Source organism: Ursus arctos, unplaced genomic scaffold, assembly GCF_023065955.2.
Source record: "Ursus arctos isolate Adak ecotype North America unplaced genomic scaffold, UrsArc2.0 scaffold_34, whole genome shotgun sequence".
Lineage (NCBI taxonomy): Eukaryota > Metazoa > Chordata > Mammalia > Carnivora > Ursidae > Ursus > Ursus arctos.
The window spans coordinates 10,971,889-11,035,530 of NW_026623030.1; the positions used below are offsets into that span (position 1 = coordinate 10,971,889).

At 46.7% G+C, this 63,642-nt stretch overlaps 2 protein-coding genes across 11 annotated transcripts; both read right to left on the reverse strand.

The window, feature by feature from the left end:
- Positions 1–437: 437 nt before the first annotated feature.
- Positions 438–35,010, reverse strand: THOC5 (THO complex subunit 5). 8 transcript variants are annotated; one of them, XM_044378988.3, is made up of 22 exons: positions 34,254–35,010; positions 33,447–33,562; positions 31,832–31,954; positions 29,749–29,892; positions 28,727–28,840; positions 28,498–28,595; positions 26,184–26,330; positions 24,679–24,793; positions 20,689–20,821; positions 19,939–19,971; positions 18,603–18,680; positions 17,879–17,919; positions 17,542–17,641; positions 15,809–15,917; positions 11,482–11,583; positions 10,827–10,923; positions 10,137–10,251; positions 8,762–8,865; positions 8,548–8,635; positions 4,687–4,802; positions 3,822–4,012; positions 438–640 (listed from the first exon to the last, which is right to left on the reverse strand). In XM_044378988.3, the coding sequence occupies exons 3-22, from the start codon at positions 31,925–31,927 to the stop codon at positions 577–579; spliced, it is 2,085 nt and encodes a 694-aa protein (XP_044234923.1). In that variant the 5' UTR covers positions 31,928–31,954; positions 33,447–33,562; positions 34,254–35,010; the 3' UTR covers positions 438–576. The 8 variants fall into 8 exon arrangements, with proteins under 8 accessions (XP_044234923.1, XP_048077374.1, XP_026340550.1 ...); XM_048221417.2 differs by having other exon boundaries at positions 34,097–34,279; XM_026484765.4 differs by lacking the exon at positions 33,447–33,562 and having other exon boundaries at positions 34,254–34,359.
- Positions 35,011–35,116: 106 nt separating this feature from the next.
- Positions 35,117–48,921, reverse strand: NIPSNAP1 (nipsnap homolog 1). Of its 3 annotated transcripts, XM_026484769.4 has the most exons (10): positions 48,752–48,921; positions 42,224–42,351; positions 41,981–42,026; positions 41,629–41,723; positions 39,869–39,939; positions 39,578–39,718; positions 39,221–39,252; positions 38,780–38,874; positions 37,548–37,631; positions 35,117–36,289 (listed from the first exon to the last, which is right to left on the reverse strand). In XM_026484769.4, exons 1-10 carry the CDS (start codon positions 48,841–48,843, stop codon positions 36,225–36,227), a joined length of 849 nt encoding a protein of 282 aa, XP_026340554.1. In that variant the 5' UTR covers positions 48,844–48,921; the 3' UTR covers positions 35,117–36,224. The 3 variants fall into 3 exon arrangements, with proteins under 3 accessions (XP_026340554.1, XP_057161809.1, XP_057161808.1); XM_057305826.1 differs by having other exon boundaries at positions 35,117–38,874; positions 48,752–48,885; XM_057305825.1 differs by lacking the exon at positions 35,117–36,289 and having other exon boundaries at positions 36,467–39,718; positions 48,752–48,885.
- Positions 48,922–63,642: the final 14,721 nt, after the last annotated feature.

Here is a 63,642-nt window from a genome sequence, read left to right on the forward strand (position 1 = left end):
TATTTACAATTATTCCTTGTATCTGTCTTCTCTTTGTGCTGCACTGTCAGATATTTATAAAATCCAACAATCAGAGAGAATCTGGACAATGAAGGCACTGACAAAGTTAGTGGAGGGAGTGAGGGGAGGGGAAAGAGGAGCTTTTGCTTTTTGGGCTATGCTCACTGGGCTTTCCCTGCCACCTCCTAACGGCAGGGACTTAGGGTAATAAACACCAAAATAACGAGGCCTTCCCAAAGCAGGAACAAGAAAGGTAAGAGGGGATAAGAGGGCAGCATCTTTCTACAGACTCAGAATCTTCTGCGTTCTGCTTTTCTTGAACACCTAGAGAAAGCCTATCCACAAAAACTCTTTCACACTGTGCCGTGGCCCCCAACTGCCCTTTGAGACTGCAAACCCACCCCTCTCACCCCCAGGGAGCCACAAGACAAAGGCCACCTGGTCAAGTGACAATTTAATAGGCTAGAAATAAAAAAAAAACCTCTTTGGAGAATATCAAGAGCCACATGTGGGCCAAAGCAAGAAGTAGAGGCACGACACTTCGGGCACAGGGGAAAACAACAGGCTGAGTGGGAGTCAGCGATGGCTGAAGAATCCTTGAGGATGGTTATATTTAAATGGCTTCATCCTGCTGGGACCCCTAAAGAAACAGAAGGGAGATCAGTTAATACCATGAGCTTTGGGCTGACAAAATAAATCACAATTCATCCCCACAAGGGAAAAAACTATGCAGCTGCTGGGGGGCGAAACACGAATGTTGTGAGAAAAGCACACTGTAAAACAATATGTAAGGTGTGATACTGTTTTGGTGAAAATGTATGCTTGCAAATGCATGAACACAAACCTGGAAAGGCCCTCACTAACAACAGGCACTTCTGGAGACCCTCACTTTTTAGTTTTTTTACAGAACTGCTCATTGTTATTTGTATGTTTTAACAACAAACATATTTATTTTTCTCTTTCTTTCTTTCTTTCTTTCTTTCTTTCTTTCTTTTTCAAGATTTTGTTTATTTGAGAAGGAAAGAGAGGAGAGAGAGAGGAGAAAGAGAGAGAGTGAGCGAATGCACAGGAGCAGGGGGTGGAGCAGAGGGAGAAGCAGTCTCCGCACTGAGCACGGAGCCTGATGCAGGACTCAATCCCAGGACCTTGGGATCATGACCTAAGCTGAAGGCAGACGCTTAACTGACTAAGCCACCCAGGCGCCCCTGTTTTATGTCTACAATAAGAAAAATAAAGAAAAAAACCCCTGAAAATCCTCCTTTGCAGGGAGATTCCCATGTAAACAGGAGTGAAAACAATCTGCACTAAGTGCCTGCCAAGAGCTATGTGCTTTATACTTACTACGTCTTAGATACTACGTCTACCATTTTATAGATTTTACAAATGAAGAAACAGCCTCAGGGAGGTGAACTGTCTTGCCTGAGGTTTTATGGTCAGAAGTACAGGGCTCAACTTCAAAACCAGGACTGACAGCAGAGCCTACTGGCCACAGGCAGGCCGACAATCACGGCCCAACCTCCGTGCTCTGAGGCTCAGGTGCTTCAGCCCTAGCCCTGGGCCCCCAGGCAAGATTTCACACACGGGCCTCTTCTACACACTCCGTCCATCTCCCCCTGCTTGTGCTCGCTTGCTCTCTCTCAATGGACGTCCAATGACATCCATTTACATGGCCTCTTCGGTCTGCCTATGACTGACATTCAGTGGTAGCTTAAAGGTCACACCATGGATCTCGGTCTGAAGGAGGGGGGTGTGTGTGTGATTACAGAGATGAGAGAAAGGAGGTGTTTATTCCAACACCAATGCAACCACTTACTTAAGTGAGGGCTTACTCTGCTTGCATCGTAAGTGGCACTTTACACACTACATCTGGTTTAATTTCATCCTCCCAATAGCACCTGAGGTGGATGCTGTTTTTCACCAATGAGGAATCTGAAGCTCAGGGGGCTAGGTGCGGACCCTCATCACATAGGTAGGAGCTGCAATCTGAACCCATGTCTTTCTGGCCCCAAAGCCCTTGTTCATAAGCATAATGACATCTACCTCCCAACATCAGAAGGGCACAAAATCACCTGGGCAAGTCTAGGCATGTGGCTAATGGAGAACCCACAGCCTGAGAGCAGCCAGCCATAGGCAGAACCAGACCTCCAGTCAACTGCTGCCAGGCCAGCACTTTGCAGCCCAGCCCCTTGGCGTAATACCAGTGGTCAGCTGGACACTAGGCCAAGAAACTCACATCTCACCAGTCATGGAGTTAATTGGATCCGAGCAGCCAAAGGAGCACCATCCCAGAATGCCCTGATAGAGTGCAGCCTGGGTGACACACAAAGCACCTCAGGAAACAGATCCTTCGGGAACCATTAGATAACAGAAAATAAACACTGGCTGTGTGAGAGCTTCCACCCTGGAAATGTGTTACAGCAGGCTGGGAGGGTGGGAAGAACTGAGTTCTCACACAGACCCACTAGGGAGAGCAAGTCCTAGAAGCTACCAACACCTAGCTGCCAGCTCCACCTCCCAGCAGCCACTTGGGGGCTGGAACTGGTTATTATCAGATAACATGAAGAACCAGGCCAGGTGGAGGTACCAGATGGAGGCGGGAGGATGCTGGCACAGCTTCCAAGGGCTGGGACTGGCTGTCTGAGAAGAAGGTGAGAGGTAGGTAACCAGGCACCTTTAGACTGACAGGGAATAGGAGGATGTCCCGGTTAGAAACAGATTATAGCCCTTCCCCTCTCCCAGACACCATTCCTCCCCAGCTGCTTGCTCAGAGGGGAAGGAATGCCTAACAGTGTGGACTCCAGAGTTTTGAAACTCTTTAAGAACAAGAATATGTGGGCGCCTGGGTGGCTCAGTCAGTTAAGCATCTGCCTTTGGCTTGGGTCATGATCCCACGGTCCTGAGATCGAGCCCCATATGGTGCTGTCTGCTCAGCAGGGAGCCTGTTTCTCCCTCTCCCTGCCGCTCCCCCTGCTTGGGCTCGCTCGCTCTCTCTCAAAACAAAAACAAAAACAAAACCCAAAAAACAAGAACATGTGTTAGGGGATAAAAGGGAGAGAAAGGACCTGACCAAAGTGAAAGGAAAAGTAGCTAGAAGTGCCCTGAGCACAGACACACTAAACACCAAGCTGTCAGGACCTAATGGCATTTTGTAAGCCCCTGTCTGTGCAGGAACCATTCTCATAGCTTACATGAATTATCTCTAATTCACCATGAGCCAGACAGTATACTTCCATGTCAGCCTTTAGGAAATAGGTCCAGAGCTGAAGTAATTCTGCCGAGGTCACACAGCTGGTGAGCAGCAAAGCAGCGATCTGTACTTGTATTTGTCTTACTTCAGAGCTGGTTCCTTCCATGATTCCCAACTGCCTAGAGCTGCCATTCTCAACAGACTCGTGAGCATCCTAGGAAAACTACGGCAGACTCTGGGACCGGTGGGGCTTTATGTAGTTTTTAAAAGCTTATTTGGACAGTAAAAAGCAAACCGTGTTGTTTTTCGAAAAAAGCATACAAATTCAGCTGAAACCTTTTGGTTCATGGTCTGGTGGTGCTCACTCAGTGGGTGGCCCACCTTCAAGGGTGCTCGAGAAGAACAACTGGACCAGGATGGTAGGAAGTGGGCTGCAGGGAAAGTTTCAGGAAAGAGGCAGCAAGCCCTCCCCAGAAAATGTGGCTACAGAATTTTTATTTCTACTGTGAACAAAGACAAGTACACCTGAGAACAAGCACATCCTCCGTGCCAGGCTCTGATCTCTGCCCCAAGTCCCTGAGACAGTCAGGGGTGGAGACCTCCAGAGCCCCAGCGTTCCCACACCTCCCCTCACCTGAAAAGCCGCAGACACATCTTCTCCTGGGGAAACTCCTTGGGCCCCTCCACACTGTCATCGTGGCTGTCAGTCTCCAGGTAGACATCCAGGAGCACACACAGGCGCTGCAGCTGGTTGGTCAAGAGCTGATGGCTGGGCCGGGGGCCGCACAGCTCCTTGTAGCACACGTTGACCTCGCTCTCCATGGCCTAAGTGGTGGGGAAGCCATAAACTCAGCACTACCTTCAGACTGGCTGGGTCTGACAGCTCCACAAGAACTGTAGCCAGGCCTCTGTAGGAGCTACGTCACACCAGATCAAACCAGACGGGTCTGTCTGAGGCTCCCTCTCCTCAGGACAATAGGGTCTTCCCGATTCTGACCCGTAACTTTCCCTGCCCAACATTCTCATAACCAAGAAGATGGAGGTGTGTAGAGAAGAAATCTCAAGATCTAAGTCAGAAGGTATTAGCATTAAAAACATGATCCATGGCCAGAAGGCCACTAGAGAATCAAATCAACAGGTATAATGATAATTAACAGCTACAATGATCTCACACACCATCTCATTCCAGCACTTCCATGCTTCTGAGTTTATTCACATTTCCACCAAAGCCCAAGACAACAACCTTTCAAGGCAAGGATTTATATTATCCCCATTTTAAAATGGGGTGACTCCAAGCTAGGTAAGTGGTTAATATGGAGCTGGTTTTTTCTTCAACTATACCATACAGCCTCCAGCAAATTCTACAAATCCTGGCAGGCCCCTCTGTCCCTGGAATTATGCCAGTGGCCAAGCTCTTAGCTGCAGTAGGTTCGGCCACCGCCCTCCCCCTCCCAAGGTGGCTCTCTCTGCTCTTTCCGTCACCCCCAGCAGGGTCTTACCCGAATGTTGTCATCGTTGCTATTGGTTTTCTCCCCTTTCCAGTTCAGACAAAGTTGGAAAATGGGTGGGATGGAGGAGTAGCCAGGGTTCAGCACCACAGCAGCCTGGAGTTTAGCTGGGAAGGGAGTAAGGAGGAAAAACCAGTTCTGAGACCGAGTTTGCCAGCCATGGACCCTCCCCACTGGACCACTGAGCCTAGCTCTTTGTCTTGTATTAATCCAAGTACTGCACAGCACATTCTGGTACAAACTGACTTTTATTTTTGTTCTAGAATCTCCGAAGTAGAATTGTCAGGTTGCAGAATGTGAGCTCCTGTGATTCTGGTCCCTCCAAGGATACAGAGGTGTGTGGACTCCCCAGAGTCTGGTCCTTCCCAAGAGTTCTATTTGCTCCTTTGACAAAAGTTTGTTTTAACCGGCATTTCTTTCTTTTCCAGCAAGTTAAGGATTTTCCCATGTGAAGGCTGTTTTTTCTTTCCAACAATATTGTGTATTAGCTGTTACATCAAATATATTTTCTCTATTCTGTTCCTTTTCTTTTTATGTATTTGGTTATGTGAAACTTTTTATATAGCCAACGTATGTTGAGTATTTACTGTATTCCAAGCACTGTGTTAAACTCTTTACACACATTTTATTTCATCCTAGCAATGAATCTATGAGATGGGTACCATTATTACCATCCCCATTTTATATATAAGAAATTGAGGCTCTGACAGAAATCTCCTTAGGATCAAGCAGTTGCAAGGCAGCAGTGCTGAGTTTAAGTAGAACTGTCTGATATCAAAGCTATGTTCATACTCCTTATAGAAAATAGTTGTATTTTTTTTAAAGACTCTATTATTTATTTGAGAGAGAGCATGTGCACGAGCAGTGGGGAGGGATAGAGAGAGAGGGAGAAGCAGGCTCCCCGCTGAGCAGGGAGCCCAACGTGCGGCTCGATTCCAGGACCCTGGGATCATGACTTGAACTGAAGGCAGAAGCTTAACCAACTGAACCACCAGGCACTCCTCAAAGTAGTTGTATTTTTTAACATATTTGTTTTTTCTCTGTTGACAGTCTTTGCCTTTCTCCACAGGATGACATTTACCCTTTCCACCAATGGGTGAAGTATGCCATTCCTTTTTCATCATTTATGGGGGGAAGGAAAAGAACTGTGACTTACCAATAACTCAAACAATAGAAGACAAGAGAGTATAGATTAAGACAATTCTTTCCTGACAGTTGCAATCACATTTATTGAGAAGTGAGTCCTACCCAAAGGATACAAACATAGTGATCGGAAGGGGCACCTGTACCCCAATGTTCACAGCAGCAATGTCCACAAGAGCCAAAGTATGGAAAGAGCCTAGATGTCAATAGACGAATGGGTAAAGATGTGGTATATATATATGTAATGGAGTATTACTCAGCCATCAGAAAGATGAAATCTTACCATTTGCAATGATGTGGATGGAACTAGAAGGTATTATGCTAAGCGAAATAAGTCAATCAGAGAAAGACAATTATCATATGATTTCACTCATATGTAGAATTTAAGAAACAAAACAGAGGATCATAGGGGAAGGGAGGGAAAAATAAAGTAAGGAAAAATCAGAGAGAGAGACAAACCATAAGAGTCTCTTAATCATAGGAAACAAGCTGAGGGTTGCTGGAGGGGAGGTGGGTGGAGGGATGGGATAACTGGGTGATGGACATTAAGGAGGGCACGTGATGTAATGAGCACTGGGTATTATATGCACCCCAATGAATCACTGAACTCTACCTCTGAAACTAATAATACACTATATATTAATTAACTGAATTTAAATAAAATAAAATTTAAAAAATTAAATTAAAAAAATAAAATAAAAAGTGAGTCCTTTCTCTGCTGCTGTATTGTTTGTGTCCTAACAGTTGGCATATATTTCTGGATTTATTTCTATTCATCAATTTTTTGTTTTTAATCCATCAGTTTTCAAACTGATCTACTGTAAAGTGACTTATATTTTTTGGAAATGCTGCCCACTTATTCATTTAAATTTCACTCTTAAAATTTCAAATTCTACAATTCATCTTATGAAAATTTTATTTACCACATTCACTCTGATGGATCTAGAACACTTACTGTATTTACAAGCTTTCTTTTTTTTTTTTTTTTTTTAAAGATTTTATTTATTTATTTGACAGAGAGAGACAGCCAGCGAGAGAGGGAACACAAGCAGGGGGGAATGGGAGAGGAAGAAGCAGGCTCATAGTGGAGGAGCCTGATGTGGGGCTCGATCCCATAATGCCGGGATCACGCCCTGAGCCGAAGGCAGACGCTTAACCGCTGTGCCACCCAGGCGCCCCATAAGCTTTCATCTGCTCAACCAAGAAGCAGAGTGATGTCTTCCATTGACTTCCCCCGTGGGGCTTTATAAATTTCCTGGCCTGCATATTTTGTGCCCTTTCAAAACAGTATTCTATGTTATTTAGGGACAAGGTAAAAGTATTTTTTAAAGGGAAAAGGTTGGGAAGCAAATGTACAAATTCCAAAGAGCAGTCACCTATCCTGAGGGAGAGAATGAAGTAGAAAGCAGGGGATCTCAACTCTATCTAAAATATTTAATTTCCTCAGAGTATTTTAAAAACACACAAAGAAAAAAAGGGAAGAAACCACAGGGTAGAGAAACTCTAAATCAGAGAATGCAACCTTTCCTTATATTTCTTGCACTGTCTTAGAATCACAGATAATCCCTCAGCTCTGCAGCCCTAGCACCAAGCCTCAGGGGTCAGATCCAATGGTAGGTGCCAGGATTGCCGAGGCAAGAGCCAGAAAACGGCTCCACAGGAAGCCTTGGCAAATTAGGTGCCAGGATAGTTTGAGAAATCACAGCTTTCGATGCCTCTAAAGTGAGTACAGGAACAGCAGACAGGGAGGAAGGTCCTGCCACCCTACACTTCACAACCTGAGAATAACATGTCAGCCCTTCTGTGAAGAGGAGGAAGAACAGCAATCTGCTTTTAGAGAATGATAAAGCAAAGGGCTAAGAGCTCAGGCTCGGAGGTCAGATTGCATTTGTGACTAAGCCTCAATATCCTCACCTATAAAATGGGAATACAGGTTTCCCCTGTTATGCAGAAGTAGAGTGTTCCTACATAACCTTTCATAAGCCAAGAGGGCATAAAGCAAGGGGTATCCCCCACATTCTGAGCATTAATGCTACTTCACTTTTACAAAACACCTACATTAGTACAGTAATGACTTTCTTTTTTGTAAAAGTGAAAATCCTCCTTTCTTTTGGTTAATGAAAGCAAGTATTAACGTAGGTTTTTTGTAAAAGCAAAGTGGCAGAATGCAAACTTTAGGAAAATGGGGGATACCTGTATTATCACTCCTAGCACTGTTACGAGGATTAAATGAGATAAAACATGTATGTGGCTGTGTTACAGAACAAGTCCTCACTGAACAGTGGTTCTTACAATCATTACTACTTGCTAAGTCATGCCAGCAGGATTCTAGGATCTTCTGCTTTCTTTGGGCAACCCTTGGGAATCAGCCTTTCTTTCTTTCTTTCTTTCTTTCTTTCTTGGGAATCAGCCTTTCTTTCTTTCTTTCTTTCTTTCTTTCATTCATTCATTCATTCATTCATTCAAAGATTTTTATTTGTCAGAGGGAGAGAGAGAGAGAGAGAGCAGAAGCAGGGGGAGTGGCAGGCAGAGGGAGAAGCAGGCTCCTCACTGAGCAAGGAGTCCAATGTGGGGTTCAATCCCAGGACTCTGGGATCACGACCTGAGCCAAAGACAGATGCTTAACCGACTGAGCCACCCAGGCATCCCAGGAATGTTTTATTCTTACTAGCTCCCCTTGCCTACCACCATGATCAGAAGAGCAATTACCTGTGCCCCTTTCCACGAGTGCCATGTAGTAGAGATTGGTGTCCTCAGCCAGTCCTGCCTCCACAATGTCCTTGGTGAAATGCAGCTCCTATAAGTTACCACAGAGGAATGAACTCCTGGATCCTCCAGTCAAATCCCCTGCTGGAAGGGCAGGAGCTGAAAGGTGATATGGGTCTTTGGGACAGCAAGGGTGCCCTGTCACTCCTCCACTTACCAGGTAATCCTCATGGGCAATGGTCACCCACTTCACAAGGCGGGAGACAACCTTTGCAGGGAAGAGGTACTGGCAATCACTGGTAACTGGTACAATGCCATGTTCTAAAAGAAAGCAAGATACCTGGTCTTACAGGTAGCAATCAGGTGCCACACTGGGCAAGTGGTATCATCTGGCGGGCTCAGATGGCCCGGCCAGCTGTCCAGGTACAGGAGGCATTCGATAGGTGCCATGGTCGACATGTGCTAGGAATGCAGGCACACCAATCTGTTCACCTGTTGCTCTGTGCTTGCGGCCAGACCTAGCACCAGCTTTCACGGTGCTTTATCTTTAATGCAAATGATGGGCAGCAAAACAAAAAAGCCCCTGGCAGCCAGAACCAGTGACTGCCTCTGCAGCAGTTGACTGTTAATTAGATCAAATAGCCGAGAGGGCTGTTTTCAGAGCTGACCTTGATGGAGGAAATGACTGAAGTGTTCTGTGTCAGTTCCTCTAAGGGAGGAGGGCTAGAGAACTGCTCCAGGGCAAATCCCTGCTGGCGCTTCAATCTGCAAATATGCCAACACAGTAAACGCTGTCCAGGATGACAATCATCCAACCTTGGGACCAAACAAGTTGAGCAATGCTGATGGGGAGCAAGCCCGACAGACAAGCAATGCTGCCCTGGAGACATATGGGTCCACGTGGAGTACAAGAACTGCCCCAGAGGGGAACGGTCTCTGGATGGGTCCCGGAAACCCAATGCCTTTCCTGACAGTGACTACTGTAGATCAGAAAGATCTTAACTCTCACTGCCCACAAGTGCCTTATGCATGCTAAGCCCCTGACAAGTATTTACTGAATGAAGAGAAACACCTAACTGGCCACCACCGTGGTCAATGGCTCATCAGAATCACTGGGAGCTTAGAAAAACACTGGGGTTCAGCCTCAGCAGGAGGATGGCAGCTCAGTAGGTCTCAGGGTACGGATGAGAGGGTGGATCCCTGAACAGCTGTACTCAAGCTAAATGTCAGTACTACAACGCATGAACCGGGCTTCTACTAAACATCTGTAGAATAGACACCAATGGCTGACATGCGCTAACCTAGAATAAGCTGTTCCTGACCAGTCCACTAATCTGGACCAGCCAGACGGCTTTGGGCCTCTTTTGTGAGCTAGGACAACCCTGATGGCCCTGAGAGGAGCTCAGATCTCTGCCTGGATAGGCCTGTAGCTCTCTCCAGTGGCCCTGCCAACACCTCTGCTCAGCAAGAGCCAAGAACCAAACCCTCTTTGATGTGTCATCAGGATCTAAGAAATCTGAGTGAAGGATAAGCCACCTTTGTCTCTGTGTTGTCCAAGTGGCCCTTAAGCCACAGTCCTAACACCAGCTTACCCAGGGATGCAAACTGTTTGTGGAGGGCCAGGCGGGACTGTACCCTGGTCTTCAGCAGTTTCATGGTGGTCTCCATGTGGCTGGCGCTCAGCGAGTGGTCGGCAATCACCGTGTGCTGCGGACGACAGTGAGCAGCACACCTGAGTACTCCGTGCCTTCCTCCAGGCACTGCCTCTTTCACAGGCCCTGTTTGCCTATGGCAGCCGGGACCACCCACACTGAGATGGGTATCTCATGGGAACGGCAGAGTTTGCCTGCTGTGACAGGCCTGATGTTGAGGTCCACAGGAACAAAACAAGCTGCTGGGTTCTTGAGAGCCCCGGCCAGTTCCTGTGAAAGGCTTCTGCTAAGATGCCAGATCCCCCGGGGTTCTGTCGACACCTCATTTTTGGCATCTTTGTACATAAAACTCAGGGTGGCAGAGGCTGGAGCCATGCTGCACCCAGAGAAAGGACCCAAGTTACTTTGATCAAGAGAGCTACTAGGCTCAGGGAGGAGGCAAAAGGTACCTAAACACTTGTAGCCCTCAGACATTTTAGTATCCTGAGTGGAGGGAGGATAGATCATAGCTGGAAGGAAAGCATTCTGATAATTCAAAGCCCCCAGAGGCCATCAGAAACCTTTCCAGAGCCTGTACAGGAGACGAGGAAGTAGAGATCCTCAGCCAAGGAGAATGATCAGTGTACACACCTGGGGCTGCTCTTTGGGGAAGTGGAGGCCACCCAGCTTCTGTACCCACAAATAGGGGTGACCCAGGTCAAGTACATAGTCTCTCAAAGTCAGGATGCTGTGGAAAAGAACACAGCATAAAATGATTTTATAAGTTCTGCAGTGGTCCCATACAGCCTTTCCTACCTCCCCCCCCCACCCCCCCCACACAAATGGGCTGGTCCTGCAGGCTCAGCCACACTCAAAGCCAGGCTGCCAGCAAAGTCTCTAAACTTCATCACCTCCCTACTGGGAATTTCACCTCCCCCATGCTTGTTTTTCTCTTCCCATTCCCTGAACTCATAAGCAAATCTCAATACAAAGGCAGTGCCCTTGATCTCTTCACCAGCCTACCAGTTTTTAAAATGTTTTTAAAGTTTTTAATTCTCAGAGAATTAAAATGATAAACTACATTTCTGTATCACATGTTTTCATGTCTTCCAAGTTTGATCCTTCCACCCTTCCTCACCTTCCATGACTCTTGTTTGCCCCTGTGTTCCCTTCTCTTGATACCAAACTCCCTCCTGCCCCCATGGTCTCCCCCTCCGGGCCTAATAAGTCTCCGATGCTGGGCGTAAGCTACCAGAGACACTCTGAAGCGGAGAGGCTGGGAGAGGAGGAAACAATGCTGACTCACCCAACTTTATCAAACTGATACTGATTGGCTGGATTTGGAGTTTTCTTTCCATGATCCCCTGGATACAAACAGCTCAGGACCGAGTCAGGAGACAGCAAGTCACTGGAAAAGGGAAAAAAACCGCAGTGAGAACGCTGGCCAACGCGTTGCCTCAAGGCAGACTTGGTCATCTGGGGATGGTAATGCCACCTATCACTGATGATCATGCTACCACCTCCAGAATGCTTCCTGTGGACCAGACCCTTTATACTTAGGTCACCGGATCCTCACAACCCAATGAGGGAGGGAGTATAACCATTTCCATTTGACAGAGGAGAAACTCAAAGCTTTGAAAAATACGGCTTGTCTAAGATCACACTACTAGTAAGTGCTAGAGCTGGGATTTGCACTGTCTGATCAAAGACAGTAGTAGTCCTAAGCACCAAATTTTTTGAAAACCCTATCCCTTCAAAAGGTATATGGTGACCAGGGCCTTACCTCAAGGCAGCAAAGCCCTGTGACACTGGAGATAAAATAATCAGAATTTTCCTAAGAGCAGAAGAGATTCCTTTCTACCCCAAAAGAACAAGTGTGCAGCTTTGATGGTGTGTCTCACTTTGACCAAATCTCATGCTACTCACAGAAAAAGGTCCCCTTTTATGTTCCCAGAAAAAGACATTATCACATGCGCTGGAGACAAGGTGACCCTGGGCTATAAGCAGAGAGACAGTGCCACTGCCATCCACCTGGAATGGTTAGGGCACAGCCTGTAATTAAACATGACAAGTGGAGAAGAAATGGGAGGGGAGAGGAGGAAGAAAATAGAATAATCTAATCGCAAAAGACAAGGCTCATTCTTTCCTTCAACCAGTAGGGGGAGTTCTCCTTCACCTTTCCAGGTACAGCATCAGGAGTGACTCAGGCAGAATGGGCTAGTCCAGCGACTCGGAGCCCCAGCATGCCTTCAAGAACTTAGCAATGGGGCAGTGGCAGCTTCTGACTCTTCCCTGTTCTCGGTCTCTCCTACAGTCTCTCTGCCCTCCTGAAGGTCTCTGCCCCTTCACTGCCTTTCATGGAGAACGGGTAGAAACTAAAAAAGAATTGTCAGTATTTTGGGGCACCTTAGCAGCTCAGCTAAGTCAGTTGGTCTAAGTGATCTTGGGGTCCTAGGATCTAGCCCCGCATCAGACTCCCTGCTCAGTGGGGTGTCTGCTTCTCCCTCTGTCCCTCCCCTTGCTCATGCTCTCTCTCTCAAATAAATAAAATCTTAAAAAAAAAATTGTCGGGGCACCTGGGTGGCTCAGCTGGTTGAGCGTCTGACTCTTGGTTTCGGCTTAGGTCGTGGTCTCAGGGTCATGAGACTGAGCCACGCATCGGGCTGTATACCCAGCAGGGAGTCTGCTTGACATTCTCTCTCTCCTTCCTCTGCCCCCCCTCAAATAAATAAATACATCTTTTAAAAAAATTGTCAGTCTTTTGGCCAAAATTTAGTGACTATTACTAACAGAATGAATCAACAAAAATAAAACAGAACAGCTAAAGCTGCACGATAAAGGTTTCTAATTAACAAAACGGAAGAATCAAATTTTGACAAAATTTACATCCCTACTATGTGCTTCAGGACAACTGAATTTGGTAAAAATAATGGACTTTTAAAGGGGAGGTTATATAGAATCATAAAAATACAACACCGAGGGGCTCCTGAGTGGCTCAGTCAGTTGGGCATCCTACTCTTGATCTCGGCTCAGGTCTTGATCTCAGGGTAGTGAAAAAAAATATAACACCGAAACAAAAAACTACTCAATTAGTGAAATCTTTGTTATAAAATAATAATAGCTAAAAGATTAAAAATTTGGGAAAGTAAAAGTGCAAAATAAATCAAAAATAGTTTAATGGCTTAATGAAAAACTGATTAGTCAAAATGCCCTTATGGAGATCATTCTGGAAAATAATTTTTTGAAGAATATTCAGCAAGGTTGGTTAAATGTTAAATTGTTTGTATTAAGAACATCAATTCCCTGGGACGCCTGGGTGGCGCAGTTGTTAAGCGTCTGCCTTTGGCTCAGGGCGTGATCCTGGCATTTCGGGATTGAGTCCCACATCGGGCTCCTCCACTGGGAGCCTGCTTCTTCCTCTCCCACTCCCCTGCTGTGTTCCCTCTCTCGCTGGCTGTCTCTCTGTCACATAAATTAAAAAAAAAAAAAAAAAAAAAAAAAAAAGAACATCAATTCCCTAATGAAACAGATCCTGGCAATGGTTGTCAATGCTGCTAATGCCACAAAAATAGAGAACCTCCTGTGCCTCCCGATGGAAGTACTCAAAATCTGTAATACCGTCTTGCTCTGCTGTCCCCCCACCCACAAAAAAATCAAAATGGAATCTGATCAAGCCTCTGAATCTAATTTACATGAAATACACAGGGAGGAAGTAACTTGTTAAATTGTGCTGCAAGGATGAAATCCTCAAAATCCAGACTGGGGAAACCTACAAACAACCCATTCCCCTCAACAAATAAACAGATGGCAGGAACATTTGGATGAAAAGAAGTTTGGGAGAAGCCTCACCCAACTGCAACATTTGGAGCTTACAGAGATCCAGATTCAAAACCCAATATAAAAACAAAACAACAAAAAATACTTATGAGAAAATCAAGGTAATTTGAACTCTGACTGATACTGGATGATATTAAGGAATTAGTGCGAGACGTGATTATACCGGGGGAAAAAAAGCATCCTTATGTTTTCGTAGATAAATAAATAGAACCATACACCAGGCTGATATCCCCTCGGGCCAAAGCAGCCTGTACTTGAGCAAAGGCCTCTGGGCTGGGAGTCTGGAGCGCCAGGCTTGGGGCTTCCATAACTGGTCACATATCCTTTGGACCTCAGTTTCTCCATCTAGAAAATAGGGGGAAGAGCTAGACAACACCTGAAGGCCCATAAAGATACAATCCTGGTTTCAGGGTGGTGCTTCCTTTTGCATCTCCTCTCTCCTCTGGGGCCACAGCCCATCTGTCACTGACAGTCATACAGTACGGAGGTACACAGGCCTCAGTTTCCTCCTCTTGTAAAGTTATTGTGAAGAGTTAAGCAAAAGCATGATGAGAAACACAGCTGTCATTTATCAAGAGCTTCACCCATGGTAAGCACTGGACCTGGTCCTTCACAAACACCCCTGAAGGGGATATAATTAATGACCAGCGTGAGGAAGCAGACTCGGAGGCCAGGAAACTTGGCAGACTGGGGACATGCTGGAGCTCTGAGCCCAGGTGGTAACCAGGCCGCAGCACTGCCCCCATCATTGCACGTGCAGAGCTTTGTGAGGAGCTGGAGTTAAGTGTGCACTGAGGCCAGCCGGCAGCCCTGTTCTTAGTGGCTATGGCGTCTGAGAGGCGAGCAGGCAGAATGCTGGTGACAAGGAGCTCCACCACGGCCTCAAGCTGCCAGACTGAGAGCTCCGGCTGGGCAGTGTAACTGGACGCTCTGAAGAAGCCAGCCCTGGGCTCCCTCTGCTGGGGTCAGGTGAGAATACAGTCAATTTCAGCCAGAGCACCCTAGGGTAACCAAACAACTCTCTCAAGTACAGGAACCACGGTGGCAGCCTGAAGGGGGCATGGACTGTAAGTGCGGGGTAGAGAACCCAGGGACACCACCCCACCGGGCAGCCATGGGGAGAGCCCCAGCCCACCAGGCAGCAGACCTGTGCCTCCCTTAGTGGTCCCTGTATAGCCAACACGAGGAATGAGTGTGCTGGAATGCCAGGCCAGGCTAGTGCTTTTGTAAGCGAGACTATTTCACCCCCAGGCTCTCTTGGGTCCTCCTCCCTTCTTCCCACTCCTAGCTGTGGAACAAGACTGCCACAGTTAGGAGCTTCCTGGGGATGCCTGACCTGTGGCCTTGATTACTGTGCTTTTGCTCACCCTCCTCAAAACCTCTTCTCAACCTGGGACTGAGCTGAGCTGTGAAACAAAAATCCCAGCACGTTGGGAGAGAAAAAGTAAAGGAAGAGAGCAGCCTAAATTTGTCAACCTAATAATATCTGCCAAACTCCATGTCTGCACTCACGCCTTTCCACTGTTCATAAAAAGCTGGTGCTCTGCCCTGCCTACTCAATTTGCCATACATTGTAGTCGTTTTATCATCTGCTGTGTAGTAAGAGGACCAACTAAAGTCAGTGAGTGCTTCCTAAATATCAGTGATGTGCCAGGACTTCTGGCACAGTGGACAAGACAACAGAAATCAGCACAGCCGTGCACCTCCTCAGAGTGTGAGGAACCAAGAGCAGCCCACGCTGAAGCTCTGCTCATACCCAACCCCACGCCCCACTCTCCACCACGCGTGCCCAATACCCTGCACTGATGGGGGTGATCAGCTCCGTGGCGGTCGTCACTTTGGCTTTTACTGTCATGATGTTGAGGTTCATGAGGTAGTAGAAAGTCAGGTGAAGCACACTGTCATCTGGGGGGGGGGGGAGGAAAAGAAGACCATGTACAATTTGAACATGAGAGCAGAGTTTACAGTGTTAGGGAACAGAAAGTCAGCAAGGCTTTTAAGAGCTTTTACTGTAAAAACAAAAACTCAATGTCAATTTTATATTGAGTTAAGAAAGAACGTCTACAACTTCTTCGGAACTCCTCTCTCCAAGGGGTGGGGGGGACTTCATTTTCCTCCTCTTGAAGCTGGACTTAGCTGCCTTTTTTTTTTTTTTTTTTTTAAGATTTTATTTATTTATTTGACAGAGATAGAGACAGCCAGCGAGAGAGGGAACACAAGCAGGGGGAGTGGGAGAGGAAGAAGCAGGCTCCCAGCGGAGGAGCCTGATGTGGGGCTCGATCCCACAACGCTGGGATCACGCCCTGAGCCGAAGGCAGACGCTTAACCGCTGTGCCACCCAGGCATCCCTGGACTTAGCTGCTTCTAACAAACACGATATGGAAAGGGAGCGATCAAGTGATCACCAAGTGGACCCAGGTTCACATCACCAGTAGTAAGACACAGTGATACCATCTACCTCTGATGTGATGTGATGATGAACACCACCATTCCTCCCCAAAACCCTACCCTCAGTCTAATCAGGAGAAAACACCAGACAAACCCAAACTGAGTCTTTCTACATAATAAACCTTGTCTTCAAATATGTCAAGGTCATGAAAGTCAAGCAAACACTGAGGAACTGTCACTGCCTGGAAGAGACTAAGGGGCATGACAACTAAATGCAACTGGACCCTGGAACAGATGAAGGACATTAATGGAAAAACCAGGGAAATGTGTATAAATGCTGTAGTTTAGTTAATAGCATTATACCAATAAAATTAACATTGGTTTGGATCATTATACTGTGGTTAAGTAAAAGGCTAACATTAGGGAAACTGTATGAAGAGCATGAGAACTCTATTATTGCAACTCTTCCGAGTCTAAAATTATCTCAAAATAACAAGTTTTAAAAAAATGTAAAGAGAGGACCAGTGTGTAGAGTAGGTTTCCATTTGTGTAAAAACTAAAAGGAGAAGAGGATAGACACCTGTATAAAAGCTTCTAAACGCATAGAACAGTTCTAGAAAATACATAAGAAATCTGTCACAATGGTTGTCCTTGGAAGTAAGGCCAAGGACCAGAGTCTGGGAGTCTCACGTGAGAAGGAAACTTACATATAACTGTTAACTCTTATACTGCTAGAATGCTTTACCGTGTGCTTCTTTATCCATACAAAGCAGTTTCAAAACATATATTCTCTACAGAATACAAACCTCTACTTACATGTTATATTAAGCACACTGGTCATATTACTCAAAACCTGAATACTCTTAAACTTGTTCTGTGTCTCTGACTTCACAAATCAGAAATTGGCGTAATTTTACTGAGGATCTATTCTGTGTGTAGTTTTGTTGCTATGTTGTTATGGTTATGACTTAGGGGGAAAAAAAATCAAACGAACTCCATGCCAAACAACGAGGAAAAACAGAGAAATATGAAACCACGATCTTTTCGGTTAAACAGGACTTTGGCTTGCTGGACCTTGGGCACCCGCACCTTGCCAAACTCTTAGATACTACGGGATCCCCCAGAACAAGGGAAGCCCGACCTTTGCACTTCAGGTCCAGCATGACAGACAGCGGGTGCCTCTTCAGCATCTCCTTGCGCTTGTCATCCAACTGAACTCCCAGTGTGGGTCGCCGGCGTTTCTGGACAAATGCAAGATCAAAGCAGATAAGCACCAGTGATACGAATTTCCCCCTTCCTTCTCCCTACAGGCCAGGGACTGCTGCCTGGGACCTGGGGCTTCAATTATCCAGCTGCCAGCCCTCCAGCAGCACTTTCTTTCCAACGTTTTTCTTCTGCTTCTAGGGAGAATAACACCTGCCAACTAGCAGGCCCCAGTGCGGCTGTGTGGCACACTCATGAGGGGAAACCGCTCTCACCGTGGTCTGCTCCTCCTCAGCATCTGAGTCGCTCTCGTCATCTGCAACCACAAAGAGAAGGCATCTAGAGGTGAGGGGGCTCCCAAGGCTCCCTAACGTGCCTCAACCCATGGGCCACAAAGGGGCCAAGACTCTGTGTCATTTGTAAGTGGGTTTCTTTAGAATGCATAATAAACTAATTTGCTGCTGCTTATTTGGTACAGAAAACATGGTGACGCAAGAAGAAGAAGAAGGATGCCTCATAATCCCACTCCCCTCCCCCGTTTCTGAAATTGCTTTTTAATGCCATCCTATGAACCACAAGCCCCTCCACTGGTAGTGGTGGTGGTAGCAGTAACAGTAATATAAATAACAATAGCAGCAGCTCATACAATTTGAGCAGCTGCTGTGTGCCCGGAATGATGCTAAGGACTTTGCATGCATGCCCTCGCTTAATCCACATTTCTACATGAGGTATTACTACCCCATTTTGACAAGTGAGTAAATAAGCTCAGAAATGTTAAACAGCTTTCCCAGGATCAGTGAGCTCGTGAGTGGCAGGGCTGATATCCACAAGCAGTGCTTTTCCCTGTCTACCCTTGAGCATTAGGACATTAAAGTCAAGCTCCCTGATACTTAGAACTAATACAGCTAATTTCCAAATGCCCAGCACTGCCCTTGGGTGGTGACCCAGTGCCCCTGGAACCAGCTGTGAAGACTTGGGGGATGATCCCGACTACATTACCTTGGGAGTCTTCAGGAGGCTTAAACAGAGCCTTGGCTTCATCCACGCTGCCTTCAATTGCCACAGACAACGTCTTATCTGTGAGCAAGAAAAAGCTTCGTATGACAGCTGCTGAGGGAAGGAGCTAAGCTATACAAACAGGCTAGCTCTGGGACTGCATTTCTTCTGCCTTTGTCACAGGTTCTTACTGACTGGGGGGTGGGAGGGCAAAAGCCCTTTCTGCAGAAGAAGAAGAACACGGTAGGAAACTTAAGTCTTTTACGCATTGTTTACTGAGAACGAAGAACCCAAAGTGCAGATTTTTGGACAAGCACCATTGAGACAATGGTGAACACCTCTCTTTTCAGGCTTATACCAACACGCAATCCCAACCTAGGGCCTAAAGCCAGAAAATACTTTTCTGCCAACTGTCTTAAAGATTCTCATCCAGAATCCATAACTGTCCACACTCCAGAAATGACGGCTCTCATGTAAGTGCTTATTCTCTATTCTGTCCTACACTAAGCATCTGGCTGGCATCGTCACATTTAACTGGGAGGCGGGACAGTGGATAGGAACTTGGACCCTATAGGCTAGTCCTAAATCTGAGTACCTGCCCCACAAACTCCTAAACACCTGGAAAGTTATGTCACTGCTCTGAGCCCCACTTTCTGCATCTATGAAATCCTGTCTTGACAAATGGGAGCTGCCCAGTTGGGTGGCAAGGACCAAATGAGCTGATGCTTGTTAAGTATAAACTTACTTTTTTCAAATTAATGTTTAACTTTCACAACAATCCTATGAGAGCCATATCATTATTATAGCTGCAAGGTGAGAAAATTAAGGCTCAGAGAAGTTAGATACAATAGCCAGAAGTAGCTAAGCTAGGATTCAAGACCAGGTCTATTCAACTTGGGCCGAGGAGCACAAATATAAGCAGGCTGTCCTATGCACCAGGACTGACACTTCCCTGGGTCACCCCTGGCCGGCCTTTGTGGAACTCCAGAAGTCTCGTGCTGAGAGGTCAAGATAGGCCACCATCCCTCCTGCTCCATTCAAAAGGGTATACAGATTATAGAGTCACAGGAGCCTGAAATGGTTTGCCCAACTGTACAAAGGAGGGATAGCAAACTTCCTCTACCTGGCAGGCCACTGAGATAATACTCCCAGGTGGCTGGCCACTGCTCTGACAGCCCTGCATGAACTCCCATACCTCACCCGAAACAAGCTGGTTGCCCCCACCAACCACTGACAAGTGCCAACATGTTCTGTTGGGTAACTAAATCCTGAAATTCTACTGTAAAATGGGAAAGGAAACAGGATAGGTTTAAACACAAAAGAAAAGAAAATTACTCACCCTGTCTAGGGGGCTGGGAGGATTTCATATGAGCTGATGATGGAAACAAGAAGGAGAACAAAAGGGAGGGAGAGGACCAGAAGGACCAGGAAAACACAAGAAGAGAGACAGTGATGTGTCGGTGCCCATGGCTGGGAGGAGAGGCATGCACTGGTGCGATACGTATCTGTCTGATGCGATGGGGTGAAGAAGAAAAGTTTAGGTGCTGGGTAAAAGCTGCAGTAGGGCAAAAGTTAGGGTCTCCAAAAACTTTTCAAAATCCTAGTGAAGTAAAGGGCTCCCTTAAGCTTAAAGCGGAGACATCTTCCCACTTGGTAATTCACTATAATGACATGCAGCTTGTTTGGGTGTGGCAAAAGCCTGGGAAAGCTGCCCAGGACCTGCGTTCACCAAGTCCTCTGTCTGAAGCGGAGCAAGAGGGGCCGATCCACCTGCCAAGCGTGCCTTGATGGGGCGAGTGTCTGGGAGCCCAGACAGGCTGCATGGGCACTGCACCCAACAGCTGACCAGCCAGGCTCATCAAAGATTCAAAGCCATCCATTCTGAAATGCCCACCAGATTAGTCTAGCCTCAGGCCAGCTGGTCAAAGCAGCCATGCTGGGTGGTGCGGCAGGGAGGCAGCATCTGTCACCTGTGGGCTTCTGAGCAGGACCAGGGAGATTTCCTCAGCGGGCAGGGTTTCCAAATGACTCAAACGGCCAAGGCTGCTGCTCCCACAGCCCCTCCTCCTCACCCATGCCCCATACTCACCACAAGCCTGCCCATATGCAGTGGCTTGGACAAAGAGGACATAAAGGGGAGGTGGCAGGTGTCTAGCTGTCTCATACTGCTTGTGAGCCTGGTCGAATGGCATGAACAGGTACTCTTGCACGGGGAGGGAAGCCTGCATGCAACAAAAGAAGAGTTTTTGTTTTCTCTTTTTAAGCAGTCCGTATGTGAAGAGGTGGCTCCTGAGTTACCATAATAGCTTTGCATTTACTAAAAATACATGATAAGCTAACAGAATAGGTAAAAAAGGTCAATACAAAAAAATCAATTTATATAAGCAGCAAACAGTAAGAAAAAGAACTTTAAAAAAGAGCCATTTCCAATAGCATTAAGAAAATATCAACTACACACTACGTAAGCCTCTACACAAAGGCCTGAAAAATGAAAGATCTAAATGAAAGGAAATATATGCCATGATAATGCCATCTTGAAATCAATTCACCCCAAAGCAATCTACAGAGTGAATGCAATCCCAGTCTAAATCCTAGCAGGTGAAAATCGACTAGGTGATTCTAAAATTTATTATGTTAAATGCAAAGGGCCAGGGTGCCTGGGTGGTTCAGATGGTTAAGCGTCTGTCTTTACCTCAGCCTGGGATGGAGCCCCACGTTGGGCTCCCTGCTCAGCAGGGAGCCTGCTTCTCCCTCTCCCTCCCTCTGCCTCTCCCCGTGCCCATGCTCTCTCTCACACTTGCTCTGTCAAATAAATAAATAAAATCTTAAAAAAAAAAAAAAAAAGGCTACAAAATTAAGCCAATGTGGTACTGGTGCCTGGATAGACAAATAGACCATACACAAATCTACACAGACATTTGATTTATGACAAAAGTGGCACAGCAGAGTGGGGAAAGAATGGTCTTTTCAATAAATGACCCAGCTGAATACCAACATGGGAAAAAAAATGAATCTGACCCTTACCTCACACTATGTACAACATTCCCTTCCAGGAAGCCTAGAGATCTAAACGTGAAAGACAAACAATAGAGCTTCTATAAGAAAACAAGAGAATATCTCCATGACCTTGGGACAGAGACAAATTTCTTAAACAGGACCAAAGCACTAACCATAAAGGAAAACACTGATAATTAGATCATATAAAAATTACGAACATCTGCTCATTAAAAGATACCATTATGGGTGCCTGGGTGCCTCAGTTGGTTAAGCGTCTGCCTTTGGCTCAGGTCATGATCCCAGGTTTCTGGGATTGAGTCCCGCATCAGGCCCCGGGCTCAGTGGGGAGTCTGCTTCTCCCTCTCCCCCACCCCCCTGCTCGTTCTCTCTCTCTCTAATAAACAAATAAAATCTCAAAAATAAAATAAAAGATTACATTAGGAGAGTGAAAAACAAAGTCACAAAATGGGAAAAACACCTGCAAAAAGTCATCTCTAAAAAATATAAGGAAGTCCAAGGCAAGAGACTCGAATAGGCCTTTCACAAAGGAGTCAATCCAAAAGGTAATAAGCATAAAGGGGCTGTGCGCAACATCATTGGTGCTCAGGGAAAGGGAATTTAAAACCATAAGCAATGCCCTTCAGAATGACTAAAATTAAGAAGACTGGCAATATCAAGTGTTGGAGAGGATGTGGAGCAATTAGAACTTTCATATGGTGCTAGGAAATTTTGTAAATCAGTGCAATCCCTTTAGAAAACTGTTTCAGTGTCTGCCAAAATTAAATATATGCCTAGCATACTCTACAACCCAGCAATTTCATTCCTAGGAACATAGTCAACAGAAATATGTACACACAGGCACCAAAGGACAAAGAATGCTCACAGCAGCATTACTCATAAGCCCCAAACTGTAAGTACCTAAAATCAAATACTAAATATCAATGAAAATAAAGAACTCCTGGTGCTCACAACCGTACAGATGAATCGCACAAACATAATGTTCAGAAAAGAAGGCAGACGCAAGAGTATACTATTATATGATTCTATTTGTGTAAGTTCAAAAACAGGCCAAACTAACCTATGACGTTAGAAGTCAAGATAACAGGTTCCTGGGGGAGGTGAGGGTGGGAGGAGACAGTGACTGGAAGGGGAAATAAAACCGCTTCTGGAAAATCAGTAATGTTCTTTTTCTTGATTTGAGTGCCAGTTACAAAGATGTGTTCACTGTGAATATTCACTGAGCTATACACTTATGAACTGTATGCTTTTCTACACATAAAACTATTTTTTAAAACGTAATGTATGTGCATTGTTTTAAAAAATTGCATTCAGGGTGCCTGGGTGGCTCATCTCAGCTCAGGTCTTAATCTCGGGGTCGTGAGTTCAAGACCTGCATTGGGCTCCATGCTGGGTGTGGAGCCTACTTAAAAAAAAAAAAAGTTGTATTCAAGTTTATAAAGCAAAAACTCCCGGGGCGTCTGACTGGCTCAATTGGTAGATCATGCGACTCTTGATCTCAGAGTTGACACCCTACATTGGGCATAGACTACTTTAAAAACAAAACAAAAAAACCTCCCAGTCTCCCAACCCCGCCCCGAAGTAATTGTTCATGGTTTGCTATGAATAATGACTCTTCTAAGCATACACTGGACTCACATATATATTCATATAGATACTTTATAAGCAAAGGTATACAATGAAATAGTACTTTATGTCCTACAATGAGCATTGTTTTGTTTAATTATATGATAAATCTTTATTCTGTCCAATTATCTTATCAGTGGCATACTGTTCTGTATTTCCATCACAGCTGTAAGGCTTTACCACACTAGAATTTCTTTAACCTGTACCCTATTTAGAGATGTTTAGAGAGACTCCACTTAACAGGAAAAATTAAGGGGCGCCTGGGTGGCTCAGCCCATCAAGTGTCCAACTCTTGATTTGGGCTCAGGTCATGACCTCAGGGTCTTGAGATCAAGCCCTGCATTGGGCTCTGCACTGGGCGTAGAGCCTGGCTGTCCCTCTCCCTCTGCTCCTCCTCCCACACTCTCTCTCTCTCAAATAAACAAACAAAATCTTAAAAAAACAACAACAACAAAAAAACAGGAAAAATTAAGTACAACCCAAACTTTTAGTTTGTTTTCTTTTTGTCCTATTATGAAGCGCTACTGAGAATATTTGTTAACATTTCTAGTTCTATGCCCAGAGTTGAAGGGAGGAAATGTAGACCTTACCAAATCCTAGAAAAGGGAATTTTTTCTCTAGGGTCCTTTTGCAAAGTTCCTCCATATTAAACACCTAGCTTTTCATATTAAACATTTTCATATAACATTTACTTTGCTACACAAAATTATGAGGATTTAGAGGGGTGCCCGGCTGGCTCAGTCGATAGCGCATGTTACTCTTTAGGGTCTTGAGTTCATGCCCCATGTTGGCATAGTGTTTACTTAAAAAACAAACAAAACCAAAAAAACCTTAAAAAAAAAACAACTATCAGGATTTAGAGCACACCTAGCTTTACAGAGGAAATAAAATCAGATCATCTATAAAGAAAGACATTACGTTTTACATTGCATTTCTAAAGTGAGGACTTTTCCTCCCAAGGTACCTAACAGCTTTCAAATATGAGTAAAGTTCTTTTCAGAGAGAGTACATCTGCTGAACAACTGCCCCCAAGATGCAGTCAGGGAGTCTAACAGACATCCACAGAAGCAGGCTTAGATGCCTAGAGGCTATGGGGCTGGTGGAAACCATTCTGGGGGTAAATTAAACCTAGAGTTTGCAAAGGTATTTTACCTAAAGCAGCTCTGGGTGAAAAGAAAACATCCCAGATAAATGTGTGTATATGTTCCTGAGCCCACCCAGCAGCATCTCTTCCTCCCAGAACACGTTACCGTACGGGCTGGGTAGAAACTGCAAACAGGACCATCCTTGCACTGGGCTTTGACACCCACTAGGGTAACACACCTGGCAAAACCCAAAGGGAGATATGGCTGCTGGAGGCCTCAGGTAAGAAAGATCTCGCTGAATACTGAAGGCAAAGCAAAAGGTCAATGCTGGGGAATATGGGAGAGAGTCTCACCTGCATGATGCTATTTAGGCGAGGCTGGAGACTGCTTAGGTACTCCTTCTTCACCTCAATCTCCTTAAGGATCTTCTCCTTGTTGGAGAGGCACTCTCGGTACTTCTCTGCCAGCCTATTGGGAAAGGACACACCACTGTCACTCAAAGCTCCTCAAAGATCTCCCGACACACCTAATGACTGTCACAATCCACCTAATGAAACAGTCATGATTAACTGATGTTTACCTAGTACTTACTGTGTCAAGCACTTGGAGAACTCTTTATAAGCATTACTGCATTTAATCCTTATAAAAATCCTGGAAGATAGGGACTCTTCTTTTCCCCAAAGGAAGAAACAAAGGCTCAAGGAGGTAGGTAACTTGCCCAAGGTCATCCAGCTAAAATCTAGTACAAAGCTGGGCTTTGAATACATGCCTGTCTGGCTCCAGAGGCTCTGTCCATTAACCACTAGGGAATATCCCTGTGTCATTTCCTGTTCCCCTTCTTGCCTCTAGGGTCTACAGCCAAAACTTTCACAAATATGTGGACCTAGCAACTATAGGATCCAAATGAGGCCTACAAACTGGCCTGTGTGGGGCAGCGTGGTGATAGATTCTGGACCACAGGAATACAACACTCATGGTTTAGCCTGTCCCAAGGCAAGCCATGTACTGGACAGGGGAGTGACGGGCCAGTCCCATCTGCTAAAAACCTGACACAAATTCCATAAGAACCACACTTAGTGCTTATTAAATTCATAACACGGACCAAAGGCATAGAATACATTCTATAACGGGGGAAAAAAAGAAAGAAAAACACCTGTTTCTCCAATGGAAAACGAGCAAATGTGTCAACCAAAAGCCCAAGAATTCTCATACAAACATGGGCAAGAAAGTCACTGTAACGAAAGGGACGCAGCCATGAAAGATCCGGTATGAAAAATACACTATCCCCTTAAAAAGACCTAAAATAAATTACCCAGTAATACAATTAATAAATAAAAGATCTTTATTAGTACAGGAAATTTTTATATGTAAAGGTGGGCCCTGAAGCATAATTTATGATAGCAAAAAAGTGGTAACTAAAAGTCCAATCCAATAGAGGAAAGATTATGTAAATTTTAATTTGTCTATACATAGGAATGCCGTATAACCTTCTGAAATAGTGCTTGCAAACCATTAAAGTACCACAGGGACAGTCTTAGAGGCAGAGGAAAAAGCAAAAGAAAAATATTAAATTTACAATACAAAAGGTATTTAGGTCTCAGGTGTTAACATTTTAAAGAAAAAGTTACTCCAATTTTCTTTTAACAGCCGTAAGCAATTCCAGCCCCACCATGATGATGTTGGTCAAGTTTAAATTATCAGGTGTGAATTAATCACAAAATGGGATTTGGTCTTAAACCATTCTACTGGTTCCAGAGAACTTTGCTGTGTGGTTGTGGGTTGTGCATGACAAAGCACTGTCCCCATGGTTAAAGGTCTGTGTCTGTACAGGTTAACAAGGTCAGGAAGGATACACAACCTTTTCCGCTGTTCCAGCTCCCAGTCCAGACGTGCAAGGGTTTGCTGGTGAGGGTCTCCCATGGTGACTTCAGCCTTACTAATATCTGGAGGAGCCTCCTTATAAAACTCCTCTAAACTGACCAGATCAATTTCTTCATGCTTCGACCTGCAGGGAAAAGTAGATGTCAAGTTGCTGTTCTCAGGATCCCAAACCATGGATTAAGTGGGCCCACAGTTCCCTCCATGTATGCTTGCTTAAACCTCCTCTACAACTACCCAGGAACCTGGAATCCGGTCTTCTCAGCAAATGCTCATTAGTAAATGTTTCATTCTGAAGAGAGGTAGTTGGTGACATACCATAGGATCCTTATCCATGGTGTCCAAATTTTTTTTTTTTTAAAGATTTTATTTATTTATTCGACAGGACAGAGACAGCCAGCTAGAGAGGGAGCACAAGCAGGGGGAGTGGGAGAGGAAGAAGCAGGCTCATAGCGGAGGAGCCTGATGTGGGGCTCAATCCCATAACGCCGGGATCACGCCCTGAGCTGAAGGCAGACGCTTAACCGCTGTGCCACCCAGGCGCCCCCCCATGGTGTCCAAATTTTTATCCATGAATTAGCTGAAGAGTTGGAAGGGATGCTCCAAGCTTAGCAAAAGAGTAAGAACTAAAAAAGTCAATAAAAACACTACAGTCTAGGCCTAGACTGCCAGGTTGAAACCAAGAATTGATATTTAACAGGAAAAAAAAGTAAAGGTCTGCATTTAAGTTCAAAATATTAACCGCATAAGCACGGGATGAGGAAGAGCCAGCATGGCATAACGATCTAGAGGCTTCAACTGTTGTGTATATAGTTACTCACAAGAAGAAATCCAATGCTTTTTCCTGTATTAACACCGTAGTGCGCAGGCTGGGGACAGACTATGGTAATAACAGCAGCTACCAGGTATTAACCACCGCTGTGTGCCGGCCTCACCTCACTTATTTCAGGGTAACTCTAATCAAATGGGGATTTCTATCCATATCTCAAATAAGATGGAAACTTCCACGGTCAAGCAGCTTGCCCAAGGTCACACAGCTAGTGAGTGGCAGAGCTGGGATTTGACCAGAGCCAAGGGTGGTCACCTGCCTCTCCATAGGCCAGGGTTCTATTGTATTCTGCATCTGTCAGCTTTCATCTGACTGATCGTTATAGCTTGGGGCACCACATTCTTTTGTTTTTAATATCTTTTTATTTTTAAATAGTTTAAGATACACAGGAAGTTTCAAAAATAGTACAGAGAGTTTATTTCCTCTGTGTACCCTTCCCCTGGGTTCCTCCAATGATAATACCTACACATAGTACATTGTCAAAACCAGGAAACTGACAATGACACAATACTATTAACTCAGGTACAAACCTGATACAGATCTCACCTCTACTAGTATTTAACTATTATATTATTACATGATGAATCTGTACAGCAGATAAAGATACCTCTCAAAAATCAGCATAATTATGAAAAATACACCAGACTCAATGATTGATACGCCCCTCTCACAAATAAAACCTGCCTCAGGGGCCTGGGTGGCTCAGACGGCTAAGCGTCTGCCTTCAGCACAGGTCATGATCTCAGGGTCCTGGAATCAAGTTCTACATCAGGCTTCCTGCTCAGTAGGGAGTCTGCTTCTCCCTCTCCCTCTGCTCCTCCCCCCTGCTCGGGTGTGTGCTCTCTCTCTCAAAAACAACAACACAAACCCTGCTTCTTCTCAGTCTGCACAAGTAGGTTTGACCCAGCAAGAATACATTCCCTTCTCTTCCTCTGTCTACTCTTTCTTCCTTCTCATTTCTCAGCTTGGATTTGCCAAGAGGCATTACATTTGAAGATGGACACTGACAAACTATAGTTTGTTCACCCGAAGGCAGCTAAATAGCAAGAAGTTCAGGTTCCGAAGAATAAAATTCACTTGCAAAAATGAATGGCTGGAACTTTAGAGAGGAAAAACTGGGCCAAAAGGTTAAAAGGATTTAACTGAAAGGGAGTTACTCCCATGCAAGGTGCCCAGGAATCAAACTGGTAATGTAAAGGCCCCTGCTGGAAAAAGACAACTGCTTTTGACCAGGTGCAGAGCTCAGAACTTAAAAAAGTCAGACAGGCTTCTGAGGTTCTTTGTGCAGCCTGAAAACACTGCTTCCAATTCTCCCACTCAAAGTGATCTATTCACCCTCGTCCCAGATCCTGCAATCTCCAAGCCCATCTGATTTTTTTTTAAGGAGACTAGCTCACAATGAACTATGTAGGAAAAAGCAGTTACTAATAGACTATTTTGCCAAAGGCTGTTCTCCAAAACTCACTTAAACTCCAGACATTTGGTGATCTCTTTCTGCAGGTGCATCACCTCATACAACAGGTTCTGGAGCTGCAGGTGATAGGCATCTACTTTCTGCTTGGCCTGAAAGGAGGACAAGGTCAGAAGTGAGTGGGGCAGATCAGAGAAGAAGCAAACTCAGACAAGAGGTAAAGGGGATTAAGAAGGGAATGTGGGGAAGAGGGACGAGGAGGATTAAACCTCTCAATTTCTACCTCATGGGTCTGATCTCTTCCTTTCTTCAACCTGATGTGGGCTAATCGGTTAAGCTTCTTTAGAGTCATGAAATGAACACAGCTCTGGATCCTTCGATCTTCTATCTCAACTGCCTGCAGGCAAAGAAAGCTGGTAAAGATCTTGTCAACAGGTGCTGGCTCAGCTTCCTTCAGCCCCTCGCTTCTGACCCAGCCCCATCCAAGGCCAAAAACAGATACTGGAAGGAACTCAGAGCCAAGAGAAATGTCAGTGGGAAATGGAAGAATGACTGTATAAGGGAAATGCTTAAAGTTCCCAGGCAAAAAACCAATTTCTGCTTGGACTGAAGTAACAAGAATTGAAGGAGCAAGTGCAGCCAATGCACAATTAGTATCTGTCCCTACATATTGTATACAGAGATCATAAAAACAGCAACGCCCTGCCATACAATTTGACCTCTAAGAATAACATTACAGAATATCTTGAATGAAAATCACAGAATTACAACTATAAAGCTTGACCACAGTAAAATATGATGTAATAATCATAACAATACTGGCTAGTGTAAGCACAAATAAGTGAGATTCTTGGAAATATATAGGTTTTTAGTCACTATTTAGTTTCTTTACCCCAAAGTCTGGTTCATTCATTTAATGTTAATAATTTCATTTCTGGTCTCTATGACATTCTTGTACATATTCATCCTTAAAACAGCAAAGGACTTTACACACATCATTCCTCAAAACCTGGCAAAATGCCCAGCGTATGGTGTCACTTGGATGAATTATCAAATTACAGTTATGAGAAAAATTAATTGTCCTGAACTTTTGTAACTGTGATTGGTGGCTGGATGGTGATGACATGCTCCAATAGGTTAACGGCATCGGAGCCCCCAGACTCTCTGGAGCCCCCAGACTCCAACCACCTGATCATGGCTAGGACAGAAGACCAAGATGAGGAAGGGCTCTGATGGGTGCAAAATAAATCCATCCATGCAAACCTACCAGTTTCATGTCTGCCCAATCCCAGTTCCACTCCTTACCACATCCTTGCCTCCTCTGCTCTTCAGGTCCTGGATCTCAGCCATGAGCCTCTGCAACTCCTGGCATGTGTACTTGTACAGCTCATAGTCTCTGCCAGGGTCCCGAAGGTCCACTTCAGCTTCCTCACTGTAGTATTTACCTTCCTGTGGAGGCAAGGATACAGGCCTTGGGTGGGGAATAAAAGTCTCCCTGTTGGGACCGGGGACACTTGGCTGAAACCAGTAACAATGAAACCCCAAATCAGGTCTCTAAAAAATGTGGTCCTCAAATCAAATGTTTTTCTTCTTTTCAAAATGAAAAAGAATTCATTCCACTTTTCTTCTTTCTAATTATAAAGTAATGCATGCTTGGTGTCAGAGACTCAGAACACAGTGAAAAGTGAGTTGCCTGTAATCTCACCTCCCAGCCTGAAATAACTATTTTTAAGACTGTGGATAAACACACATTTTATTTTTAAACAAAACGGGATCATACTGTCCATGCTATTTATTGCAAGTTCTCATCCCAATAAATTTAAACATCCATCAAAATGGCTGCATGATAACCCACTATACAGATGAACTAGAATTCATTTAACCAAATTCCTACTGATGAGTGTTTAGATGGCCAAATCAAGCTTTAGCAAAGACTAAAATATCACGATTGGTCACCCTTTAGAGTGAACAGAATACACTTCTTGAAAAGTCCACTATAGTTAATAATCCTGTACTGCATATCTGAAAGACGCTAAGACAGTAGATCTTAAAAGTTCTCATCACAAAGTTGCCTGAGTGGCTCAGTGAGTTAAGTGCCGGACTCTTGATTTCAGCTCAGGTCCTGATCTCAGAGTTGAGAGTTTAAGTCCCATGTCAGGTTCCACACTGAGCGTGGAGCCTACTTAATTAAAAAAAAAAAAAAGTTTTCATTAGAAGAAATAAAAAAAAATTTTTTTTAAAGATTTTATTTATTTGTCAAAGAGAAAGAGCAAACACAAGCAGGAGAAGCGGCAGGCAGAGAAGCAGGCTCCCTGCTCAGCAAGGAGCCCAACATGGGACTCAATCCAGGACCCTGCTATCATGACCTGAGCTAAAGGCAGACACTTAACCGAATGAGCCACCCAGGTGTCCCAAGAAGAAATAAAAATTTTAACTATACATGGGGATGGATGTTAACTAGACTTTAGAGGTGATTATTTCACAATATATGCAGATGTTGAATCATGTTGTACACCTTAAATTAATATAATGTTGTATGTCAATTATATCTCAATAAAAAAAGGAATCAATACCTGCAAAATGGATAAGGTTCTTTGTTAATCTAGATTTCCTAAATCTGAGGAAAACATGGTTTTCTACTTAAATTCAAGCTCTTATGTTTCTCTATTATAGTTAAAAAAAAAAAAAAAAAAGTAGGGTGCTTGGGTGGCTCATTCAGTTAAGCATCTGCCTTCGGCTCAGGTCACGATTCCAGGGTCTTGCGATAGAGCCCCACATCAGGGTCTGGGTTCAGCTGGGAGCCTGCTTCTCCCTCTTCCTATGCCCCTCCCCTCATTTGTGCTTGCTTTCTCTCCTGCACTCTCTCTCAAATAAATAAAATCTTAAAAAAATAAGAAAAAATAACCAACCGAACAATCAAAACAATTAAGTCATAAATTAGCTTGACAGTTTCAAAGACAGAGAATCAGTAAAAGAAGACTCTGCTGACCACAAGAGCTCTCAGGCCACAGAAGAGATTCTGTGGGGATGTTGCTCTGTACCATTTCAGTAGCAGACCAGGGATGCCACATCTCCAATCAGTGGTGGTTTGCTACAGATACTGGCTTCTTCTGACCATCAGGAAAAATGGAGACACACACCATACTAGAACGCAGCCTCTGTTCAGACACTTTTTATGTCTAATATAGGTTTGTTGGTTCTTGGGATACTGCAGCTAAACCAGATGTAAATACTCAGGTTTGTACAACCAAGAGAAGTCCAGGCACCTGGTCAAGCAGACGCCACCTGGGAGGTTGTCCCTGTGACCCTCAGCTGTGCAATCTCACAGCAAGATGCTTGACTAGGAGCTGTAATTTCTCAGCAGTGCAGCAGCCCTGGCTCATCTCACCTGCTCTGTGTCAGAACGGTTACGCTTCCCTTCAGCTGGAGCGCCATCACTTCGGATCACTTTGGGCTTCCGTTTTTTGCTCGATTCTGATGACATGGTTGTTTGGTGAGGTCAGGAGGAAACCTGTTAAAAGGAGGAAACTTCTAAGATTTTTCAGAGTTGGAGCTGGAGATTTTCCTAGAGTCAGAATACTAAAGCCTAACTAGTAGTTCTAGCCACTTACACCCTTGTTAACTCAAAAAATAAAGTCACTCAACCCTCCAAAACCTCAGTTTAATCCTCTGTAAAAGGGGGGAGGGGTGCCTGGGTGACTCAGTCAGTTAAGCCACTACCTTCAGCTCAGGTCATGATCCCATGATCCCAGGGTTCTGGGATAGAGCCCCTTGTTGGGCTCCCTGCTCAGCAGGGAAACTGCTTCTCCCTCTCCCCCAATGCTTGTACTCTCTCCCTCTCTCTTAAATGAATAAATAAAATATTTTAAAAAATAAAAAGGGGGGGGGCGCCTGGGTGGCTCAGTCGTTAAGCGTCTGCCTTTGGCTCAGGGCGTGATCCTGGTGGTGTGGGATTGATCCCCACATCACGCTCCTCTGCTGGAGGCCTGCTTCTTCCTCTCCCACTCCCCCTGCTTGTGTTCCCTCTCTCGCTGGCTGTCTCTCTCTCTGTCAAATAAATAAATAAAATCTTTAAGGAAAAGAAAAGAAAAAAAATAAATAAATAAAAAGGGGGAATGAGGCACCTGGGTGGCTCAGCTGACTCTTGATCTCAGCTCAGGTCTTGATCTCAGGGTTGTGAGTTCAAACCCTGCATCAGGCTCTGCCCTAGGTGTAAATCCTGCTCAAGATTCTATCTCCCTCTGCTCCCCACCCTCCCTCCCCCACTGCGAGCACTCTCTCTCTCTCTCTCTAAGGGGGGAATCATCCCACAGCCTATCCAAAAAAACCTCATCTTTTCCAGCTCCACCTCCTGTAAAGGCACCACAATCATATCCCTGACTAAACTCCTCAGCCTAGCATATATACCCATTCCCAATAGTATTGATTGATCACTGCAAGCTGGACCTGATCTAAGCACTTTAAGGGTATGTTCTCACTTGATCCTTATAAGAAACCTTTCAGATAAGAACAAGTACCCTTTTATAGATGACAACATTGAGGTTCTGAAAGGTGAATGAAGTGCCGAAGGTCACACGGCTATTATGCTAAAGCCTGGGTCCACCTGACACCACATCAGTGCTCTTGACAACTACATTACTGTGACACCAGCGTGTCTTGCTACCATCTCACCTGGCAATGCCATCAACTCTCTGGTTGGCCCTAACATTTAAAAGAATAGAACCTACATTGCATGGGGCTCCAGGGTCACAAAGCATCCTCCTTCTGCTACCTCTCCTAGATGGCACCAGAGCCCCCTCAGGTGGGCAGCACTATCCCCCTAACCCCAGCAAATCTGTCACCCACATTTACTGAAGGAAACAATGGCTCATGGTAGTGAGTCCGAGAAGCCCTGAGTTGGAGTCTCCACTCTACTATTTTACAGCCATGAGTTCTAGGACAAGTTGCTTCACTGTTCTCTCGGCCTACTTCCTCACAGATCAAACGAGAGTAAGAGTCCCTACCTCAGGGGTTGCTGTGGACATTGACACAGGAGGCACTCTGCTGGGGAAGGTGATGAAGATGACCTAGGAGTGAGGCCTTAGATGGTACACGGGTGATCTGAAACAATGCTGAACACCTAAGGAGTAAGTTAATCCCTTTTCAATTCTTTTTAGAAACTTCTGATTGCTTCAAGGAGAACATCTCATTTCCCTAGTTTGTCTTTAACATCTGTGAACATCGGTGTCCCTTTGTTAACAAGCGGACTGTGTCTCAGAGCCTTAGACAATGAAATCTAGCCAAAATTAACAATGTTTTCATGTTACATATATTAATTTTTATCGTTACCTTCTGCATAGGACAAGTCTCCATTTAGGGGAGAGACTTAAAATTTTCTCTTAAAGAAAATTTACGTTTAAGAAGTATAAGGTGACTCGATTAAAACCCTTTAGCAGAGTCTTAAACGGTAAACTGGGCAAAACCCACAAAGTTGGGACGCGAAAGGCTGAAATGCGGGAAATCCTGACTTCGGAAACCCAGTAAAGAGAGCCTGGCACACGTCAGCACACAATAAATGTGAGCTATTGTCACCACCACCTTCGACATCAACATCATCGTCGTCACCTAAAGGCTACCATGTGGGGTTCGACGCTGCGGCAGCCAACGTTTTCACCTGAAGAGACGGAGCACGCGGCGCCAAACGGCTGGGAATCCCGGAAAGTGCGCACGGAGAACTCGGGTCGGCCCCCAGCCTGGGGACGCCCTCCCGGAGGTCTGCACCTCGGTCCCAGAGCACCCAGCCCCGCCCCTCCGACCGGCCCACTCCTCACCGCTCGGAAGCCCGAACCGGTCGCGGGAGGCTAGCCACTTCCGGCGGCTGAGAGACGTCTTCCCGTACACCATAGAGAACCGGAAGGAAAGAGTGGCTGGCCGGAAGCGAAGCGCGGAGGCCGGAAGCGAAGCGCAGAGGCCCCGAAGGGCAGCCGGCGCGTGGGGCAAGCGGCGACTGGGCGGCGTGGGAGCGGCGGAGGCCGCGGCTGTGGAGTTCTCAGGGTGGGAACCAGGCGCCAACACCACCACGCTGCCCTCTAAAACCAAGAAACTGAGGCTGCAAGGGCAGATTCTTTGCCCCGTGTACTCTTTCCTCAGCGCCTAAAGCAACGTCCTGCAGCTAGTAGGCGCTCTGCCTACTATTATTAGTTGAATGAGTTTGTCGTATGCCCAAGATAACACGAGAGCGCGGTAGTGCCGAGATTCGAACCCCTGTGGATTTGCCTTCATAACCTGTATCTTTAACCATTGTTATATTCGCCCAAACATCCTACACTAGTGAAGGCAGCAAGTCAGGGAAGGCATTCATTCCCTTAACGCTTGTTTTTTTCCACGGATGCATCAATAGTTTCTCCATTTGCTTACAGCAGAGTCACAACTCTAATGCAGCATTTGACAGCCTCAAGTTTTCTACCCCTGGTACGAATTCTACAGAGTTCAGGACTTTTGGTGTACATTCTACTTATCTGGAGGTAGAAACACTAACGTCCTGAATGCCTTCTGCCATGGGGGGAGGCCCTCCCCTGTAGCTCAGGGAACACAACGCAGGGCCAGGGAAGTAAATCAGCCAGGTGGAACTAGGAAACTGGCCCTGCCTGTAACACCTGCCTAAGTTCCTTGTCGATAAAGAAAAAACATAGTGTTTTATAGTAAATATTTAATTGGTTCCATCAGTGACTCCAGCACAAGTTTTCCTGAAAGGGAGACAGAATCAAGCGACCTAGAGGTTCATGAGGTGTAGGGATCACCGAGGAGGCTCCCAAAGTCATTAACCCCACTCCACATATCCAGTGGCCTAGTAGAATGGGGGTTGGGCTGATAGAATATGAAGAGAGTAAAGGAATGCAGGGTGAGGAAAATACAGGCCCTGACCCTTTACTTCACCTGCAGGAATGAAAAAGGGCAGGAGATTCTCCCTACACAGAAGGGCTGAAACTAAACAGTCAAGTTCTCAATCTCAAGTAGGGAGGAGAAAGAGATGAGCCTCTTTCCAACTGTCTTGTATTAAGAACCCCTCCCCATGTGGTCTTCTGTAACCTCTGTTCTATATTCCTGATTTCATATTCCAAATTCTGCAGTTCAAATCTAAGTTATGAATTCCGTTCTACCTTCTAGGTTCATGTCCCATTCTGTGACCCAGATCCTTCCCAGCTCCCATCCCTTTTCCCAGCCTGAGTGGAATATGTAGGACCTCACCCCGACTGTGCTAACTTGAAGGTTTCCTCCTTTACTTCTTGAGGCAGTTTTAGGCTTTTCCCTGACAGGAGGGACTTGGCTCAGACTATCCAGCAAGTGGGTGGCCCAGTGGAGACCAGGGAATTCCAGAGAGTCAGGCCTGGTCTGACCTCCTCCCTTCCCACCTCCTCTCTAACCACTCAACACACTACCTTTTGCACAACTAAAGCTAAACACAGGGCTTCCATGGTGATAACCGGAGACCGGTGGCCTTGAGATGAGGAATCTTAGGGGGAAACGTGAGAAGACACAAAATGTTGCTGTTCTTCATTCAGAGAAACTAAAAACTGCTTCCGGCACAGGGGACGGGGGGAGCAGGGAAGGAGGGGAAGGGTCTGGGCAGAGCTGCAAGTCCTCAGAACCCTGTCATCCTTCAGTTTCCCCTTGTCTGAGCTGAGCATGAACCCCCAGAGTCTTCCCAGATCCAAGAGAAAACCAAGACAGCAGGACTGGGAGCTCCTCTGTCCACGGCTGCCCTGAGGGAGAAGGGGAAGGAGGCAGAGGCAGAGGCAGCATCACTGGAGAGGTGAGATCTTCAATGGGATCATGATGCGAGACTCCATGTGTCGCACCAATGGGACTGTGGAAAGAGAGGCAGAGGTCACAGAGGATGCAAAGGTAAGCCAACCCCAAAAGTGGACTTTGAAGGAAGAGGAGGCCTGGGATGCTGAGATGGGGAAAGCCCCACTGCCCTCCTGGAATGGAGAGTGCCCAATTGTGGGATAAAAGGGGATTTGGGTGTTGCCGAGATACAACATTTTTCTATTTTCATAATTATATATTTATGTTCCTGTGATGTGAAAGAATAAGTGGCATAGCAAAAACTGATTTCACAGATAATATTGCTTAAAACAAAGCTAGGTATAGAAGAAAGTAGGGGATTTAAAGAAAAATATCAAGAAAATAATTATAGCCCTAGTATACTGGTAGGACAAAAGCTACGAGGGTGTCCTCAAGTGGCTAAGTTTGAAAAACACTGATTTAGTTCAACTGATTCATTTTACAGATGGGGAGGCTGCAGCCCACAGGAGGTCAGCCCAAGGTCACCCAGGAGGTCAGACTCTTTACTCTTGCTCAGAGCTGTTCAAACATTACCATGCATACAAATTACCTATAGACTCTGATTTAGCAGATGGGGGTGGGAGTTGAGATTTGGCATTTCGAGCAAGCTTCCAGGAGATCCTGATATGATCATTCAACATCACACTTTCAAGAGTGAGGCTCCTGCTAACTCCTTCAGGAAGCGCATCCTCCCCCACACCAGCTGGTAAGTGTGGACGCTTAACTGTAAGCTCTTCAAGGGGAGGGACAGGCTCCTGTTCATTCTGTGTCCCCTAGCCACCTACCCACCGCAGTCCCTGGCACACAGTGAGGGCTCAATCAACACCTCCTAACTCCAAGTGGTTCTCAGGGGTCCCAGCCAGGTGGCAAACACAGCAAACAAAAAACGTCCTCAAAAAATTTGCTGTGTGCTTCCTCTGTGCCACTCTGGGTGAAGCACTTTTCATAACTTAGCTCCTAGAATCTTCCCTCCAGCCCTCTGAGGGAGGCACTATCACTGTCACCATCTTACAGATGAGGAAACAGCCTGAGGTCACAGTGCATAGGGACTGCCTGCGTTTTCATCGCCTGGAGTGCTCACCTAGACCCACTGCCTAGATCATGTGGAGTGTGCCACCAGGATAGAAACCCACTCACTGTCCTAAGAGTAAGTTGCCCATCACTGGAGGCAATCAAGTGAGGCTTGATCTCCTTGCAGAGGGGATTCCATCCTCAGATTGGGCTGTTGGCAGATGACTGCCAAGGGCTAGGCTGACCCCCTCAGAGGAAGCACTCACCTGTGTAATAGACATTTTCGTCCCAGCCCCTCTTCCTCCAGGCAGCATTTCGAGTCTCTTCCCGAGACTGTAGGTCTTTATAGGCTGTGGGAAAGGCATCGGCTCATTCCGTGGGAACAGAGGAGCTGATCCTATGCCTAACACAGGGCCCCCCTCTCATTGCCCCAAACCTTGTCCTGCTGTCTCTTCTCAATGTCTCCAACTGTTAGTGAACACTGTCTGCTTTGACAATCTCATCCCATCAATACATTTGTTGACAACTCCCAACTTTCTGTTTCCAGGCCAGAACTCTCCCTCGGGCTCCACACCCATGTAACCGTTGACGTCTCCACTTGGATGTGTCAGCATCTCATATTCAGCATTTCCAAGGGCCAAAATTACACTCCTGACCCCTTCAATCTGCTCTGCCTAGGGTCACAGTAAGAAACACACAGCTGCTCAAGCAAGAATCTGGAGTTCTCGTCTTCCTGCCTCACCCCACACAGACAATTCATCCACAAGGTCCACTGGCTCCGCCTCGAGACTAACGAATCTACCTGTGGCCTTTTCAGCATCCTCGCTGCCACCACACTAGGCCAGGCCACCATCCTCCTGAACTCATCCGCCTGAACTAGTTTAACCATCTCCTGATGCCCCACTTCCTCTCTTGCTCCCCTACAAAGCACTCTTGGCAAAGCACATGGCGACCAGAGGAATCCTACTGGAACACAAATCAGGTCATGTCATGCTGCTTAAAATGCTGCACCCGTCTCCCGTTTAATTTAGGATAAATCCCAACTCATCCCCACAGGCTGCAAGGCCCAGCCTGATCTGGTATGTCCCTGTCTCCTCCCGCTCTTCACTCTCTCCACACTGGCCTCCTCAGCATGCTTCAAAGGCCTTTTCCCCACCACAGGGCCTTTCCACATGTTGTTCCCTCTACTCACAATGCCCTTCCCTGGCAATTCACAAGCTGGCTCCTTCTCATCTTTTAGCTTAGTTAATATTTTACTTCCTCAGAGAGGCCTTCTTTGTCTATCCAAGCCATTCCCATGTGTTTATCATTTTTCCTTGCCTCTTTATTATTTATAATACTTAGAAATTATGTTTTTGTGTTAGTTTGTGTCTAAGGTGGTATCTCTCCCTGCTAGAATGTAAACTCCTAAAGGGCACTAATGTATTTGCATTGTCTATACAAAGGGACAGTGGGGAAAGGGGACTAGCAGAGGGCCCCTGGAGGGTCCCCAGCCTACCCCAGAGATGATGCACAACGTAGAGCTCTCCTATCTGTGAGAAGAAGCCGCCCACTGCCTCCTGGTTCTCTTGCCGGTACTTGATGGCCCGAGCCCTAGGGACAGCAAGAAGAGTGTGGAACAGAGGCCAGGGCCAGGGCAAAAGGCCCTCTGAGGTGTCCCCAGGCTGATTTCTCAGCCACACCTCAAGGGAGGAGCCAGAGTAGGACCCTCAGCTCTCAGAGATGATCAGGGAAGGGGGGGGTGACAGAGGTACAGCCGGGCTGGGTATTCTACTACTAGAGGAGGGCTCATAATCCTCTAGGAGAGCCTCGCCTCCTGGCTGGATCCTTCTCTTGGATCCATGAGGGGCACAGGATGCCAAGCTCCCTGCCATACAGCCCAGGGAACCAGGCAGGGCAGGTAGGCAGGGTCCCCCCAACCCCTGGCACTGCCACTCACCAGTTGTTCCCCCACTCAATCATGGTTCCTGGCTGAAAGAGAACCAGAGGAAAGAATGGAAATGAGCCCCCATCTCAGATTCCAAATGTCACAGCTAGGTGGAGATGGGAAATTGACCTGTCTCCCCAGCCCCAGGGACCACCTAGCCTCATTCAGGGGCCCTAACTCACACCTGGGTGTGCACATGTGTGCATGTGTGTACATACCTCTGTTCTGAGCCCATAGGGAGGGAGAGGCCAGACGCCCCAGTCTAGGTGCTAGGGCACAGGACCCCCCCCCCCATGTCAGGGTATCTGTAAAGCAGCACCACAGCAGGGAAAGCATGAGGCAGGCAGGGATCCGGCGAGGGGGAGGCACCTTGAGCTTGTATGTCCTCAGCTCATAGATGTTGGGACCTGCTCTGGGCTGTGGCTCGTTCCAGAAGCTGAACTCAAGGAGCATCTGGTTTCTCCTGGACAGCAGCATCTGGCTCCGCTCCTTTCGGAACTCCAGGTACTCCTGCAGGTGAGGCAGTCTGGGCATGGTGGCCATGAAGAGCCCCCCACCCTGCAGTGTGTCCCCATGGGGTAGTTAGTGGTGGCAGCCCCCAGCACAGGGCTGAGCCAGAGCCAATGTTCAGAGAGGTTTGTGGAGCAGACACCGACATACCTTGTTGGTTTTGAGCTTGTTCATGCAGTCCATGAGGGCTGGGTAGCCGCCTGAGAATCGCCACAGGTGTACTGTTGTATGGGGGAGAAAGCGGCAGGTACAGGTCAGAGGGCTGCTGGGACTCTGCCCTGCTTACCCCAAGGCTGGCTACGAGCATATGAGATGGGGGGAAGTCTCCAGCTGGGTCTCCTTAGCACCAGGACTGTCTGAGTTCCCTTTGCTTTGGTGGAGGATAGCACTGGCCAGGGGATAACCCCAGACACAAGCCCAGGAGACCTAGGTTTGAGCTCCAGGTCTGCCAGCTGGCCTTTGACCCCCTCCAGGCTCCATGTCCTCATCTTGAAAATGGGAATAATATTTCCACCCAACTTTCCTTAAATAGCACAAGAGGATCAGATGTGTCCCTGCACCCAAGGCACAACAGCACACATGAAGCTGACCACCAGGCCTATGACAGAAAGGTTGGACAAAAGGAGAGTAGGTCTGATAGGCTAAGATGAAATATTCTAAAACAGTGAATTAAAAAAAAAAAAAACCAAGGACCAGACCAGCAGCACAGTGTGCTAGGACATCTGTTTAGGGTAGGGGACATATCCAGAGATGCTAAGCTATGTACCATCTCTCAATGGAGACCCAAGAGATTGTGACAGGAGATGCCTCTGGGGCAGAGAACGGAGGCCTGGGGCTCGTGGGCAGAAGGGAGGCTTGCTTTTCACTGAAAACTCTTTGTACTGTTTGAATTTTTTTTATCATAGCCCCCGTGCTGGGTCAAATGGTGTCCCCCTTCCCCTGAAGTTCATGCCTACCCCGAACCTCAGAATAGGACCTTATTTGGAAATAGGGTCTTCATAGATGCAATCAAGCGCAGATGCCATTATACTGGGCGGGCCCAAAATTCAATGACTGGTGTCCTCATGTGAAAACGGAGAGTTGGACACAGACACCAAGAGGACACCATGTGAAGACAGAGGCACACAGGGAGAACACTCTGTGACAACAGTGGCAGAGATGGGAGGGATGCATCCATAAGCTGGAAAGCCAAGGATTCCCAGCCAGAAGCTGGAAAAGGCAAGATAAGATTCTCCCCTAGGGTGTCTGGAGAGAGCGTGGCCCTGCCAACACCTAGATTGCAGACTCCTGGGCTCCAGAACTGGAAAGCACAGATTTCTGTTCTTTTAAGCCACCCAGCAGTTGGCACTTTGTTACAGCAGCCCTAGGAAACTACTACACCTTCCAATAAAAAAGGTGAAAGAGAAGAAAGGAAACAGTCTGCCATCCCTGGGAGCACGGCTGGGGCCGAGGGAGGAAGGTCTCCCAAGGGTCCATTAGGCAGGTTAGAGCTGAGGGCAGTTGGCTGACCAGGAGTTTGGAAGCTCAGACTTTTGTTCCTTCCCACCCTCAGCCTATTCCTTACCTCCTTCTGACTCCATCTGTGCCTTGATTTTCCTATCTGCAAAACGGTCTGACCCTAGAGTTTCAAGGCCTCTTTCCCAAGGGAAACACCAAAAACAGTGTATGGATGGAAGTCTACCAAGACCAGGAATGCTGGCCAGTAGAAGAGAGATAAAGGTCATGCTGAGGACCAAGAGGGAAAAGTTATAGGCAGGGCATCCTAGGCCCGTGAGAAGAGCCGATGAGGACCGCATTTAGAAAGATCCCTCTGAGTGCCGCTGCAGAGAGGGAGTGGAGGGTGGCCAGGCATGAGCGGTGCCAGAGACCTGGGCTGGGTGGCAATGGCATGGGGGAGGTGGGCACCTCACCTGCCTGGTCCTGCTCCCCGTACCATGTGTTCCAGTTGCCCACGAGCGAGCAGGGGTAGTCCTCATCCAGGTGCAGCTTGGGCAGCACAGCCTCCCTGGGGGATGGGGAGGGGAAGAGAAGGGGGAGGGCTCACACCAGCCACCAGGGCCCCTGAGATAAGGGTTCCAACTCAGGCCCTCAGGGCTGGGCCTCAGTCTCCCCATCTGTAAGATGCAGAGGCTAGACAATTCATCCTTAGGATTTTGGAGTATGAAATCTACATCTCCTAGATTTCTGCAAGGAGAACGGGGCCAGGATGGAGTCTTGTGCCCAAGCAGGGGATGGGACAAGCAGAGGGAGGGGGAAGCTCACGTCAGGCTGTTGTAGGCATCCAGACACTCAGGCTTCACATTGTGAACTGCAATAGAGGAAAGAGAGAGGGAGGTGAAACAAGGGGTGTGTGTGTGTGTCTGTGGGGAGCTGGGTTGGGGGTTGTCCCACAGGGCCAGGGCTCCCAGGACAGCTCAGGATATCCCAGCCCCTCTCGTGTCCCAGCTGAAGCCTCGCAGGCCCCTAGAGGCCCCGAGAGGGCGGGCTGGCTCAGCAGCCACTCACACTGGATCTTGTAGAGGTTGCTGGTTTCCTTCTTAGATAGCAGGGTGGAGTGGGCATCCTTCCGGGGATCCACCTTGTGTACGAAGAGGGAGCGGAACCAGCTACCTTCATTGTCCTTGGAATAGAAACTGCAGAGCAGAGGCATTCAGGAGGACAAAAAGAGGTGGGGATAGCCCTGGCTCTTCCATCTGCTCAGCTATCCTGCCCCCCGACCCCTCAGATATCTTGATGACCCACATCTCTAGGAATAGGGCCATGGAATCCAGTGGCGGCTCCAGAGTGTAAAACATCACTGGAGCCAGCTAAACAGACCTGGTCCCTTTCTGAGATTATGGCTGCCCAGTTTGCTTCTTGAAGCTTTGCAGGGCCTCGGGAGGCCAGGAGAAGCAGCTCCACCTCCCACCTCTCTCCAGCCTCCCTGCCTACCTTAACCCCCTTCCAAGGGGGCTCCTTGGGGCACACATCTGCTCCACTTGGGGCACATATCTGCAGCCCTCTGCCAAGAGGATCCACCCCAAACCCACCTTGCCTGATGTCCAAAACCCATAACAGCCCAACCTATCTTGCCAGCCCTCCTTGCTGTCTCCTCCATCCAGCTCTCCAGATCTGCTCCTCCCCGAACGTACCAGGCTCTTGTCCTCAGTGCTTTATTTGCAATTTCTGTCCCCTCTGCCAGAAGCCTATACTCATTGTCCTCTCCAGTGCTCACACTATACTTGGCCTGTGCCCCCTCCCAGCCCCCACAAATGGGAAGCCAAAGAAAAATAAACTTTGTCCCTGAGGAAGTCACAGTCCACTGGAAGAAGCAGGCTTTGGAACATAATTATAGCCAGAGGCATTTGGGAGAGCCTAGGTGAGCAAGCCTTTGGCAGCCTGGGCAAACTCTCCAGAGGAGGTGATCTGACCAGTCTCTGAATCTCCAGGGCTGATTTAGTGGATCACAGCAGATAGAGGGGATGAAAAGGCATTGCAAGGCAAGATTCATTCATTAATCCAGGCAACACTTAATTGACAAATAGCCACCCTGTGAACCTGGCTAAGGTGGAAAGAAAGGAAAGGAAAGGGACGGGAAGGGAAGTGTTCTGTTCAGAGCAGGGGACAGTCCTGCCAGACCTAACTATACTTCCCACACAAAGTCCCGGTAGGGGCGGGGCTTATTTTTAGGAGGCCAGAGGCTATAAATCTTCCTGGTAGCAGCAGTGATATAATTGGTAGTCAGGCCTGAAAAGCCAGTCTCCTGCGGGATGATTTCTAGCCAGGGAGCCTGGCAGCGGGGGCCTTAAAGTGCCAGCAAGTTCGCTCCTTTTTCAATCTTTTTCTATGACTAAAATAAAAATTGTCTTGCAAATCAAAGTATTATTTTTTTCCAAAATATGGAGCAGCCACTGGGACTGATGAAATAAAAAAAAAGCATCTTTAAGTTGTAAAACATTTGTATGAACACAGAGAAAGATGATTAAGGATTTGTCCCAAACCTAATACTGCTTACCTGGGAGAGGGGAGAGGGAGATGGTCAAATTTTTATTTATTCACTATAGTTCTTTGTAAAGCTAAAAAAATTATTTTAAGTGTTTCTGAATTCATAGGTTTTCTGTCATTGTGCCTGTATTTGTTTCATTAACAAAAACCAAAAGACAATTATCATCAGATCATCAGTGTGGTTCTATGAAATTTGGTGACCAGAATAAGGGGGCTTCGCTATAGATACTTCCGCTGAGGACAGCCTCTGTGTCAGGGATCCGTGATCGGCTTCTCAGAAGCATGATCCTGCCGCATCTATGTAATGCTGATATTGTGTTCAGAACTATTAGTATCCCCAGTTTTGAGATGAGAAAATAGTCAGGGGGTTGAAGGAACTTGCCCAAGGTCACATAGTAAATCAGGGGCAGAGCTGAGGCAAGAACCAACCCAGAGTTCTTTCCTCCAAAGCCAGCCCCCCACCTCAGGTTTGAGCACCGACCTGGGGGAGCATCAGGCACATACTGGGAAGAACCAGGTGTTTCAACAAAGCCACTGGCAGAGAGATCTGACCTTTGGTTTGAATGTAGAGGGGATGCTTCCCTTGGAAGGGGTGGGGGCAGGGAAAACAGTGGCTCCTACTTACTGTCAGCCAAGACCTTTGCTCCGGGACTGGGCTTTGAGTAATTTATTAACATCAGTACTGACCAAGATAAACAGCCAGGAGGAGAGCCCTTGGAGAAAGAGTGGGGGGCTAGAATGCTCTCTACTCTGGCGGAAAGGCAGGGGGATCCAGGAGCTCTGGTGGGCTCCCATCTCTTCCCCTCACTCTCTAATCTTTCATGCCTACAGGCCTCAGTTTCCCCGTGTGTCAAACTAGCAAGCTGGAGTAGCCTCTCTCTAAAGATTTTTTCTCCAGGTAAAACCCAAGATGGGACCTGTCCAAGATCCCAGGTCAGGGTGTGAACTCCAAACCAGTGTCCATAGGCTCACATTCTCAAGAATTCAAATTTCACTTTCTCAGTGAAATCACAATAGTCTCCTAACCTAGAACTCCCCAACCCCTCTCACCCTGCCCTCTATTTTTCCATAGCTCCTTCTAACACATTATACCTTGTTTTTTCTTTGATTATGTGCCTTGTTTATTGTCTCCCCACTAGAAGCAGCCCCGCAGCGACAGAGATTTTGTCTGTCCCATGTATCCCAGTGCCTGGCACATTGCTGGGCACCTGGCATGTGCTCAGTGTGCATGTGGGAAATAAATGAAGGAGTGGCGGGAAGCGAAGACAGAGCTGCTTAAAGACAATAAAAGCTGGAAGGTAAGGAATGAGAGAAAGGGTGGCTCAGAATGTGGATGCAGGGCTCAGGACCCCTTACGCTCCCCACCATCAGCAGCAGAATTAGTGCTTAAGAGCACAGATTCTGGATGAATCCAGGTTCTAATCTCAGCTCAGCTTCATCTCTCTGAGCTTGATATGCCTCATCTGTAAAACAGGGGCATTAGGATGGGTCTTCTAGAGAAAGGGCCTGACATGGCAATGCAGCTAGTATGACTGTTTCTACCAAACTTCCTAACTGATCTCCCGGCTCCTACTCCTTCCCCACTCTTCCTAATCTGCCCATCCATCTTTGTAAAGCACCGTTTTGGTGATGCTATTGCTCGCTCAGAAGTCTTCTATGGCTCCCCACCGTGTACAAAACAAAGGCTGGATGTCTCCACTTGGAATTCTAGCTCTCATGTACTTTGCCAAGCTTTCCACAAAGCCAGGATTCACTACCCCAGTGGTTCTGAAACCCACAGCATTAATGTCACCTGAGATATTCTCAGGCCCCACCCTAGACCTAGGGCAACAGAAACTCTGGGGGTGGGCCTAGCAATCTGGGTTTTTAACAAGCCCACCAAGGGACTCCGATTCCTGCTCAAGTTTAAGAATCACTGCTCTAAGGGCGCCTGGGTGGCTCAGTCATTAAGCATCTGCCTTCAGCTCAGGGTGTGATCCCGGGGTCCTGGGATCGAGCCCCGCATCGGGCTCCTCCAGTGGGAGCCTGCTTCTTCCTCTCCCACTCCCCCTGCTTGTGTTCCCTCTCTCGCTGGCTGTCTCTCTCTGTCAAACAAATAAATAAAATCTAAAAAAAAAAAATCACTGCTCTAGAGCAGTCCCAATCCCCCCCCCCTTTTTCATGTCATCTTAGGAATGCCAAAGATTCTGGTATCTCAACTATATAAAGAATGCCTCTTAGGCCTAGAAAAACACAACACAGCTTTGTCCAATTTATGGGAAGGAGCTGCCCCAGATGCACCAGTGTGGCGCCTTCCACAAAAACACCTCTCACATTTCCCTATCAGGCTTTTCATCGTTTTCATCTCTCTTGTCTCCCCAGCCACATCCGAAGTCACTAGCTAATGTCCCCCCCATCCCCCCATGGTACACAGCACAGTGCTTTTGGCATGGGAGTTGCTCAACAAATATTTGTCTGGGATGAGAACTTTTCAGTAGATGTCACATTTGCACTCTCGATAGGGATCAACAGTCTGATGCCCCCCCTCAACGTGAAATCGCTCCAGAATGTTCTCTGGATTTATATGTTAGGAAGCTCAGCTCCATGCACATTCTGAAATACTCTCCTGTTTTGAGCTGGCTGACTGCAGAAAGGGACCATGTTTCTTTCTTTCTTTCTTTTTTTTTTTTTTTTAAGATTTTATTTATTTATTTGACAGAGAGAGAGACACTCAGCGAGAGAGTGAACACAAGCAGGGGGAGTGGGAGAGGAAGAAGCAGGCTCCCAGCAGAGGAGCCCGATGCGGGGCTCCATTCCAGGGCTCTGGGATCACACCCTGAGCCGAAGGCAGACACTTAACGACTGAGCCACCCAGGCGCCCCAGGGACCCTGTTTCTGCTTTGTTCCAGAAGTGTATCTTGAGAAGACACACCAGGAGAACTAACAGAACTGAAGTTCTGGAGTGCCTGGCTGGCTGTTGGTAGTGCATGTGACTCTTCAAGCCCCATGTCGGGCATAGAGCTTACTTAATAAGAAGAAAAGAAAAGAACTGGAGTTCTGTTCATGGGATTACTAGTGCAACAGTAACAACTGCTATTTATTGAACAATTACTATGTGCTAAGAACTAATCCTCACAATACGTTTTTCAGGAGGATGAGGCTCAGGGCTTTCCCGTGCCTTATTCAAGGATGGCTAATTAATGGGCAAGAGGATGCTAATTCACATCCACCTGACTTCAAAGCCCACACTCTCTCTCCCCCAGCAGCCCCCAAACCTCAGAGGTCAGAAAAACTACTGCCTGCCCCTCTAGTGACTCCAGAGAAATAGGGGATGAGCTAAAGGTCAGCAGGAGGGGATGTTCCTAGGTATCCAAAGGGAGACCAGGGCCTAAGTACTATGAAGCAGTTCTTGAGTGACTTGCTAAGTATGAATCCAAGTGCCTTCACAGCAATCCTGCAAAAATGCCCAGCAGGGATTACCATCCCCACTTTACAGAAAAGGAAACCAAGGTTCACGGAGGTTCAGCACCTCATCCAAGCCAGTAAGTGAGGAGCATCAGGTGGCCTTTATGTCCCATGCTCCTTTTGTGGCCTCTGGATATTTGCCACACAAATAGCTCTACCACCTACTGATTCTGCTACCCTGGGGAAGTAAAGTCCCATCCCCAGCCTCAATTTTCTCATCTGGAAAACAGGGGGCTCATAGAAGATGATCTCCCCAAGGCCATTTCAGCCCTGATTATATTATAAGGGGTTCCTGAAGAAACTGTCTGAACAAGGGCAACATCTGTTGCATGTTCACCAGAGGCTAAAAGCCTCACATATGTGATGTGGCCTTTTAACCTCAATAACTCTATGAGATACATACTATTTATTACTCCTATTTTACAGATGAGGAATCTGATACTTTAAGAGGCCAAATGACTTGCCCAAGGTCACCCCACTAAGAAAGGCTGAGTTAGATTTGCTGGTGCCAGACAAACTCCAGGCTCTTTCCATGATAGAATGGTTCTCCCCAATTATTGGGCAGTCCGGGTGGGGGCGCAGGCCTGGCTCCTCTTTCCCAACAGTCCAAGAGCCACGCTGCACAGTGCTCATGGCAAGGACTAACAGAACTCTGCACCTTCACGCCTGGGCTGCTGGACAGGAGGGCCCCCTGCTTCCTTTCCACAGGTGGGGGGACACAGGTGTCTTCACTTCTTTAGCAATATGTTCTTGAGCATACTATCCTGAACCCTGTTCTAGGGGCTGGATTAACAGAAAAATGACATGACACGCTAGTTGGGGAGACAGGCAAGTGTGTCTAGAGGGTGATGAGGAGATGGGGAAAGTACAGGGCCCTGGAGACGAAGGAGGGAGGGGCTGCTCAGGCCCGGTCAGGGAGGCCAAACCCTGCCTCAGTCCAGAGCAGGGCCCAAACAAAAGCCCAGGCTGAGCGCATGGCCAAGCCAGCCTCCTTCTCCCAGGAGGCCACCAGTTGTGGTGCAAAGAGCAGTGGTTGTTAGGAGACTTGTGTGCCCAGACCCAATGCCACCCCGAGACACCGGAGGGAGTGACCTTGGGCAACTCCCATCCCTTCCCAGGCTTCCTTTGCCCCACTTGTACTGTTCAGGATTGGGGCGCAAAGGGTCCGTGCAGCCATGGCCTTGGGAGTGCCCCCATTGCTCCCCGTATCTCTTCCTCCTAGAACTTCCCGAGGGAGGAGCCGCCTCTCCTAGAAGCCCCCAGGGGTTGCTATTTCACAATCACCCCAAAGGCCTAAAGAAGGAGCCACTCCTGCCCTCTGCCCCGTTCCCACTCTCCAGGGCCCAGGACATGCCCCTCCCTTTCACCCCATCTTTCATTCTGTGCCCAGAGCCAGGTACCCACTAGGACAAAGACCCTGCGCATATCTCACCCGTCTCTCACAATCTTTGGCGAGAGCTCCTCCCCAGGCCTCGATCTTGCCCCCGCCTCTAACCCATAGATTCCAAGCCGGAGTCTGCCCATCCCCCAGACCCAGACCCTGGCCCCCGCCCCTGCACCTCCCGCGCGCGCGCGCCGCTCCCCAACCCTCGGCCCGGCTCTTACCGCACAGCAGCCGCCACGTCCCCAGTGCGGGGCCTGGGGCCCCCCAGTAGCCGCCGCGCGGCCGCGGAGATGCTGCACAGCCGCGGAGCCATGTTGGAGCGGCGCAGGTTGGAGAAAGGTCCCGCCCCCGAACCCGGCGGCGGGGCGGGGCTTAGGGGAGCCCCGCCCCACCCGGCTCACCCGCCTCCTTCAGCTAGCAGTCAGGTGGGCGTTGCCGCCGGGCGTCCCCCAACTCCACAAAGGCTGGGCTGAAGACAGTTTCCTGTCTTTAGAGCCCCTGCAGCTCCAGTACTGACTTGCACTGTGACCTTGACCAACGCCTTTGCCCACTCTGGGCCCCAGTGTCCACCTCTGTAAAATGGGAGCGTCGAACACTAGCGGTTCTTAATTGGGCACTTAAGATTAGCGGCAGAGGGTCAGTCAGTAGGCCTCCCCTGAAATTGTGCGTTTTTCAGGGGAGGAGGGATCCACAGGCAGTATTTAGCACATTATCAAAGGAACAAACCCCTAACAATCTAAGACAGTTGGGCAAGCCTCCCGGCCACGAGTACGTTTTCTCTCCATCTCCTTTTCTGTCTTCATCCCGTTTTACCATCTCTACCTGGGCATCCTGGGCACCATGCCCTCTCCTGGCCCTGCCCGGCTCTTTTGTCTTCCTTCCAAACTAATCCATTCTCAGTCCACAATTCCCCAGGTCACAGACCTCAGCAAAAGGAGAGAGTTTGCAGACACCACGAGGGGCCCTGGATCCCTGGGTGCATGCATGGATACTCGCAAGCACTCCCCCAAAGAATATCCACCCACCGACTGCTGACCGGTACCTCCCTGCTGGTATGCTTGGCAAGGGGGAATGGAGGGCATGCATTAATTTTGTTAATCCTTCAGCAAAGATTGAGTCAGCATGGCTATCACCTGTGTTAAGCTCTTAGACACTAAATGTAGACAGGACAACAAGCCCCCGGCCCTCTTGGGACTTGAGGTCTAGTAAGGGAGACAAAATCAAATCAACATTGACTTGGAGCCCCTTCAGGACAGATGCCTTAGGCTGCTGTCCCCTCACTTCTCCTGCCTGATACATTAAATATTTACTAAATAAGTGAAAAATATACACAAAAGTATTTTGCCAATTACAGTGCAGACCATGAAGAAATATGGGGAGCTGTGAGGACTTACAATGGGTGGAGAAGAAAAAAAAGGGAGATCCTCTATACACTTGAGGGTCAGTGATGACTTCTGTAAGGAAGTGAGGCTTGTACTGTGATTTTTCCCCCTGCATTTTCTTTCTTTTTTTTTTTTTTTTAAGATTTTATTTAATTATTTGACAGAGAGAGACAGCCAGCGAGAGAGGGAACACAAGCAGGGGGAGTGGGAGAGGAAGAAGCAGGCTCTTAGTGGAGAAGCCTGATGTGGGGCTCGATCCCACAACGCTGGGATCACGCCCTGAGCTGAAGGCAGACGCTTAACCACTGCGCCGCCCAGGCGCCCCTCCCCCTGCATTTTCTAAAGGAACATGTATTATATGTGTGATTTATTTAAAAAGGAAAGTATATCCTTATGATAAATGGAAAACCTGGATCAATTGTCATAAACAGGCAGAACTATTGAAATAAATGTAATGGACACAACACTGTGGCCACTGCCTTATAGCTAAGGCAGAAGGCTGTGAGCAGCCTGTGTTAACAAAGAAGAGCACAGGGGCGCCTGGGTGGCACAGTGGTTGGGCGTCTGTCTTCGGCCCAGGGCGTGATCCCAGCGCTATGGGATCGAGCCCCACATCAGGCTCCTCCGCTATGAGCCTGCTTCTTCCTCTCCCACTTCCCCTGCTTGTGTTCCCTCTCTCGCTGGCTGTCTCTATCTCTGTCAAATAAATAAATAAAATCTTTAAAAAACAAACAAAAAAAATGAGTCTGCGTGGCTCAGTCAGTTAAGTGTCTGCCTTCAGCTCAGGTCATGATCCCAGGGTCCTGGGATCGAGTCCTACATTGGGCTCTCCGCTCAGCAGAGAGCCTGCTTCTCCTCCCTCTGCCTGCTGCTCCCCTGCTTGTGCTTTCTCCCTCCCTCTTTCTCTCTGTCAAATAAATAAAATCTTTTAAAAAAATGAAAAAAAAAACAAAACAAAGAAGAGCATGGACACAGCTGGGACCAGTGGCTCCTTGGGCTTATCCGAAGGACCAAAAGGAAATAAGCTCCCCCTTCTGGAAGTTGGTGTGATGGGAGGCTCCCCAGTCCCAGCCACTCAGGAAAAGCCCACATGGGTAGATGGAGGTGAAACAAATGAGTTGTCGCTGGTATCCTGTGGAAGAGCTTTCCTTCCCTTAGGCTCTGAGTGTGGTCGACCTGGAGAGGCAGAAATGACGGGCTCCATCGGGCCTCCCAGGAAGCCTGACTTTGGACCTAAGCTTGAAAGGATAAGTAGAGAGAGTTTGCCAGGAGAAGGGAGCAGGGCAAGGGGAACCTTAGGCAGAGAACGCAATGTGTGCATAGTATGTGAAAAGGAAGAGACATGTTAGAAATGTTTAGCACAATCAAATATAATCAAAGGGTGGAGTTTATGTGGAGGCAGCTTCTCACTCAGTACAAAGAAATCCTCTCCAACAATGGCGTGAGCAGCCTTGGTGACCTGTGACTGAATTATGCCAACAGAGGCTACGGAACAATACATTGGCCATGTGGTAGAGGACATTTGGTAATGAACCCACGGGAAGCCAGAACCCATGGACAGAAAGGGGTTGGCCTTCCTGGTCTGGGGTGAGAGTTTTCACTGAATTCCAGATGTTTCTGGCCACCTCTGCTGGGGAGAAGGAGGGAGGGCTGACTTGTAGCCTCCTCACACTGGTCTGACATTTCCAAGAGGGTTTCCCCATTTCCACCCACTTAAGTGGGGCAAGAGGATAAAACTAGGCAGTTTTAGGAGCATGGTCCCACTCCTATCCAGGACAGATGGGAGATGGGTCTTCTTCCCCACATCATATGAACCACAGTGTGGCAGCTTATTGGAAATGCAGCTTTGAGACCCCAAACCCAACCCCAGCTAGGGTGACCAACTCATTTTAGTTTACCCTAGACTTTCCCAGTTTTAACACTGGAAGACCTCCATTCAGGAAACCCCTCTATCCCGGGGAAACCAGGAGATTTGGTCATCCTAATCATGGCTCTATCCCTCTCCTCACAACACATACCCACTTCATTCCAGAGTCTTTTCCTTGCTTAACTACATTTACCTTGCTTGAAGGAGTAGGGCACAGGGCTCTCTTTGTGGCATTCAGTAACATGCAATGCTGGTTAACCGAGCAGCTGGTATGAATGGTTCCCTGACCCATGGACTGTGCATTCTGGGCAGCAAACCAGGTAGATGTTGGACAGCAATTCTATAAATAAGGAATTAGACCATTTCCAATTACCATGGAATAAATTACTCCCAAAATCTAGCAGCTTGAAACAATAAACAATTATTTCACATGGTTCCAAATAGGTCAGAAATTCAGGCATGAGTAGTTAGCTGGCTCAGGGTCTTCCACAATGCTGTGGTCAAGATGTCAGCTTGGTAGGGTACCTGGCTGGCTCAGTTGAAAGAGCATGGACTCTTGATCTTGGGTTTGTGAGTTTGAGCCCCACAGTGGGTGTAGAGATTATTGACATAAATAATAAATTAATAAATTAATATATATGTCAACTTGGTCTGTGGTCATCTGAAGGCTTGACTGGGGCTGTGGGACCTGCTTCCAAGGTAGGTTGCTCACACACCTGGCAAGTGAGTGCTGGTTCTTGGCCAGGGGCCTCAGTTCCTTGCCCCATGGACTTCTCCAGGCACTGCTTGGGTGTCTTTGCCTCATAGCAGCAGGCTTCCTCCAGACCAAGTGATCCAAGAGAGAGGAAAGTGGAAGCTTTAAAGACTCTTGTGACCTTGGAAATCACACTTTGTCATTTCTGCATGTCCCATTGGTTACACAAGTCAGCCCTGCTCAGCGTGAGAGGGGGCTTTACAAGGGCGTAATTACCAAGATGTGAGAGTCATGGGGGCCGCCTGGGAGTTTGGCTACCATGATTAGGTTTTGTACTAGGACCCAACTTAATTATTGGGACTGGACTTAGCATTGCAAACCATCTTCTGTGAGCAGACCTCCCCAGCATCATTGTCTTCTGTCCTAGGATCTCTCCCTCCCCTTCCTCTCTGAGCTCCCTTCCTGCCCACCACTGAGTCTGTGACATCTCTTTCTCCCAGATCTGTCCATCCCTCCCCTCTCTGCAGAGAGCTGACCCATCTCTTCTCCTCCCTCCTTTCCCAACGCTGCCCTCACGGTATTCACCTTCATAACTCATGACCAAGGCCTGCTGCCCAATCTGTGAGATGAAATGAGAGGAGCCAGCGACAAAGACAGATGGGCAGAGCCGGGCGGAGAGGAACAGGCAGGTTCATAAGTGTAAAATATGAACAAACCTGCCATCATCTATTCTCTGGGACAAATACATCATCACCAAATGGGCTGCAGAAGAGCAAAGAGACAAATTACCCAGCTGTGGCAGTGTCACCTGTTCCTTATCGATGGGCTTTTATGCTCAGGCCCAACTGCTCTCTGAGAATTGCATTCCCTAGCTCCTACGGGACCCCAAACAGGAGGGACAGGGACAAGAAAGCTTTTATGTTTTGGCTAGGGCACGAGCCACACTGCCAAGTTCTGCCTTTCTGTAGTATGCATCATATGCAAATACGAATTATGTGACTCGGACACAGCGCCACAGAAATGTTAACAAAATGCCACTCCATGTGCAAATTGGAAATCACACAAACATCGGAAAAAGAAAACATTTTTACTCCTTAACCTATTGAACAAACTCCAAAGCCACCGGGGATAGAATGAATGAAAACCTGTTCATGCTACTGCCACAAGGCGGCGCCACTTTAGTGGGGAAAACAAATGACCACCTTCTGCGTCCTTGATGAGCAAATCACACTGCTGACGTGCTTTGGACTCTAGCAACCGCTTTTCGTGCCCGTTAAGCCTTTATTTTGCCCTTAGCTGTCATTACAAACCACTTTGAAAAGCTATAACAACATCATTCAAGCATTTACAAAGTAGAGATGCTAGTGCTGAAAAACACACCCCAAATCAATACCTTTGGAGTGGATACTGGATGTGATAAACACTACGAAGGAGACTGAATCACCTCTTTGACAGGTGGTGCTGTTAATTTGGAAGAGTCCCCACAGGTACAGAGAGTGCTGCAAAGATACAAAGCAGCATCAACAGCAAAAATATGGTAAAACGTTTGTAGATTTATGAGCTGTGTGAGCACATTCCATCACCTACTTTACATTCATTCCTAAGGAAAAACGGGTCTTGGAATACGAAGTTTTGAATCCTGTGAAGTTTACAGAAGGCATCCTTCCTGAAAAATGTGACTTTCCTGGACCTCCCCGGCTATACTGGCATAAATGCAGCTCCTCGAACCTGCTCTTGGAAGAGGATTCATGGGTGGAATTGTGTCCTGTGAAATTATAGAAAATATATGTTCCGTCTGTGCCTTCAGTTCCTGGCACAAAGCTCCTAGAACCCTTGTTATTTCCTAAGTGATAAGAGTGTTACTAGCACCTTTCGTTCAGATATTCGGTCTTTGACCCTGGTTCCTGACTCAGAGCTCTTAAATCCCTTGGAATTTCCCGGGTGATAGGAACATATTTTGTTCTAATGAGGCAATGCCTTGGGGGATCCTGGATGGGGGTGGGTCATCAGAAAGATGAAGCCATCATTAGAAGCTTGGAACTTTGAGCCCCAACCCCCTTCCTCCTGGAAGGGGAGGGGACTGGAGGTTGAGTTAATAACCAATCATGCCTACTAACAAGATGAAGCTGCCTTAAAAATTCCAAGTGTAGGGGGTTCAGAGAGACTCCAGGTTGGTGAACATATCCATATGTTTGGAAAGTGGTGTATCCCCAACTCTATGGAGACAGAAATTCTTGTTCCCTGGATCCTTCCTGACTTTGCCCTATATTCCTCTTCATTTCGCCGTTCATCTGTATCCTTTATTATATAATAAAACAGCCCAAGTGTTCCCCTGAATTCTCCAAGCCATTCTAGCAAATTACCAAGTCCAAGGCGGAGGTCACAGGAACCCCAATTTGTAGCCAGGAAGTCAGAAGGACTTACGATTGGTGTCTGAAGGAGGAGTAGTCTCACGGGACTGTGTCCTTAACCTGTAGGGTCTGCACTAACTCTAGTTAGTGTTAGAATTGAATTGAATTGTAGGACATCCAGCTGGTGTCCCAGAGAATTGTTTGGAGTGAAAAAGCCCCAGATTTGGTGTCAGAAGCATAGAGAGCGTGACAGTAAAGGAGAAACATAGGAGTGTTTGCCCATTCATGTCCCCTAAATAAGAGATACTGAAGTCCCAATCCCAGTCCCTCAGAATGTGACCTTATTTGGAAATAAGGTCTTTACAGAGGTAATCAGGTTAAAATGAGGCCATTAGGGTGGGTCCTTATCCAACATGACCCATGTCTGCGTGGAAAAGGGAAATCTGGGCACGGGGCAGGCATGCAGATGTTGTGCAGACACAAGGAGATGCCGTGTGCAGGCTAGTGATGTCCCCACCAGCCAGTGGACATCTGGGGACACCGGCAGCTGGAAGAGGCAAAGAAGGAGCCTCCCCTCCAGGTTTCAGAGGGAACATGGCCCTGCTGACTTCTGGTTCTTGGACTTCTAGCCTCCAGAGCTGTGAGACAATATAGTCCTGTTGTTCCAAGCCTCCTGGTTTGCGTTTCTTTGTGACAGCAGCTCTAGGAAGCTAATAATACACACTGTTAGCTTCAGGTTCAAAAGTATCTCCCGTAGTAAGGAACACAGAAACAGCCTCAAATGCCAATTGGGCAAGATTAAACATTTTAGGCCAGAAAAGAGCCATTTTTTTAGTACCTGATGGAGGCAAAGGCATGCTTGCTACTGGCAGCATGCTATCATTGGAAGACCATGGTCCCAGAGCTAGAAACTTGGGTTGAGGATCCAGCCTCTATCTCTGTTAGGCTGTGTGGTCTTTGGCCAGTAAGTTAGTTTTGGGCACTTCAGTTGTCTTAACTGTGTCATGGGCATAATAACCTACTTAACCATGAGAATTCAATGAGAATGCATGGGTACCAAAATGACCACTCAGTACGAGTGCAATAAATGTGTGCTTTGAGGTTTTGCTACTTGCAATCCCATTTTCTATTCTCCCATTTTAAGTGATGATAAAATGGAGGTGGAGAAATGATAAGCACCTTTGCAAGGTCACACAGCACCTTAGACATAGAGGGTGCTCAATAAATATCAATTCTTATTTTTAAAAGGGCTTTTAAACACATCATATCATTTATTATTAATGCCCATTTTTACAGACAAGGTAACTGAAGCTCCGAGAAGCTAAGTTGCCCAAGGTCGCAGGAAAGTGGAAATTCCAACTCAGGTCTGCCTGCCTCTCTAACACCTAGGGACATCCTAGGAAAATCCAAAGATCTTCAATTCCAGGCTCAAAGGGAACAGGATGAACACTAGTGATTTCCTAAGCTCTAGGTTCCTTTCCTGCTGTTATTTCAGATAGGAGTTGTTCCCTGCAGGCTGCCTGCCTCAGGCTCAGTGCTGCAGGATGGCACCTTGGAACACTGGTTCCTGGCCATGGCCTCAGAAGTCTTAGGTCCCAGATCACCTGGGCCAGGTGATCTTGATGAATCAAATCACCTCCCTGAGCCTCAGGCTGCAGACAGGCCAGAACCTCTTAGTTTGTTCAGCTCTTTTTTTAAAAAATGTTTTATTTACTTATTTGAGAGAGAGAAAGCATGGGCAAGTGCACAGGCATGAGCTGGGAGAGGTGGGAGGAGGAGGGAGAGGAAGAGGGAGAGAATCTCAAGCAGACTCCCCACTGAACGAGGCTCAAACTCACAACCCTGACATCACGACCTGAGCTGAAACCAAGAGTCGGACGCTTAACCGATTGAGCCACCCAAGCGCCCCAGTTTGTTTGGTCTTCCATTTCCACCCCGCTCCAAAAATAATGTGGTGCAGCTTACAAAAATATATCTGGAACATCAGTCCAATAATGAAAAAACTTGAGACAAACCTGAATTGAGAGACATTTGACAGATACTTGGCCAAAACTCTTTAAAGGGGTCAAGGTCATAAAAACAAGGAAAGGCTAAGAAACTGTTCCAGGCTACAGGAGAGTAAGAGAAATAACCCAATGTTACCTGGAGTCCTGGTACGATCTTGGAACAGAAAAGGGCAGCAGTGGGAAAATGGTGAAACTTGAATATGGTCTGTAGTTGATAGTGGTACATCAGTGTTAATTTCTTGATTCTGATCATTGTACTGTGATTAAGCAACGTGTTAACATTAGGGAAAGCTGAGTGAGGGATATAGAGAAACTACTATTTTTGCAAACTTTAATATTAGTTTTCAAAAGGTTAAGGGAAGTTTGGCTGGCTCAGTTGGTAGAACATGAGACCCTTGATCTCAAGTTTGTAAGTTTGACACCCAGGTTGGGTGTAGAGATAACTTAAAAATAAAATCTTAGAAAAAAATTTTTAAATAATAAAAGCTTAAAAATTAGATCTATGTTGGGGTGCCTGGCAGTAGTCTTGGTGGCGCGACTCTTGATCTCAGGGTTGGGAGTTCGAGCCCTATGTTGGCCATGGAGCCTACTTTAGAAAATTAGATACATTTAAACAATACTTTGTTTATATATATGGAAATAACTAAAAAAACCTTTAGGTAAGGGACCCATAACTGAGTAAAAAAATAGTGCAACAAATAAACAGTGAGTGAGTAAGGAAAAAGTGACTGCAAAGTAAGGAATAAGGGCAGCAAAAATTAGTTGAAGCCACAGATAAGGCAAGGCCGGGTACAATTGCCAGAAGCTGACTGCAAATTTGGCTCTGAGCTTCCTAACAGCAAACTCCAAGAAGGAAGCGTGATTGGTTACATGATTTACAACGTGTAATAGAGAGAAAAACAAAATTATACCCATACATAGGATCCTATGCAGTCCCTAAAAGATTTTATTATAGAATATTTAATGATATGGGAAAATATTCCTAACATATTGATGAATAACCGTTAGCAAATCACAAAACAATATGGCCTATATGAAAGCAGTGAGCCAGTGGACTATACAAGTTAAAATTTGTTTCTTTCTCCATCTGCCTCCTCTCAGCACCAGGCCAGGACCCTGGAGGTTATTGTGCTAACCACACACAGGGCTATGTGGAGACTTGGCTATGTTTTATTATTATTATTTTTTATTATGGGGGGGCAGAGGGAAAGGGGGAGAGAGAGAATCTTTTTAAAATTATCTTTTCTTTCTCTTAAGATTTTATTTATTTATTTGACAGAGAGAGTGAGAGAGCACAGGCAGGGGGAACAGGAGAAGCAGGCTCCCTACTGAGCAGGGAGCCCAACTTGGGGCTCGATCTCAGGACCCTGAGATCATGACCTGAGCTGAAGGCAGACACTTAACCGACTGAGCCACCCGGGTGCCCAAGGGAGGGAGAGAATCTTCAGCAGGCTTCATGCCCAGTGTGAAGCTTGACCCGGGGCTCAATCCCACAACCTTGAGATCAGGGCCCGAGCCAAAATCAAGAGTCAGGTGCTTAACCAACTAAGCCACCCAGGTGCCCCTGAAAGTATTTGTTCTAATCAAGATATTGCAAACAAAATGAATGGGGGAAATTGTTCCATTTGTGCAGTAGCAAAGGAGCAACTATCACTTACATGTTAGTTTAGCCAAATATTTTGAGGGCAGTGAGAGGGAGTTTGGGGAAATTAGCCTCCAAAGGATTTAGCGGTTTGTACCGGCACATTTTATATCATTAACTGTAACTTAAATCTGCTGGGTGTTGCTATGGTTTCTGATCATTGAAAAGGCCTATTGTTCCTGGTTGGGGCCTTAGCTCTAGTTCTAGCTTCCTTGGTTGTGTTGCCATCAAGGAAACTCGGTAGTGGGGCGCCTGGGTGGCTCAGCCATGAAGTGTCTGCTTTTGGCTCAGGTCATGATCCCAGGGTTCTGGGATCGAGCCCCACATCGGGCTCCCTACTTGGCGGGAAGCCTGCTTCTCCCTCTCACACTCCCCTTGCTTGTGTTCCCTCTCTCGCTGTCTCTATCAAATAAATAAATAAATAAATAAATAAATAAATAAATAAATAAAGGAAACTCGGTGGAGGGCATGGGCAGGGAGGGGTCTGATTATTTCAAAATAAAACATTTCATTAAAAAAATTTTTTTTTGTTTCTCTCTGCCGGTATCAATTTTCTACTGCTGTGTTTACCCATTGCCACACATTTAGTGGTAATTACGTTTATTATCTGATAGTGTTCATGGGTCTGGAATCCAGGCATGGCTTAGTATGATCTGTGCAGGGTTTCACAAGGCTGCACTCAAACTGTCAGCCACTCCATGGTTCTACCCCGGAGCTCAGGATCCTCCTTCCTAGCTTACTCTGGTTGTTGGCAGAACTCAGCTCCTGTGGTTGGTTGTGGGATTGAAGTCCCTGTTTTCTTGCTAGCTGTCAGATTGGAACACTCTCCACTCCCAGAGGCCACCCAGAGTTCCTTGCTATGAGGCCCTATACGCAGCTCACAGCATGGATGGTTGCTTCCTTCCAGGTCAGGAGGAGCTCATCTCTCTGACTTTCTTTGTCTTTGAACCCTAAATCTCTTTTAAGAGTCCACCTGAGGGGCGCCTGAGTGGCTTAGTCAGTTAAGTGTCCAACTCTTAATTTTGGCTCAGGTCATGATCTCAGGGTCGTGGAATCGAGCCCGGAGTCGAGCCCTGCATTGGGCTCTGTGCTCAGTGCACAGTCTGCTTGTTCTCGCCCTCTGTCCCCACTCCCGCTCTGCTTTCTCTCTCTCTTGAATAAATGAATAAAATCTTAAAAAAAAAAAAAAAAAAAAGACTTCACCTGGCACTATATTGTACACCTGAAACTAATATAACATTGTATGTTAACTATACTGGAATTAAAAAAAAAAGAGAGTTCTCCTGATTAGTTCAGTATCCCCCTGGGATAATCTCCCTTTTGATGAACACAACTGAGTAAGGCATTTTATTTGCAGAAATCCCCTTTGCCATATAAAGCAACACAATCATAGGAATAATACCCCATCATATCTATTGGTCTTGCGCATGGCCAATGGGTAGGATTGTACAAGCCTGTAGATCAATGGGGGACATTTTATTTTTTACTTTTTAAAAAATTTTTAAAAATTTTAAAAGATTTTATATATTTATCTGAGTGAGTGAGAGAGAGAAATCACAAACGGGGAGGGGCAAGGGGAGAGGGAGAAGCAGACTGCCCATTGAGCAGGGAGCCTGATGCAGGGCTCAACCCCAGGATCCCAGGATCATGACCTGAGCTGAAGGCAGACGCTTAACTGACTGAGCCACCCAGGCGCCCCAATGGGAGACATTTTAGAATTATGCCTACCACGCTGCTTATCTGCCATTTCTATTTCTTTTTTGTAATGCATATGGATTACTTATGAGATAAGGAAAACACAACGAACGTTATTAAAAAAATAAAAAGCAAACCAGTCTCCCATGAGAAACGTTAAGTGCTGGAGTTTAAGAGAGATTTCTCTTGTGAGTCTTCACAGGAAGGATGCTGTGTGTACCTTTGTCAGCTAAATCTCTACTAAAGACAGAGTTGCACAGGGCCGTTTCTTATAACACCCTTTGAGCAGGACACTGGCATCATGCCAATGTACAATGAAAGTAATTCTAGAAACAACCAAGTCCAGTTTTTGGCAGACAGGTTACAATCTAGCATTCAGGGTCAAGTTGATTCAATCTTAGTGATGAGTTGATTTAACCTGGGGCTTAAGATGCACGTTGGAGGAGTCTTTCCATGAACCTTCCAAAACCACAGGCAAAATTTTGTGCATGTGTATGTGTGTGTGTATTCCTTTGTGGAGAATGTCCACTGGTTTCATCAGATTCTTGATAGAGTGTTTTTTTTTTTTAAAGATTTTATTTATTTATTCAACAGAGATAGAGACAGCCAGCGAGAGAGGGAACACAAGCAGGGGGAGTGGGAGAGGAAGAAGCAGGCTCATAGCAGAAGAGCCTGATGTGGGGCCCGATCCCATCACGCTGGGATCACGCCCTGAGCCGAAGGCAGACGCCCAACCGCTGTGCCACCCAGGTGCCCCTTGATAGAGTGTTTTTGACTTAACACACACACACACACACACACACACACACACACGCACGCACACACGAACAGTTAAAGAATCATTGCCCCAGGGGTGCCTAGGCGGCACAGTCGGTTAAGCACCAACTCTCGGTTTTAGCTCTGGTCGTGATCTTAGGGTCATGATATTAAGCCCTGCGTTGGGCTCTGCGCTGAGCACAGAGACTGCTTGAGATTCTCTCTCCCTCTTCCTCTGCCACCCCGGCTTGTGCTCTCTTTCTCTCTCAAACAAATACATAAATCTTAAAAAAAAAAAAAAAGAAGAATTGCTCTAGAGAAGGATTTCTTTAGCTTGGGCACTGTTGGTACTTTGGGCTGCATAATTCTTTGTTGTGGGAGGTTGTCTTGTGCATTGTGAGATGTTTAACAGCATCCTCAGCCTTTACCATGGAGTACAGGAACATCCCCTACTTGTGATAACCAAAAAAAAATCTTTAGACGTTGCCAAATGTCTCCTGGAGGGAATGGACCTCACTTTGAGAGTTACTGATCTTCTGGAAGAATGGAGGAACAAAATGTAACTAAGGTGAAATCTAGATAAAAACCATCCTGGATGGAAACTGCATCTATACCAGTTACAATCTTGGGTAAAATACCTCCTTTCAGCCTTAGCCAGTTTCCTCATGTGTAAACTGAGGATATAGTACCTACCAAGTAAGGTTTTGATAAAGGTCAAAAGAAATAAAGCATGCAAAGCCCTTTGCAGAGTACCTTATATGGTAAGCACTTAATACATGGTAGCCATTAATACTGTTTCCATGGGTGAGACCATTAAGTATTTCCTCATGTCCTTTATTTCTTCATTCAACAGGTATTTACTGTCTGTGTGTCCAGATCTTTCTTTTTTTAAAATATTTTATTTTTTTATGTACTCTCTAACCCCAGTGTGAGGCTTGAACTCATAACCCCGGGATCAAGTCAATGCTCCACCCACTGAGCCAGCCTTAGTTTTTTTTTTTTAAACGTGTTTTATTTATTTATTTATTTTTAAGATTTATTTATTTATTTATTTATTTGACAGAGATAGCCAGCGAGAGAGGGAACATAGCAGGGGAGTGGGAGAGGAAGAAGCAGGCTCCCAGCGGAGGAGCCTGATGTGGGACTCCATTCCGGAACGCCGGGATCACACCCTGAGCCGAAGGCAGACGCCTAACGACTGCGCTACCCAGGCGCCCCCTAAACATGTTTTTTAAATACATGTTTAAAAACATGTATTTTTAAGTACACTCTACCTTCCAATGTGGTGTTCAAACTCACAACCCCAAGGTCAAGAGTTACATGCTCAGGCATGTAAGAGGCACCTGGGTGGCTTCGTCGGTTAGGCGTCTGCCTTTTAGCTCAGGTCATGATCCTGGAGTCCCAGGATCGGCCTTGCATCAGGCTCCCTGCTCAGTGGGGAGTCTGCTTCTCCCTTTGCCCCTCACCTCACTTGTGCTCTCTCCCAAATAAATAAATAAAATCTTAAAAAAAAAAAAAAAAAGAGTTTCATGCTCTAGACTGAGCCAGTCAGGAACCCCCAGATCTTTTTTAATGAGCTCTGCTTGAATTATTCCTTGTCAAGCCCTTATCTGGTAGGAATGATCATTTGCGTTTATTTTTTATGAATGGCACTTTTAATGCCAGTGTAATATTCCATTACATCTATTTTTATTCCTGGTCCTGGCCTCCCTTCTGAGATCCAGACCCATGTATCCACCTGGATGTCTCCCCAAGAATGTTTAAATTTGGCATTTTTGGCCAATTAGCCCAGTGCCTGGCACCTAGTAAGCCTTCCATAAAAAGGAGCTATTACTGGCCATCAATGTCACTTTTACCCCTGCTGTCTGATCTACATCCTCTTTCTACTCCTCAGTAGGATCCCAGAATCACTTCTTTTTTGTCGGCAGTCCTGGCCCTGGGTTAAAGCCCTGATTTGTTGTCCCTGTGGGAAGCCCTTGGGAGAATTCACCCTGGTTCTCCCACCTACGGGGAAGAACTGAAGCAATTAAAATGAAGACACTCTCACTCCAAGCCCACACTACCCTGAACAATCATTTTAGTGGGGAGAATTTGCCAGCAGTAGACAGGATATAAAGTTCCCCCACAGAAGCTTTGCTGGGTGGGCCAGCATATGCTGGTGATTCACTGCACCACGGGGTTTTGTGGAGAAGAGCTAGGGGTATGCTATGGTATAGTTACCAGCAACTGTGTCTGCTGAGTGCTCCAGAATGGTAGTTTGTGGTTTTGGGGGCTACAACAGGGAGCAACTTGGCAGCCACAATTAGGGAAGCAGGGCAGCGAAACGGTAATGCCAGCAAGCTCTGGGAGGGATAAATCTGGGTTTTGAGTCCCATCTTTGCTTCTCACTATCTAGATAATAGTTAGCAGGTGGCTCTGTCGTGCTGCGCTTCTCAATTTTCCCATCCGTAGGGGAGGTGATGCTAATGATCGTTAACATTTAAGGACTGCTTACTCTTCAGTCAAAACAGAGGAAATTGTCTCTACTCAACCATTAAGAGTTATTTAGAAGTAGGATTTATTTTTTAAATACAGAAAGCTATATACTCCCCCCACCTCACAACACATCCACTATAACTTGATGACATTTAAAAAACATAAAACACATATATGGTTTGAAAATGGAAATCAGAGTACAAAATGAGAAATGCTTTCATTTTTTCGACTGTTTTGTACCCGT

Coding starts and splice junctions, on each gene's coding strand:
- NIPSNAP1 (XM_057305825.1), bottom strand. CDS start 48,843: ATGGCTCCGCGGCTGTGCAGCATCTCCGCGGCCGCGCGGCGGCTACTG. Junction 42,027..42,223: donor CAACCTCTACAAGATCCAGT/GTGAGTGGCTGC, acceptor CCTCTATTGCAG/TTCACAATGTGAAGCCTGAG. Junction 39,940..41,628: donor CGGGGAGCAGGACCAGGCAG/GTGAGGTGCCCA, acceptor CCCATACAACAG/TACACCTGTGGCGATTCTCA.
- THOC5 (XM_044378988.3), bottom strand. CDS start 31,927: ATGTCATCAGAATCGAGCAAAAAACGGAAGCCCAAAGTGATCCGAAGT. Junction 17,920..18,602: donor GCCTCCTGAAGACTCCCAAG/GTAATGTAGTCG, acceptor TTGTGGTTGCAG/ATGACGAGAGCGACTCAGAT. Junction 17,642..17,878: donor CTGAGGAGGAGCAGACCACG/GTGAGAGCGGTT, acceptor GCATTTGTCCAG/AAACGCCGGCGACCCACACT.